The following is a 72,089-nucleotide window of genomic DNA, read 5'->3' as shown; positions in this document are numbered from 1 at the left end:
TTGGAGCATATGCCATACAATTCAGAATAAGTTTTAACTCACATATAACTCAATGGCCATTCATAATGACAAATACACAAATACATGTCTTCCTATATAAACCGAATATTGCATATGTTTGCTGCATTCAATGTCATATCGTATTCATTTCATAATTTTGGTCAGTTGTTGGTATTGTAATTCGGTAACACGAGTCTGCTAGTAAGGATTTCATATACATGAAAATGAACTTAAAGACTGATAGACAATAAATATCAACTTTTTTGTCTCTTGATTGTGAAACTGAAAACTAATATAGCACCATGAGATCCAAAGCAGAAACCAGTCTTGGAGGGGATGCCAGTTCCATGTAGTACACACTCACACAGGGCCAAATAGCAGGCCATCACATAGATGTTGGTGGCACCAAAAGTACACTGAGCAAGCCTGCCATCTGGGGACATAGTGTGTAAATGCCACACAGAGGCAGCAGTGCTGCAGTGGTATATAGAAATGAATCATCTAATTATTCAAATATATTAATAAAGTCATAATATACAAATCACTGCTGATCTCTTTTGAGTTTATGAAATTCTTTGAAAATACTTTATTACTTTCAAATAAAGTTTTAGAACATTTCATTAGTGAGACAGTTGAAATACTGAAAAACTCCTTTTTCTCTATGTCATCATTTGGTTAATAAACGTTTCTTAATTACACAAATTGTAGATGCTTTTGTTTTGTTGAGGTATGGTGGTACCATGGCTAACATCACTGCCTTGGAAATCAAATGTCACAGAGATATCCTGCATTTTGTTGTCTGTGCGGAGTCTCTGTATTCCCCTTTTGCTGGCGGGAGCTTTTACTCAGGGTTTTCTGTTTTTTCTCCTTCATCAACAAATATCCAAATAATAGTTTAGTGGTGGACTCTAAATTGACCCCATGTGGGTGTTTACAAGAGCAGGCAAACAATGGAGTGGCACTCCATTTGGAAATTGTTCATACTTGTCCTCTCGTCTTATATAGCTGTGAACAGGATCTGTTTTCTTGAATACAAGTTAATTTTAGATTAAATTAGATTAGATTAGATTAGACATACTTTATTAATCCCCAAGGGGGAATTCAATCAATTCAATTTAGCAGGCATTGTGACTTACAAATTACTCACCATGGTGTTTTTTTATTTTTATTATTCACATTAATATGAAAACATTTTGAACCAAACATGTGGTTTCAGGAGCTGTAACCTATTACAGCAGCATTGGATACAAGGGAGGAAACAACCCTGGTAAGGCACTAGTCCATCACTGCAATCTAAATGTGCATATCTGTGCACTGGGAGGTTAAGTGAGCGCTTCAGAATCCCTTTGTATGTCAGTATTCAGTGCTGTGCATGAACAAGCTCATTTTTCTAAGAACGGTGAACTTAACGTAATGTATTTGCAAGTGAAGAACTTGAACATGAGCTAGTTCAGTTTTATGTGACATCCTGGATCTGGTTTAGGTCCAAATTAAACATTTTGGTGGAGCCAAACCGAATATGGTATTCGGATAAACACAAATAGTAGATTTTTACAAATATTTCTTTTGTACAAATTTTTTTTCCATTTATTTGTATTCAGAAAAATAATGTAAAATCAAATCGGCACTGTCTGTGTCTGCCTGCCTGTGCTTTGACTGACAGTGTAATAGGTTAGTTCACCTACAAGCTGGTTCCACAGTCACCATTTGTGTCACATGGTTAGAAATAGAGCGGTAATTTATATGTATATTTGCATATACAGTAATCCTTTGACCTCAGGAGATATCGCGGGGTTGCGTTCCAGACCCCCCCGCGATAGGTGAAAATCCGCGAAGTAGAAACCATATGTTTGTGTGGTTATTTTTATATATTTTAAGCCCTTATAAACTCTCCCACCCTGTTAACATTATTAGAGCCCTCTAGACATGAAATAACACCCTTTAGTCAAACGTTTAAACTGTGCTCCATGACAAGACAGCGATGACAGTTCTTTCTCACAATTAAAAGAAAGCAAACATATCTTATCTTCAAAGGAGCGCGTCAGGAGCAGAGAATGTCAGAGAGAGGCACACAAAGAAAAGCAAACAATCAAAAATCAATACATGCTTTTAAGTATACAGAAGCACCGGTTGGATAAAGCGGCATTTTGTAGAGGAGCGTCAGTGTCCTCTGTGCAAACAGCCCCTCTGCTCACACCCCCTACATCAGGCAGAGAGAGTGAGAAAGATAGAGAGAAGCAAACAAGCACAGCGCGGGAAGCATATCTTATAGCATTGAGGAGTTTTAGTTAATATGCAATACATGCTCTGATTGGGTAGCTTCTAAGCCATCCGCCAATAGCGTCCCTTGTATGAAATCAACTGGGCAATCAAACTGAGGAAGCATGTAACCTAAATTAAAAGACCCATTGTCCGCAGAAAGCGGCGAACCAGCGAAAAATCTGTGATATATGTTTAGATATGCTTACATTTAAAATCCGCGATAGAGTGAAACCGCGAAAGTCAAATCGCGATATAGCGATTGATTACTGTATTTAATTTCTTTTTTGACCCAGGAGATATTAGCATATATGCTTATATATGTTTGTTGCTGGGTATAACTCAATAAAGTGTATTTAAGTAAAAAAAAAGTCTTCATAATTATTGTATTTTATTCAAGAACACTGTAATAGCCTAATAAAAGGGCGTTGAACTCCAGTCCTGGAGTGCCACAGTGGTTGCAGGTTTTCATTCAAACCATCTTCTTAATTAATTTGCTGCCAATTAACTTCTTCTGCCTTAATTTTAATTAACTTGATTCAGGCCCCTTATTTGTTTCCTTTCCTTATTTAGCAGCCAAACAGTAACAAGACACAAAATGAGCTGCCACATGACCAGCTCACCTGTGCCCATCACACAATATCTGAAAATAAAGAAAGGTGACTGTCTCAGTAAGGTTGATCTCTTAAGTCACCAACACAATTTGACAGTGTTCTTAGAATAAATAGTTTTAGGAATGTCTGCTGTGGCAGAATGAGAGCAGAAGCACACCCAGGAATTAAATCACGGGTTTAATTAACAGCAAAAATCAATTCGTTGTCGTTAAGAAATTGGTTGAAATGAAATTGGTTGGAGTTTGAAGCTCCAATTTTGCCGGTCATTTGTTGGCTTGTTTCACATGTCATTTTGGTTGGGCTGTCATTTAATGAAGAAAAGGATCAATTCAGAGGATGGAATCCTTAAAAACAGGGCTATTAAAACGAAGGGAAAAGAAGTGAATTAGCAGTGAAAACTGGTCACTGATTAGGAAAAGGGTTAGAATGAAAACCTGCAGCCACTGCGGCCCTCCAGGCCTGGAGTTCGACACCCCAGGCCTAATATAAGGCATGCAAAATTGAAAAAGTAAACTCATGGGTCATTTATTCTCACTCCTTAAAAATACAAAATGAACTGAACATGAAGTAGTTAAAAATTGAAATGGTGAACTATGAACATGAATTTATTTATTTTAATCTGTGAGAACTGAACTTTGAGCTAGTTCTTGTGTGGTGTCAATTTGCACAACATTTTCAGTAGTGTTTGTGCTCTACATACATAGAGAATGTCTCAACATAGACAACAGAAGCAGCTTGTTGGTCAGCTATATCTTCTTCTTACCATCTAAAGCAGGTTCTTCATTTTGAATATTAGAAAAATTTAAACAAGAACAGGCCCTGTCTTATCTACTTAAATTCCCCAAAATAATATCAAGTCGAGTTTTGAAGGTCACTAAGGATCTACTATCTACTACACTACTTGGTAACTTATTGCATGTGTCTAACATTTTAGTGTGAAGAAGAAATGTCCTGTTTGTGCAAAATTTACACTTAAGTTTCCAACTATGTCTCCGTATTCTTGTTGAACTCCATCTTGCTCACTTGGTCTGCCTTCTCTGTCTGAGAAACTGAATGCATTGTGCAAGCTCATGAACATGCTACATATAGTACAGTATGAAGAGTGTTAAACTGTACTTTGAAAAATATGTATGAATATTCTAAATAAAAGAATGTACATGAAATCTTTTTGTGGCTACTCATGAGTGTAAAATTAGACACATGATCATAGATGAAAAGAGCTATTCTCACTTCATTTGTACTTCTCCTGTTTGGGTTAACCATGTTGTTGATCTAGATAAAGAGCTTACTGAGCCAGTAGGAACTGTGCATTGGTTGGCATATATAGATTGTTTTATGTTTCCTGAGTTATCTATCTACTTACAAAGCCATTTAATCTAAAACCTGGGATTTTTTTTTTACAACTTGTTGAAAATGAAATCTCTGAGAAGCAGGTTGTTTGGCATTGGCAGTCCACCCAAGGTTGCTTGCTCTCATCTACCCATGACTGTGTTTCCCTAAACCCCTGACTAGAAGCACAGTGAAACTTGAAATATTCCTCACAGTAGAATTGTATTTGATTGATGTCCACAGGGGTGGCTCAATGGTACAGTCGTAGCGCTGCTGCTTTCGCAGTAAGGAGACCAGGGTTTGTGTCCTGGGTTCTCGCTGTGTGTTTTTCTTATGTCTACATGGGTTCTTTCCGGGTGCTCCTGTTTCCTCCCACTGTCTAAAAACATGCATCTTAGGTGAATTGGCAATGCTAAATTGCCCCTAGTGTGTGTTTGCTGTGTGGGTGTGTATATGTGTGTGTGTTTGCTGTGTGTGTGTATTTGCCTTGTGACTGGTGCCCTGTCAAGAGACTGTTCCTGCCTTGTGCCCTGTTCTAGCTCAGATAGGCTCCTGTACATTCTATGACCCTGGTCTAGATTAAGTGGGTTAGAAAATGACATGAGCATTTTAGCATATGGTAGGTATCATGATATTTAATTTATAACCCCACATAATCCAGTTAATGATCATGAGGGACTAAAAGTGATCCTGGCAGCAAGCAGCACTATGCAGAAAACACTGTGAAATCAACACTAATTCATCACAGGTCCCATTTAGGTACACAAAAGGGTCAGTTTGGAATTACCAATTAACATAACACACACACAAGTCTTTGGGGATAAAACCAGAATATGCCCTGACCAAGGCTTGTGTCCATTGCGTCTGTGAATTAATCCAATGAATGTGACCATTTATTATCCAATTCACATTAATGGGATTAAGAAGGTTAAGAATTGTATGTGTTTCATCCAAATTCAGACATTCTCTTCTGCTGTAGTAATCTGGCAAATCATGGGGATTCAGCATTTACAGTATCTTAATACTAACAAATTTTAATATAACTAGATAACACATGTCCAGAACACAATTCATATATATTCCTGTATTTGACATTTATATCAGTTTTTCGTACATTTCTTCACTGCAAAAGATGAAATCTAAGCCAAGTGAAAGTACCTAAATCATGACATCAAGTCTAATTTCCTTATTGTAAGAATTATTGAATTATCCAAAAATGTTTATTTGTGATTATTTAGCTTATTATATGAAATCTTGTCAAGTAATTTTCTTTTACCCTTTGGCAGACTTGTTTGCTAAATACAAGTAAAACAACACCAATTTAATGTATTTTGTCTGATTTTTGCATAGTGCGGTGGGTGTGGCAACATCTATTTTGGCACAGGATAGGAAGCAGTCCTGAAAGGCCATTAGCCCCACCAGCCACCTTTCATTAGATGTTTAATTTGTTTCAGATAAATACATTACTAAAGAAGTTAAATAATGTCATTCAAACATAAGCTTCAGTAAAGCAAAATTGCAAGTTTTAAAAACTCTGTTCAATCAAAACTACAAACAATCCCATATATGACTGAAACAATTAAAATATGTAATTATAAACCATACTAAAACTCCCATTCTTACCCAGAACAGAGGGCAAACTAATAGTAAAATGAGAAAAACAGAGAAAAGGGAGGCATATTGTGTTATACAGCCTCTTGTTAATAAAAAAAATAGGAGTTTAGCAGTGACACAGACAGGAGCTCAGCAAACATAATTTAAAATAACATCAATTAAATCTTACCAAATTCTTAAGAAACTCCTGACAGTTCTGCATAAACTTTTTTTCTAGTTTTTCCTATTGAGTTACGGAGCGCACATTAGAATTCTTCCATTCAAGCAGAATTAATCAACATGCTACAAATGTAGTACAGGAGATAATGTTCAGTTTACCTGGAATAAAAACAATTTGTAAATAATAGTGGCAAAAATCTATAGATGCCTGTTTTTGGTGTATTTTTTCATTCCAGGTAATCTGTACTGTAATATCCATCCATCCATTATCCCTCAACCACAGGGTCACGGGGGTCTGCTGGAGCCAATCCCAGCCAACACAAAGCGCAAGGCAGGAAACAAACCCTGGGCAGGGCGCCAGCCCACCACGGGGTGCACACACCCACACACCAAGCACACACTAGGGACAATTTAGAATCAATGCACCTAACCTGCATGTCTTTGGACTGTGGGAGGAAACTGGAGTACCCGGAGGAAACCCATGCAGACATGGGGAGAACATGCAAACTCCACACATGGAGGACCCGGGAAGCAAACCCAGGTCTCTTAACTGCGAGGCAGCAGCACTACCCACTGCACCATCATGCCGCCCATACTGTAATATATTTTGCAGTATTTTAAGCATTAAATTAATTGTAAAATGTTAAATAATTGATATTTTTTTAAAAGAACAGACTTATAACTTATATGATTAATAATATCATGTAAAAAGCAATTGAAAGAGACATAACACAGAAATTGTAGTTATTTTCAATTAGTCCACATTTTATATACAATACAACTTATTTTTGTATAGTGCATTTCTCTGGTTGCTGTGTTGTGTGAACAAATTATAAGGTAAAATGCAAGTATAGATTATACTAATTATTAAATACAAAATTAATACTTATTAAGATACAGACACATACATAAAACAAAATAGAAACTGGTTAATATACAGTAAATGGAAATCAACAATTTTTATCCATTAAGTAATTATTGGACATTGGACAGTTAGAAATAGAGGAGATTCAAATTGTAAGAGAGAAAATCAAAGAAAAAGGGAAAACACAGTCACTGTCAGTTAATCAGCGTAATCAGTTAGCTGCCTACAAGATCATTCCTATAATGGAGATTGTGCTGGGCAGTCCACTCTGATGACAGAATCTTTCCAACCAATAATACCAAATCTGTATATCTGAGATGGCAAAAGTACCACAAAAGATACTCAGAAGAGAAACAAAATGGAGGAGGGATAGGAATGTTTTATAAATATTGTATTACTTATATTTTTGTACAAGTGACTAACAAATAGAAATGCAGCACACACAGTTAGTCAGCAGCTCTAGTCATGGTATTCTAAACTAAAGTTGTGAGTTTTCAGGTCAAAACTGAAGGGACATCTCTTATATTAGCAGGTAGATAATTCCACAGCATCTAAACCCTATAATTACATTAAAAGATTGATGTCCCACTGTCATTTTATTGATCCTTGGAATCTAAAATAGGTAGGCATCTTGAAATCTTAATGTGTGCACTGGTGTGTAAGTAGTGACAAGTTTAGCTAAGTAGGGTTTTGTCTGTGAAGATTCTCAGTCATTCAGACTCATGGCTCAACTACCAGATAAGTAGGGTTTTGGCCATTTAAGGCTTTATATGTTGTGACAGGTTGGAGGCGCTGTCGTCCCCTTGAACCCTCAGACTAGATGCCAGACACCAGGTAAACGTCCAAAAATTGACTTTATTTAAGCAATATCGTGCACAAAGCACCCTCCTCTCCACAATACTCATATAATAACAAATCCAATACACTAATGAATAATCCTCCACTCCCAGACGCGTTGCCACCCTGCCACTCAGCTCAACTCAACGACTGGGATCTCCCACAGTCCTTTTATATTCCCTGACCTGGAAGTGTTTCCATACGCTCAGTCCATGTGACTTCCCATCACTTCCGGGTCAGATCAAAAAGTCTTCATTTCATCCCGGAAGTACGCCATTCCTCCTGTCGCTGTGACTAAGATGTACTATAGGGCATGTAAGAGTCTCTGGGCCTCCCTGCAGTATCCTCTGTTGGCCCCTGTAGTATCCAGCAGGGCTGTGGATGAAAACTCCAGTGTCCATAATTCCCTGCTGGCATTCGGGGCACCTCCATGCTTCAGGGAGAGCTCCACCTGGTGTCCTGGGGGTATTGGCCGGGATGACTGGCCGACCATAGTCCACAATGTTAAAATTAGGTTTTTGAAGATTCTGGTAATAATGCCATTAACAGTATGTAATATGGCAAGGTGCAAGCACCATTATAATACAGTATCAGATATAATCATCAATCCACACAATACAAAAGTGCTATGCATTTTCTTTAGAACACATTATTTTATATTGTGTATGTGACTGTGTGTGAGAGACTTGATTGTGTTTTGTTGTTTAAATACAAAAACAAAATATGCTAAACACACATATAGTAAGTCAAAGCTAAGAACAGCAGAATCTTTTTATACATTTTAAAATGTATTTGTATTTAGAGATAACATCTATCCAACCTTCATATCCTTAATAAGTTATAAAACACATTATATATCTTAAGAAGAAAGCAATGGTTTCCAGTTGTATTAACCTTGAACAGAAAGGCTTGCACATAATAAACAAATTAAAGTCTTAAACATTAAAAAGATCAGGTCACTACTGTCGACCTCATTGCAATGCTGCATCTAAAGATGTGAAAAGTATGCAAAGCCATGGTGCCCTTAACAGATGATGTCCTAAATCTTTTCCCAGTATTTCTTATTGTTTTGGGACTGGGCCCATCCATTCCAAATTCAAATACAATCTAAAGTACATTTGAACATTAGTAATATTGTGACAGAACTCGCCGTTCTTATTCACCTTGACTCTGCAAAATAACATCAAGTCAAGATTTGAAGACCCCTAATGCCCTGCGTTTTAACACATTACTTAGTCATTTATTCAATGTGTCTATGTTTCTTTGCATTAAGAAAACTTTCTAATATTTATGCAAAATCTGTCCCTAACCAGTATCCAGCCATGTCTCTGTGTTTTTGTTGCAGGATCTATTTTAAAGTAACATCTGGGATTCACTGTACTAGTTCCCTTCATAATTTTTAACACTTAATCTCTGTTCGCTTAAACTGAAAAGGATCAGCTTCTTCAATCTCTTATAATAGCTCATACATTGTTGCTCTAATCTGGACTTTATCTAGTGCTTCTGTGTCTTTTTTGTAAAACGAGATCAAAACTACACATAGTGCTCAAGATGACATATCTTAAGCATTGTCCTCCTCTACTTTTACTCTGCACATCAGACTATATAATCTAACATCCTGTTAGCCTTTGTAGTGGATTCTGTACACTGTCTTGCTGTATATAGTGACAAGTCTGTTGGCTTCTAGATCCCTCTCATAAGGTGTACTTTCAAGTTTCTGACTTTTCATTGTTTATTCAGGTCTAATACTTTTACTTCCTACATATAACACCTTACATTTATTTACATTAAATTTCATCTTCCATAAATCTGCCTACGCCAGCCAATATGCTGACCAGGTCAACTGGAATTGGCCTGTTTTGGGTAGACTAGAACTCTTGATGAGTACCGAGGACAGAAGAGTCATGACTGGGTTGATGGACAACATGTGTTGTTGAAAGATGTAAATGACGAGGCAATAGCAGTAAAGTGAGATGAAACAGGTGGGTCGTCATTTTGGATTTGAATATAAAGCCAAAAGAAGCACCAAAGGCAGATCTAGAAAAAGGATCCAGAGAGAAGGAGCTACTAAGCATTTGACAAAGTTTCAAAGCAATAAGAAGGTCAGAGTTGTCTGACTTATTTCATTTGCTTGTGTGAAAGGAAATGCTTTGACACAGGAAAAAGGTTTGGAGCAGCCGCCTGTATAATCATGGCAGGAACAGGAAGTGATGTCATCATGGCCGGAGTCAACGTCGCCGGGTCCAGGCTGAATTTCCTGTGTTTGGTCTGCAGGAATAAAAGAGAGAGGTTTACTGCACCCTGCCACCCCCTGGCTTGGTGTGGCTTCTTTTGGTCCTTTAAGCTGCCACCCATGTGCACGTGCATGACACTTGTTTTACATGTTTTAGTAGGCAATAGTCAAACGTTACAGATAGGATGCTGATATAACTCTTTCCCAGTGTGTAAATCTTTGAAAACCGACTAAAAAGGCAAATAATTTTGACAACGATATTTCAATCTGTGTTATTTTTATTTAGCAATTCTCAGAGTGAATACTAGCACAGGGAATTCCAAGCATTAAAATTGTTAATATGTGTTCCACAGTAAATGGTATCCACTTGAGGGCTGGTTTATTCACCACACTTGATGCTGTTGGGACTGGCTCCTCATCTCTCTGGCAGAAGAATTCTGGATTTGTACCTTGTCACTATCAGGGGGTGCTGCATTGTCTCTGGGGGTACTCGGGTATCCTTCCATATCTGAAAGATATACAATCTAACTAAATGGACGACTCTAAAACTTGCTTCTTAAGAGTGAAAGTGACCAGGAATTAACTGAAAACCCATTCCTAGTGCTGTTGAAATAGTCTCTTATCCTTTACAACCTGTGAAACTGAAATAAAAGATTTGATAAAAGAATGACTGAAGGGCATTGATTGGAAGTGTCCTAAAAATCATCTCTAGAAATAAAAGAGATTGCTAAGGGCAATAATGATGACACAGTGTGGATAAAAATGCAGTTTTTTCAATGAAAATGGAAAAAAAATTGACAAATAAGAGTATTTCAAAAGAGTTTCATAATTATTCAAATATATTACCCATATAATTTGTTAATTTCCCTATTAATAAAGTATCTATCTATCTATCTATCTATCTATCTATCTATCTATCTATCTATCTATCTATCTATCTAGAGAATTACAGCAGCTTTTCTACTACTAAGTGTACTGTATAGCAGAATTCAACAGTGCACTGATATAGGGGCATTTGATATTTAATTGTACATGTTAAAGTAAGCTAATCATAGTAAGGTGGTTGTCAGTCAATTTATATTTGTTTAGTAACTTTAACAATGATTAGAATCACAAAACACCTAATAGCATACAAAAGTAAACGTCAAGAACTAAAAACAATGAAGGAGATAAGAAGATCATGCGTGGGAGATGAACTGGTTGCTCCTTTACAGGAAATGTGGTGGTGTTTATCATAATTGAGCTTGTTTAGTTGGGCACTGTGCCCTAGCAACTGAGGCCTTGGACTTGATTTAAACCTTGTGGTTGGCCCACTGTAATACTTAGCTACATTCAGCTCCTTTGAGTTTGGAGTGGTATAAATGCGTGTCACAATGAGTTTACCATACACTAATGTGTAAAGTGCTTGTGGATAGCATTCCTCATGATAAAAAAATCTTTAAAGTGGAAGAAAGTTGTACTGCCTCTTAAAATATTAGAATGTAAGCAATTTTGTAGGGGCAGACATTGCATACTGCAGCGTTTCTCAACCTTTAAGTATTTGCGACCCGAGTTTTCATAGCAGTTTTAATTGCACCCCCCTAATGTTTTTTAAAAGGAGCCCACTAATACTAATTTGTTCTTTTTTAATTAATGATATATCATAGATGCATATTTTATTATACCTACTTAACTTTTATCGACATTTATCTAACTCTATATTTATTATTCTAGTATCAGAATATAGTTTAAGTTAATTTATTTTGGTTTCAATAGATGTATTTTTCAGATTTTTGATTTGTTTTCTTTTCTTCACATCTTCGCGCCCTCCTTTTTGCTACTTTGCGCCCCCCTAGGGGGGCCCACCCCACAGTTTGAGAACCACTGGCATACTGTCAACCTAATTGAATCTATTGTGAGAGTAAAACAAATGTAAATGAAGTTATAAAGATATTCAGTAGAATTCAAATGATAATTTGGCCCCCTCTTTGACATTAGTAAATCTTTTTTCTGTTGATCAGTGTCAAAAAGCTAATTAAATCCACTGTGATTCAATGTTAAAAAACAATAACAATACATGGAGCAATTATAGGACATTGGATGTTTTTTATATATATAATTTTAATATGGGGCGGCACGGTGGCGCAGTGGGTAGCGCTGCTGCCTCGCAGTAAAGAGACCCGGGTTTGCTTCCCGGGTTCTCCCTGTGTGGAGTTTGCATGTTCTCTCCATGTCTGGGTGGGTTTCCTACGGGTGCTCTGGTTTCCTCCCACAGTCCAAAGACATGCAGATTACGTGCATTGGCGATCCTAAATTGTCCATAGTGTGTGCTTGGTGTGTGTGCCCTGCAGTGGGCTGACACCCTGCCTGGGGTTTGTTTCCTGCCTTGTGCCCAGTGTTGGCTGGGATTGGCTCCAGCAGACCTCCTTGACCCTGTGGTTAGGATATAACGGGATGGATAATGGATGAATATTTACAACAACAACAACAACATATATTTATGTAGCACATTTTCATACAAACAGTAGCTCAAAGTGCTTTACATAATAAAGAATAGAAAAATAAAAGACACAATAAGAAAACAAAATAAATCAACATTAATTAACATCAGAGTAAGGTCCAATGGCCAGGGGAAACAGAAAAAACAAAAAAAAAACTCCAGATGGCTGGAGAAAAAAATAAAATCTGTAGGGATTCCAGACCATGAGACCGCCCAGTCCCCTCTGGGCATTCTACCTAACATAAATGAAACAGTCCTCTTTGGATTTAGGGTTCTCACAGAAGGGTTTGATGATGATATTTAATATAATATTTAATAATAACAGTTTTACTATATTTGTGAACTTGGAGAGGCATCAGCTAACTCTTAAGAATTGTGTTTGCTGCCCTACTGGCTTTCGTAAGAAGACACTGGTGATACCATATCTTAGCTGTATCACTGGCATATGAGTCCTATTTATCTTTGTCTCGAGAAAATACCTCCAGAAAGACAATGTTTTTTAGGAAAAACTTCAAGCCTTGTCTTTCATTGCTTAGGTGTTTCATTTGCACATTGCTGAGCGGTGGTGTTTGCTTCGTTTTGACATTGTGTCTCTTCATCTGTGTCATTAGCACAAAGTTGTAGTTGCATAGCAGCTGTATGTCTAATATCTCTATGTATATAAAATCCAACGTCTGTCTGTCTGTATGTCAGTCCACTTTTCATGAGAGAACTACTTAACGGATTTAAATCTGTTTTTTTCCTGCAATTTGAACATTCCGGTTGATTTTGCGACTTCTCTCATCACGCTAAGTATCATAGTTTGTTTGGAGAAGCGGTTTATTTGCACTAATCCGTGACAGAGATTGTGGGCTGAGGGGAGGGGGAAGCATGATGTAAATAGTGGGGAGCTGGGCAACACCCTCTTTACTCATGTGCCAGCCTCTGTTCGAATCACTCTATCTCCGGCCATGTTTTGGATTGGACCTTGCCTCCGCTTAGCTAGTAATACCTATATATATATATATATATATACCATAAGAAGTAAAGGGAAAATGATTAATCCGTTCCCATGAAAAAAATCCTATTGTTATTGGCATATTATACAGTATATTGATGGGGTTGTATAAAATAATTTAAACACTGCATAATACTAAAATACATAAATACAAAAGCAATTAGATGAAATAAATGAAAATTTAACCTCACTTTACTTTTTAATAACGTGTTTGTTTTTCACAATCGTAGATACTGTCATTCTTGGCATACGGTATGCAGCAGCCATGCCTCGGATACGCATGCCACCATCATACTTTTCAACAATCAATACAAATTTGCACAATAAAACACAAAATCACGTGAAAATTCACATAGAGTTATGGCGCGGGTTGTTCACTGAGTGCTAGCAACTGGCATACTGACGCTTGTGGGCAGTCGTGAATTTGTCTCGAGAGAAGTAAACAAGGGTAGTGCGTGGTTTTTTTAGCACGCGAGTCATATTCCAAAGAAAGGTCGTTGACCAAGCAAAATTTTTCGCATCCAAACAGGACGTATACCAAGTTGGACTTATTCCAAAGCAGACGTATACCGAGGTACCACTGTAGTTATTATATACACAGTAGTTGCATCACTTATAATATCACAAGAATCTGAATGTCATCACTTTTTTTCTCTGTATTTTATGAGTAGTACTTACCGATACCTTTAACCTTTTGTGTGCTGTCGTATATATATATACAGTCCAGAACGTAGAGTTTGGAATTGTTTTTTATTGTTTGTGCATTTCATTGCTAATCAATTATCCACTTCAATTTATATGTGGTTTATACATGATTAGATTTTACTACAGAAACTGCTTCCCTAATTGTTCTATTTACTTTTAATCCTTGGACACATGGGTACACCCCTAACACCTGTTCTGCATTTAAAGAGTAATTTCTTGGCTGTTTAACCTCTTATAGAAATAATACATTTTATTTATATAGCACCTTTCCCATACTCTTGAACCTTGATGGATCTTACTTGAGTAGTGAGAATGAAGCTCAGCCTGTAATGATTGTCCCATATTTTAGTTTAGGTACGCAGAATTTGTATGTTTCTCTGGCCCACAAGTCACTAGTGGCATAAACCCAAAACAATATTTGGGCCATTTTAAGACGTAGCTCCACGAGTTGGTAATATTACAAGTTCTAATAGACCTAGCGGGCTAGCTCTGACAACAGCAAACTAGCAGTGGAAACCTTACTCAGAGACATGTAGCCCTCTTAACCACTCAATGCATTTTTTAGCAGAAATTGCTAAATTGACTTTACTTTCATGACAAGATTAATACTTAAAGAACAATGCATGCATAAAGCTTGCATGAAAGTGCAAGCAACCACATGCTGATTCTTATGAGATATGTGCATTTTCCAGTTTTTTACTGTTTGGATATCGCTATTGTGAGAATTATTTATATTTATCATAATTTTGGTTATATTCATGCCATTTTGTGGGTAGTTTTTCCTGTGGGTGCCACCATTGTCTATGTTATTTTCATGGACAAGGCCCTATTGTTATTAGCAGTGATGTCTATTGCTGGCCACATATATTTTAACATTATTACATGCTACATTATAAAAGATGCCCACAGCCTAGCATCCAAGTTTTGAATTTGCTATTCAAAAAAAAAAACAAATTAGTGTTAGCGAGGGACAAGGTAGTAAATTAGCATTAGGATATTTTGTTTCTTGATTAAATTTTTGGTTTTGAATTTTGACAGTAGTTTTTTCTGCTATTTTATGTTTTGACTGTTTACCTGATTTCTCACTATTCTACTACTGGATGCTTATCATGCATCAAAAAAAGATTGTGATTTTAAAACTGTGGTCCAAATGACAAAGCCAAAAAAATGAATTTCCATACCCTACAACAGTAATATTCTGAGGTATTGTCTGTGTTTATTACAAGGTTATAAAAGCTAGGATACAAACTGCTGCACAGTGCTACCTTAAGTTGTCACATCACAGCAAACAACACCCACGTGACTTCATTAAACACACCCTTTTGCCCAGTAACAACAGACATTGCCAGCAACATGGACGTGTTAATAAATCAAGCACAGAAAATGGCACTGACAATATGAAAAAAATGAACCACAAAATGGTGACATCAAAATTACATTGTCGTAAGATTGAATGTTAGTTAAATTAAAGATACAGTAGTTCATACAAAAATATCAAAGCAAAAGCATAATAACAAAGATGATCATAACACTCTGGACCAAGATGCTTATAATATAGTCTCTAGCCCTACCCTTAGCATGTGTGCCTGGCCGGAAAACATTTAGATTTATTTTACAGACTATAATCAAATGCAGACTGAAATAACCTGGAAATTTTCAGTTTTTAACATTTAACATTTTTAAGAATAACAAAATGTTTAATAAATGGGAAGAGATGATTCAACTAATCAAGCTTTTCAGGCTTAGTAATAGCTAATGTATAACAATATCTGATCTAGATAAGCTTTCTGCCTTAAGGTTCATTGTAAATAGAATTTTTCCACTCCGATTTACAAAAATATATTATTCTGTTATTTAGAGGAAAAATACAGCTTCTTTAGTTTTCATACTAGTACTTACATTATGACAGACATTACTATTTACTATTGGCAGAGGTTATAATAGCTATACCAGAAACTGAAACTAAAAGAAAAGTGGTTGGTGTGAATTCAAGTTTTTGTTTAAAATTATTTTATTATTAATTATCATGTTATTAGTATTACTATTTATCCATCCATCCATTTTCCAACCCGCTGAATCCGAACACAGGGTCACGGGGGTCTGCTGGAGCTAATCCCAGCCAAAACAGGGCACAAGGAAGGAACCAATCCCGGGCAAGGTGCCAACCCACCGCAGAACACACACCAAGGCCAATTTAGAATCGCCAATCCACCTAACCTGCATGTCTTTGGACTGTGGGAGGAAACTGGAGTGCCCGGAGGAAACCCACTCAGACACGGGGAGAACATGCAAACTCCATGCAGGGAGGACCTGGGAAGCGAACCCGGGTCTCCTAACAGCGAGGCAGCAGCACTACCACTGTGCCACTGTGCCACCCTAGTATTACTATCTAATATAGGGTGTTATTTTTACTTCAATACCATTTACTGTTTCTTCATGATTGCAGATATGTTATTTTGGGCAATGGGCTGGTATCTAGCAACTTGACCATTGTTGTGTGTCATGTCATCACAATGAGTGTACCTGCATAAAATGATAGCGGTGCACATACATCAGTATCCATTGTTCTGGCTAAACTAAATCACTTCATGAAAAATCATATGATTATTTCAGATATGAAAAACAGGGCTAGTGATTGTCTGGACCTGCTTTTGACTCATTTTTTTATTAACCTTTTTTGCCTTATGGTTTGGTCTTGGTTGCTGGTACTTTTCACCCTTTTGGCATTTATTCCCATTTCTATACTCGACAACTCTTTTTCCTCATCCTTTTAAAAATCTTCATATTGTAGTCTCTATCTGGGTTAAATTAGTGATGAAGTTGATCAACCGGACAACATTTGTTAGAGGACAGAAAAAGAGTAATAGCTGTGATATCTAATACTCAGGAAGCAGAAACACTTCTTATTTTCTTATTCTTTTAAAAGATCAAGTTTTTCTCTCCCTTTATTTTAATTTAAATTCAGCACATGTTGTGCATTGCTTTACTTTTATTAACAAAAAAAGTAAAAAATATAAACAAAAATGAATAACAATGAAAAAATATTCTAAATTTCAAACACAGGTGTATCCTAAAACAGACAGACAAAATATCTACCCATCTTCTGGACTTTTTCTTTGCACTACAAGGGTATTGGGGTCAAGGATGTTACCCAGGCTTGAATGCTGGGCCATTGAAGTTTACGTTGTCACGTACCTGGGCAGATTGGAGTCTCTATTAAACTTAATATATGCATCTTTGAGATAATCCTAAGAAAATCAAAGTGGAAAAAGGGAGACTGAGCTAATGCAAGACAAAGGCAATGGTGGAAGCTGATGCCAACTATCAAGTGTCATTGTTTTGCATGGGTTTTGCCCTTGAGTTGTGTTTTTCAATTCTTTTGTATTCTGTCATTTCTTTCAGTTAATTTATCTTCCTTTTGTTATTTGTTAGTTTTTTTTTATTAATGAATCATTTTTGCTAAGCTTTTGCAATAGCTTAGCTGTTTTCTTCTGGGTTCTGGTAATATTATAATTAAATCTCAAATTATTTTGATGGTTTTGCAGTCTGACCACAATTAGTGTTATGATGGCTCCAATATAAAAATAGACAAAAAGGGCAAAAAGGGCTCAAAATAAACCAAAACCTGACCAAGGCTTCACAGGTTTTCCTCAGAAACAGACTTTACCCCAGGCACCCTGACCCCAAACTCAAATGGCAGGCTTTCAGGCCTGTACGGGCAGAAAATAAGGCTCAGTCTTTAAAGGTTCACAACTCTCAAAATAGTCAAAAATGCCCTTCAAGGGAGTGGATAACTGTACAACCTGTGGCTTGAAAAGACAAGTAATGTTCCTAAATGTAACTAATATTAAATAATAAGAGAAATGATCTAGGCATAAAGGCTGAGGACATGCCCTTAACAGTGATGGCATGGAGACCCTGCCTCTTGGGGGGTTCCACCCATAAAACACAGGGAATGTATTAAAATAACATAGATACACAAAACAATCTTGCCAAATAACATTTAAACAGCATAATATTAAACAAAGACGTATGGAATAAAAACAACTCATTAAAAAATGGCTCCAGCAGACCCCCGTGACCCTGTATTCGGATTCAGCGGGTTAGAAAATGGATGGATGGATTCAAAAACATAAATGACAATAAATAGGAAAATTAATATAAGCCAGGTAACAAACCATTTGTGAAACATACAAAATAGGCTACAAGCCCCAAGTGGTGTGAACAGGCCACTCAACAAGCAGCAGGGGTCAGTATGTAATGTTAGGCCTTTGCGGAAATGCTGAGTTCTTTCCTGAGTTCATTTACTTACCTTACTCTTTTGAGCTTTTGCACTGTGTTCTTTTAATATCTTTTTTGGCTTTTAAAATTTTGGTTTGTTTTAGGATTCATTTTATATTACAGTTTTGGTTTTTTTGCTTGATTTTTTTTTTTTTACATTTTGCCTTTGTGTTTATTTCCTTATTGTATTTTGTAGTCTTCTATTTCTAATGTATTATTGAATGTTATACTTTTTTGGATTTTGTTTTCTGTTTGTTCTCTTGTTTCCTTATTGAAATCTCCTTTTGGCATAGACTTTGAGGCAAATCATAACACCAAGTTATGTCAGGCAATGGTGCTAACCACTGTACCATTAATTCTATTATTGTATTGTGAAGTAATCATGTATATGATACATTTTAGTGCAAACTGTAAAACACATCATTAAGAAAATCAGCCAGCCCACAATACCATATAGCCAGGAAGTAAACTGAGAGGAAGGAGTACACAGTTGCAAAAAAATGAAGAAAAAAACTGTGTAAAAGAACGCCTCCAATGGATGGTTTCTAAAAATCGGAAGACAGATAATCAGGGGATTTCCAAGAAGCTCAGGCTTAATGTTGCAGCAATTTGGCCCAAAGAGGGCAATCTCTGCTAGAATGAGGAAAGAGAAAAAACAGAAGGGTCTAGGAAAAGGAAGACCAAAGGAGTAAAAAAGAATATCATAGCAAAGGATAGAAGAAAAAAAAGTGTGACACAGCTTGCCAAAGGGATGATACTTTAGGACATTATCAATACATATGTCAAAAAGTGCCTAGGGAATTAGAAGAATGACTGGAAAGTTCCATAATGAAATAGTTATGTGGGTGAGTTGCAAGCAATGTTTAGATTTCATTTGGGTATGTTAATGATTTGCATTTTAAGAAGCAGAAGTGATGTTCATGGAAATCAGGTCCCAGTGGAAGATCACATTCTCAGACAGAGAAGCCCTAGTGCTTAGAATGGCATATGTTGTTGAAAAAGGTTTCACCTGAGAGGACAGAGAATCAAAGAAAGTTAAAAGAGGTTTAGAAGGAAGTGAAGAAGACAGACCAACACCACAGAACCTGAGAACAGATCAGAGTTCAAGATATAAATAAGAAGAAAATGTGTATATCAGTGATTTGAATGTTCTGAGCCAAAAATATCCAAAATATCACCAAAAGCAGCAAAGTTGAGTTGTGCCCAATCTTGGAATGACTTGGGACTAACTCCTATGTGGACACTATGGTTAATAAAGAGAGCTTTGGGAAAGAACCTAACCAAAGTACTGTGGTACCTTGTTCTAAACAGTCAGAACATATGAAATTAGCAAGCCTATATTAACACCTTGCTGTTCAAAAATTGACTGAAGTATTGACTGAAGTAAAGTAAGCCAGTGGTGAATGAGTTTAGTTTAAAATAAACAGAACATATGGCTTCCAGGAAGTTTCAGCCAAAACTGAACATATTTAAAAGAAAATGCAGAACAATAAACAATATAGGATTTATAAAAAAATAAAAAGCAATTCAGGGGGGCTGTTGTATTTTACAATTTGTTATTTTAAACCTGCTGCCATCTTTAGGATACAAGATCTTTGTTATTCTTTGTCAATGGTCGTGGTCTTCATTTTTAGGGAGTTGCATTTCATTGTGGTGTCTGTTTACCTTATTTCTTTTTGTTTTTACCTTTGGTTTTTTCAAGCATCAGTGCCTTCTTATGAGGGGAATGGAATATGTAGCTTCAACGTGACCCTAGGTGATTACAATGTGCAGTCAAAAGCAAACTCCTGAGTGTGTGGGTGCAACCCACGCAACTTCAGTTGTAACTGCAAACTCATCTGCTAGTACCACATCCTTGCACAGGGCAGATGACAAAGCATCACTGAACTTTGAAAAAGGTGGGCAACAGGAGAATGTTGATCCATTTAATTTCAATCTGGGACAGAAGCACTAAATGAAGCATGAATATCGCCACCTTTAAAGTAGCAGTCAGCCCCTGACCAGCCTCAGAAGTGCTACCACCCACTCAACCTGCCAATGGAGTTACAGCACCTTGCAGGTTTCAACACACATGGAGGCTGGGGGATGAATTTGCTAAATAATGCAGTGCATGAAAACGTTTCACTCTCGACTTCGATCAGTGCTTGCTCTCAAGTGCAGACAAAAAACGCAATAAAAAGTAAATGTAGAGACAGAGCAACCACATCCTGTGACTATATATTGTTCTTCATGTGCTCTTTTTTTACATGAACAGGCAATGTTTCGTTTAACATCACAATGAGTAGTTCTATGTCATAATATGCAGCAAAGGAATACCACAAGTTGGCCGTGGACAGTGTAAGGTGATGGCACCTTGTCTCTTGAGGAGTTTGTACCTCTGACGCCCAGCCCTGTGTATCTACAAGAATCTAAAAACAGCCATTGCTAGATCTACTTCTCCCCCCTCATTCAATGATCAAGAGCCCTTTCTTCAATTGAAAAGCTCAATCAGATGCGAATTTCGTTTCCTGTTTATGCTCGGCGCTGATTTTTACGGAAGCATCTATTTTACAATGTTTTAGCAAAAATGCATGCATTTAGCATGTTGGGAGTTTATGACAAGATATCTGACATGTGGATTATGGAACATGAGTAACATAATTTTTTGCATAAACATTTCTGATATTGTTTGCTGTGTTCCAGCATTATTCACCACAGAGTACCATTCTATTATAAACTTTTTTATCTCTGTTCTCCATAAAAGATTTTTTCTCTGTTATCACTAAAAAACACACAGGGTAAGTAACATATAAAAAATATAATTTTTGGGTGGTTTGTTCCTTTAAGAACAAACAAAAGGAAAGAAAGATATAGAAAATCAGCCCCAAAGGTACATGAGCACAACATCTAACATAACTTCCTAAAACTCACTTAATCGAATTTCGGGATTTGGTATTTGAGTCTGTCAAGGCAGCACTGGAGCACAGCAGTAACTCTAGTCCATCACAGGGCCAAGCTGAATGAGCTCTCACCACAGTTTAATATTTGAATAGTGCTGTGCACCGCTCGTCTACCACATTATTTCTAAACATATCTGTAATAATTGTAAATACATAGTTAGACATGGTTCTAAAAACAAGCACCTAATTAATTTAAGCATCAATAGCCAAAAATAAATTTAGTTCACTGCTGATTTTGACCCCTTTTGTTTGCAGGAAAGAGAAAGAGGCGCCATCAGAGTCTGTTATTATTAATTTTGTGCACCGTCAATTTGGGTTTGCTACTTTTTTGAATATGTTGTAGCAAACTTTAAAATATACTCATGACAACATACAAGCTGTACAGCTAACAATTCTATAACTGAAGTATTTTCTGTGGTTATAATTTGTTGTTGATTATTGTATAAATTTAGTACCTCCCAAGTAGTGTACTGAGTAGAGGAATAAATAAAATAGTGCTATGTGTTATTGCATTTTGCTGACCCCTTTATCCAAGGCACCTTATAAGTTCTGGTGATGTTATGATGGCACAGACAGATTCAGTGGTTATGTGGTTAAAGACTAATGCCTTAAAGACTATACCTACCTTAGATAAAATACCTGTACATGGTCTACCTGGCTAAAAATTGCATAGTTTGGTTAATTTATGTTGGGCTAGTAGGCCTTACATGCTAGACGCTCGCTTAGCTTTCCTGCAAATATAAAAACCCTTTAGTCTGCTTACTGCCACCACACAGTTTCATGCAGCAAGTTGTCAGAGGTTCAGTTTGCAGGCTGATTTTCAACTGACCTCACCACATATTCACCATCTTGTTTAGCTGGTGTACTCAAGCACCCTGCTTATTTTCAGTTTTCTGTCTAGTATGGCATAGTACAATTTGTATAAAGTGCATATTGACAGTTTAGGTCTGTGAATGTTAAACTACTTCAGGTCAACTGTTACATCTCCATAAACACTCTACAATAACTCAGCGAGGACACTGATTTGCCTGCTGGCAAATTCATGCTGATGATACCTGCTTAGCTTGAAGTTAACTGTTCAGGATGAATTATTTTCTAATTGCCTAAGGAATCACTGTCCTATCCCAAATGTTCATGTCATCCAAGTGAAGATGTATATTTAGCTAAAAAGAGATTTTTATTTTTTATCTTCCTGTTTTTTTTCCTTTGCCCTTTTCTGAAAAGTTGCTTCTTGAAAATCTGGCTATGGCAATAGAGAAACATCTTAGATTTTTAAAAAGGCATTCAAGGAGGCTGATGTTTCATAGTGGATCTGAGCTCTAATGCTCAAAGGTTTTGTTTGTTTACAGGAGATATTAAAGATAGCAACTGTCAGGGTGTTTCAGGCAGAAAATTGTAAAGGGTTGAGGCTTAGAGCACATTCTAAATGAAACAACTGACAACAACACAATGGCCAGTGTTAAATTAACTTAATAGCATTAAAGTAATCCTTAAAATTCTAGAAATACAAATATTGTTTCCATATACTGTATATTTTACACTTTATGTGTAAATTTAATACTGGTGATTTTTCTGCACAAAAGTAAGACTAATTTAAGTATTACAGTAATATAAGTAAACGAAGCAGACACCTACGCCAAGTTCGGCTCAGTTTTGTTGTTTATTAGCAAAAGAATAGCAAACTGGGTGACAGATGATTGACGCTGGTATAGATTTTGGTCTTTCTGACAGATAGAAGTTGCTTCAAGGATGATGGGGGGTAAAAAAATCCCCTTGCTGCCTCCACTTTAATTCACACCTTCCCACATCTTAATTTTCACACTTAAAGTCTAACATGATTGTTGAAGTAAATGTTACACAGGTTGAAGATACTGAAATTCAAAAATGCTGTTGCAGCTGTACATTAGTAAAGATGCTAAGCAAAATATTAAAGAAAAGAAAAAGCTGTTTTTACAATGTACACATTGAATAGCATATATTGTATTATATTCAAACTTTATGTGGTGTGGTCCCCAGAGGGACGCTGCAGCTCCCCAAACTACCAACACACAGACTCAGACACAAGATCACTATTTACAAAGGCTTTTATTTGGAGTGAAACTCCACCAAATTCACACTTTCTTCACTAGGCAACTCTGTTGTCTCCCTTCTGTCTCTCTCCTCCGCTTCTTACAGCAAGTTTTCTCCACCTCCTCCCAACTCTGGCTCCCTGATTAAAGTGGGGCCTCTTCTATTATATAACACCCTGAAGTACTTCTGGTGTCCTGAAATTGTGGCTCAGAAGCACTTCCAGGTAAAGTTGGAACCTGACAAAGTAGGTTCCTTCTGCACTCTCGGCAGCACCCACGGAACCCAACAGGGCTGAGACAGAGAACTACCATTCCCAATGTGCCCTGTAGGAATCTGTTGTGGTACGGTAACCCTGAGGGGTTGCCATTTAGTGGCTCAGGGGAGGCAATACCCTGAACAAGCTGCCTTCCCCAGTCCTTCTATGCCATTGGCATTCTGGGTGGGTAAGGATTTCACTACAGCTCTGTCCAGAATGCCTGTCCTCCCATGGAGTCCTTCAAAGTGGGTACATCTATTTATGACGTTAGTAGACATGGTTTGGTATTCATTCAATTGGTCAGTGTGGTATCTGTACAATAAAGCACATTGAGATAGTGTGTACAAGGAGCCTCATACAGTAAACACTTTTAATTTGCATTAGAGGTGACATTGTTGTACAGTTTTTAATCCTCTTCCTCACAGCTTTCGGGACAAAGATATAAATTCTGGCTCATGACATGTTTATGTATTTCTCCTGTATGTATTTTTATCTAGATACTTCATTTAACAACCTAGATACTCACACACTATTTTAACTGGCCTTTCTAAATCTTATAAGTATGTCTGCTATGTAATGCACTGGTGTCCCATAAAGTGATGATTCCTGCCATGTGTCCCAGACCCGTAACTGTTTTGTTAGATTATCAAAGTCAAAGTGAACTTTATTGTCATCTCAACCATATACAAGTATACAGATAGACGAAATTGTGAAGCTCAGTGTTCACAGTGTAACAACATGATGTGCAAATAGTAAATTAAAAATAGAATTAAAATTTAAAATGTAAAATTAAAAATTAGAACACAAACAAGACAAGACATTGTGCAAAGATAGGACAAAGAAGTAGCAGCAATATTGATGTGTAAGATATGTAATATAATAAATAAATAAATGATAAATAATAGATATAGATAATACAGAAATTATCAGAGTATGATAACAGTTGTTTAAGACATTTGTAAACAATGACAGGTCAGAATGTTTCACAGCAGAAGGATATCAGGAGTGTCAAAATCCTTAAAGGTCAGTATGAGATTTTCAGTTCTTTTCTACATGCACACTCATCTTTGCAGGACAGTGGTTTTCATGTATAAAAGTTCTGTTTTTAAAGGTGGTTGAGGCTGTATGGAAGGTCCCAGGGGCAGCAACAATTTACCAGATGAAAGAGATCATGTTATTCTTTGGTTGAAGTGCAGCATGCCCCATATTAAACTGACATCCATCCAGGACTGACTCCCGCTTTGTGTCCATTGCCATTTAGATATGTTCTTTTCCTACTATTCTGTTGTGTGCTGAGTAGAGATCTACACATTTATGGTTGCTCACCTTGTAGGCAATGAGGGCTAATGGCTAGGATGTGGGGAAATACTGTCCTATCATTACTTACAGCTAACTCTGGGTTGGATGCTACCATGCTTCAATTGATAAAGAAGGTAATATTATGTTTAAAATTCAGATAAACAAACAGATAAATATAAGAGTATACAACACGTAGGCAAAAACCCCAGAAGTAGAATGATTAACATAAAGGTTCAGAGCTAACCTTTTAAAAAAAATCATATAAAGCTATAGTTAGTATTTTCATATGCAGCTAAAGTGATTGTACTGTGCCTACAATTAAACACAGCAAGCCTCGAGGCTCCCTCTTTGTGTGCAGTGTGAAGTGATTCAACAGACACCACAAAAGATTTGGGGCAGCCACCTCATATATACATGGAAAAATTGGCTGAAATAAAGGCAAAATTAGCAAACAGGTCTTTACAGGTTCGAGTTCAGGACAAAACTGAATCATCAAACAAAACAGGACAGCTTTAAAGCCATGTGGAAGGATGTGACATCACTGAGACAGGAATCAGAAATGATGTCATTGGGCCTGGAACCAGAAGTGATGTCATCGGAACCGAATTCATGTCCTTGGGACCAGGCGGAATTTCCATGGTTGGTCTGCAGGGGAGAAAAGAAAAGATTAGTGAGCTCTGCCATCCCCGGTCTAGTATGGAATTACTCTCTTTTGAGCCCTTTAGCTGCCTCCTATGTGCACGTGTGTGACAGCAGCTATGTTGATGTAGCCACCCTGTCATTGAAGCAAAGACACTGAATGGCACTTCCTGGAGATAGACTTTTCATTTTTTAACTTTAACTAAAAGAATGTATATTGTGCCTTTCAAAGAGTGAACTGTCAGAAGGAAACAAGAATATATTTTATATTGTCAAGATAAATTATCTATATATATATAAAATTCTTTTGCATATGAAACGGAAATTACGTATGACCACGTGAAACGGAAATTATGTATGACCACAGAAAATAATACAGGAACTAATCACTTCATTTGTGGGTGCCATTTTTATATCGTCTTTATGAATTGTTATTATTTGTGTGAGAGTTACTTTACTGATATTGAAAAGAAGTAAACACAACACGCTGATCTATCCCATAGAAGTGCGCCCTCGCCGCCTCCTCTCTGGACTCCAGTGCTCACCCGTTAGCTGCCAGGCGCATTCTGACAGAGAAGTTTTATTTATTCGTCCACGTGACTGTCGCGGAAACTGCCACATTATAACTTTTTTTAATTGGCAGTACTTGATAGTAGAAGAGATGAGGAAAACAGTTTTGCGTCTTTCTACTTTTTAACTGCGCCGAGCTGTAAACAATGTGAAGACGACACTGCCTTCAGCGGCGAGGGGTCGTGAGAACAAAGTGGACACTCAGAGGCGCGGAATGTCGGGCTGTCTGCCGGGTCAAACGCTTTGTACTTCACACTTCGAGTGCCCAGTCTGCTCCTTAGACAATGGAAATCTTTGCGAATGAGTGTAATCGGCAACATCGAAGCAGGACTCTCTTTGCAAATTGTGCTTCACGACTACTTACTGTCCCTTAAGGTGAGTTCAGGTCACTAAAACCCTGCAACATTCAAGGTTGCTTTTGTGATAAATTCTTTTAAAGAAGATGGAGGGTTTACATCTAAGAAGATGTACCGACCTCTTCATGTTAAGTTTTGGACTTGGGAATTGTTTGGACCTGCTGCCCGTTAAGCACGGAATGGCAGCGTCCACATTTCTCAGAATAATTTTTCTCTTAAATCACAGGCATATGGTGCAAGGTTGTCAGGCAGAAATTTGCAGGATCGCATAGAAAATGTAATTTCTATACCACAGCGGTCATGTAGCGCCTTTCACAAGGAATCTCCTAACGAGAGATGATCCAAATACATTTAAGCTGCTGTTAGTGCTGTTGTGTTATAGCACCTTTAAAATGTACTTTACCCGAAAGCACTCCAGTACTGCTCAATGTATCTTTACTTCTTACATGTTAATGTTTTACTGTTTAAGAATTTGTATACTACATTTTATTTTTTCCCTTGCACTCAGTGAGTGAAGCCACTGGTTAATCAGCTAGTATATGATGAATTGCAAATAAACAAGCCTGAAAGAGCCTACATAAGTAAACATAAAATTATACATACATACATTGATTGATAGTATAATTTAGTAGAATCACCATCAGCACAGTGAAATGGAGAATCTATTTCTAGATTTAGATCTAGATTTAATCGAATTAATGCACAGCCAATTAAGAACAAGTGGGAAAAGGTTTTTAATATGATATGGATACGACCCCTGGTGGAGTTTCATACAGAGACATGTGGAAAAGTTCTATAGAATAAAGAGCCATATGTTTTAGGACTATCAAAATTAAAAATACTTTTGGAGAAGATTTTTTCTCATCTATCTTATAGTGACAGATGTATGATCATTGTAAATCTTCTTACAGCAGTACTTTAGATACAGAGTTATTTCAGGTGAATCTAGACTATCTAGTGATAAACTGGCTGTTATTTCCTACAATAAATACATTGTCAGACAGATTCAGCTCAGTTTGAAAATCCTAACACATCCTCCATAACTCGATGGGGATATATATATTATTTAAAACTGGGAAAAGAATCACATTTTTACACATGGAATTTGAAAAAATGCATTAGTGTTATTCTAAAATAACTTTGCTGGGTTCCTGGTAGCTAATTTCCTAAACTCTGATTGTTTTAATTAATATGAGGGTGTATAACACATTGGGCCTTTTATTACTGTTTAGCTCTTGGGTTTTAATGTGATTTATGATTGCACATCTTAAATACTTATGAGATATATGTGATTGATTGTATTTCTGATTGAACAGACATACATTTCTTAATTTTGTTTCACTGAAACATATTTTGTTATATTGTAGAAACTCTATTGTAATGTATATTTTTGGAACAAACAAAATAAATAGTATTTGAAATACTGAAGAAGAATATCACATCTTTCATAGGGTGATATGAGGAAATGAATGATTTCAGATAATTTCGGATGTTAAAATTATTGGCATTAAAAGTCAGTAGCTGAGGTCTGAAGTTAATTAAATATAGGGCAGTTAGCTGGTGAAGTCAAACCAGTTGATAAGTGGCCTGACTCAACCTGTGATTCATTCATTTCAAGGCAAAGTTGCTTTGACAGACATGAAGGTGCTGTATGTTGTGGCAGGCTTGTTGGCCAGACAACTGGCTGAACCCTCAGTTTTCATATGTACTATTCATTGTAACAGCAATCATATCATTATATGTAGCAGGTAATGGCAACTACCCACTCAGGAGCAAGCACCTTGCGTCTTTCCTGACCCTCAGAAAGCAGAGGAGAGATGATATACTGCCATACGTGATCTTGAGCTCTCAGTTGCGGAGTGCACCCAGATGCTCTTGAATACAGTTGGTAGTGTCTTGAAGCAACAGGTGGTTACATATGTACAGTATGAGGTTGATTAGAATGCTCCATATATGGATGTTATAGGGTGGCATTCCAGGTACCTTCACATATGCTCATTTGCAGGTGATTGTAATTTATAAAGGGTAAATTATTAGGAACGTGTGTGTATACCAGGTTTTTAAATCTGATTTTTTTGGCATACTCATTTTCCTGTTTTTGGTGTTGCTTGAATCTATGCAAAGTTATTACAAATGAGGTCCCAGTACGGAGTCACTTATACTGCCTAAGCTCTGAATGGCGAAAAAATTACACATTTGTGTTTTTGAATTGATAAAATTTCTATATATACCCTGTGAATTTGTGTTGGAATTAGATAGAAGAATATTGTATGTATAGCTTGGTCTCCTGACAGCCTGTCATGGAAAAACAAGTTTTAGAAAATGTTGAATAGATTCATCAACATATCCTGTATATAGTAGGGATGGGAATTGCTAAGAACTTTACTATACAAAATCATCATGATAACTTGTTCAGAATACATCAATATTGCAATTTTGTTTAAAATTTGTAGTGTATTAAGATTCTAGTATTTGATATATAGCATTTGTATTCTTTTTCCATTTGAGAGAAGGTGAAGTTAAAATGGTATGGCTATAGTCTAAAATGCATCAATTTATATCACACCTACTAAGAGAAATCCTTGAGTTGACTAAAATAATACTTAAATATTTTCTTTTGATTATGGAAATAGAATTCAAACATCTCGGCAGTCACTATAGTAAGATTATCAAAACATTTGTAACACAGATATTAGCATATTGTCTAATCCTAGCTCTGGGTGAATAATTTACAGACAAGCTGTTATTTTTATAGTAAGCCTTTCAACTAATGATTGCGATGCAATAGGAGGATAAATGCTTTCTTATCTTCTGATTTAGTTTTTAAAGAACATGGTGCATGTAGTTCATGTCAGATTTACACTTCACATTTACCTCAAGCAACAGGAGAAGTATTGTATACTTCAGGTATACTTCAAGTATACTTCAAGGGTACAAGTGGCTTGCTCATACACCACTCCCAGTGTTTGACTACCTTGTATTGAAAAAAAGGACTTTCCTATAACAAATTTGCTTGGAGAATAAGTGAGACACATTTTAATAAAATTGGTTCCCTGGGAAACAAGTTATTTTATGTAGACAGACAGATATTACTTGCAAGCACAACTAAAAATGATGAAATTATTCATAAAAATGCACATCTGCTAAAGAAATTTGTAAAACTTTTTGTATCTATTCTTGGAAAGGTTTGTTCTCTTTAATTAGCTTTCCATAATGCAATCCATATTTATTATTTGGTACATTAAATTAAATACAATACTATTAATACACTCAAATATTAATACATTTCTGAGTTTGCAAATACAGTTGCATGCATCAAATGTTCTGTAATTACTTGCTTTTATAAGTTTATTTATGTTTACATAAATATCTTTTGGCTGTTAGCACTACAGCTGCATGTCAAGATCAACCCTTTCTTGAAATATACTTGTGAATGGGAGTGGCAGCTTTTTCTTAGCCAGTCTGAGTTTTATGGAGAAAACGTAATTTCAGTAGACAAAATCAATTAATGACCTCATATGCAATAATAACCCGCACCACCCAAAGGTCTAAAAACTGGCATTTTAAAAATGTAACAGAATAAATGAAGAGCAATTTTAATTTTAATTTTAATTGAATCTCAGTGATCCATTTTGCCAAATTAACTGTATTCCTATGGTAGATTGTCTTACTCAGTAAGTTTGATTCTATTGTGTTTTCATAACACACCCTAGACACTAATTAAAACAAGAAGACATTTTAAATGAGAATCAGCCATTTTGTTTAACATATATTAATTTTTTCCTATTTACCAAATGTTAGCAGAATATTTTGTGTTTTCTTATCTTCAATCGGCCTAGCCATTGTACACATTTCCAGAAAGCATAGTGCACACTTGTATGATGTGTTACAATAGCATTGATTGCACTTCAGAAGAAGGTGGTGCATCATAGTGAAGCATTCAGATTTTGACTAATCAATGGAACATCTTCATTAGAGACCAGTCCTCAAATGCCAAGTAAAAATAAAACACTCCATTAGAAAAAGGGTTTCTGGTTTTGAGCTGTGTTTTTTCATGTTTTTGATTGTGGTTTCATCCCATTGATAAGAAATGAGAATAATAATGAAGTCCACAACCCAACCTTGCTAAATGTTCCCACCTATTTTCTTGTCTTCTAAAATTAAGTTTTTCATATCTCTGCTTCTCAAAAACAAAGCAAATACATAGAATATACTGTACATATATTCTTAGAGACTTCATGTCAAACGTGATGCTTTTCCTCTAAAAAGCCGTCATTATGAGCATTGAGGGTTGAGAGTCTCACTGTGATAACTGTACTTATACTATTTAGCAACTTTCTACATGTATTTGTAGTTCTCTGTGAGAAGTAATGTTTTTAGGTTTTGTATGAAATTTACTGTCTTCTATGTGTGCTCATTATCTTGTTCAAGAGCTCAGGTGTAAACTGATAAGATTTAGTTTCTTCTTTCTTTTCTCATTTCGTACAATCCTTGATTTACTCTGCTCTTCTCTAAACTGTTCTACTACTGTTATGTCCTTTTTGTAATGGTGAGGCTGAAATATTATACAGTGTTTTTCCGTAGATCCCGGAATATAAGCCGAATTTCGTCCTAGATTTTTGGCTTGGAGTAGATGTGGTCTTAAATTGGTGGTATGCAAGTCAGCTATAGCTTTTCTTGATTTTTACTCTACATACTCTTTTAGTGTTTCCCTTCTTCTATTGTTCACTTCAGCACACTGGTTATGGACAGCTTTGAGTCCACTGTGAATTGCAGGTTCTAATTTTGTGCCATTCAGCACCATCAATGCTACTTGAACAATTTATACACTCTAAACATCACGCTTACCTTTTACAGGCAAGAACATACTACCAGAGAAAAGTATGAATGATTTACCTCAATAAGACTGGATATTGTTAACCAATATATAAATTGTAGGTAACAGACAAAATAAAAGAATAATCAATTAACACAAGCTGAAAAGTAGAATTAGTTAAGCGTCACAAAATTTCGGCTATATAGTCTTCATTACATGTGTAACTGAACAGGAAAAAGCAAGTTATAAACTGTATATGTAAATAGGGAAGGACCGAACAATCGTATAGTGGATTAAAGAAATGAAAGAAAAGAGTAAGTGAAAAAAGCTGCCATTGGAGAAGATGAAGGAGAGCTTAAATTGTCAGTTAGTCATTAATAACTGGAGGAATACTTTATCCAAGGCTGAGAATGAGCTTAGCTTCTTTTATTTTTCTTTGAAAAGTATATTTGAAACCATTGTGAAATAGCACATATCAGAGATCAGTGTGGTTGTGGTCAAGGGAGGTAAAATTTTCAACAACAGGTTTCATAAATTCTTTGTTCTTAAGTGGTTGAATATGTTTCTTGAACTGATTTGCCATCCAACTCCATGTTTCACCTTTGTAGACAATGGGACATTTTCAATAAACAATAGAGTAAGTAAGATTTTTGCACTGGTATGGGCCTGTTGTTTATTTTTATACTTTCCATATACAATGGTATTTTTCTAACATATTTGCAAGTGATATAGCAGCTGCTGTTATAACACAGGACACACACAAACTCCTCCACCTTACTGGAGTTTTAAGTCTTGTTGATACTGATATGTAGCCTTCCTCCTTTCTGGAGTGGTGAAGTTTTTGATTGAAAGTTCACCTTATTGCAATCAAGAGAGAGGTCACTGTCACATTCTGCACTCTGGTAGCTGCAAGTCAGCTTGATGTTTTGAGACTGCTGTATCATTCATCTTTCCCATTCCAAAATAACCTAAGAAGGCTGGCCAACTGTAATTATCACTGCTAACTTGAACATTAAAATCTCATAAGACAAGTAGTGATTTCTGATGAGGTACTTCACTGATGAGTGCACTGAGATCTTCATAAAATTTGTCTTTATCTTTCAAGGTAGAGGTTAGTGTGGGCATATAGGTGCTGATTTTGCTAACCAGATCCCATAATGTTTGAAGTAGAATCATTAGCAGTATTTCTGTTTCACCAGTTTTTGGTATGATGGAGCCAATCAGTCCGTTTCTTGTGACAAACCACACACTATGTTCTCTGATCTCCTGTGGTGGATTGGCCTGCTAAAAGAAGGGTAAATTCTTTATCTAAAAGATTTTTGGAGGAAGTAAGCCTTTTTCCGGGAGAGCAGCAATGTCCATCTGCTGCCTAGTTAAAGTATTATTGATGACGACATAGTCTTGCATATGTCACTTATCATTTGTTAGATCATCTGTACATCCAGGTGTCATATATCTTATGTTCCAAGTCCATATCCTGAGGACATGGAGTTTCTGAGGTTTTTGTCTTACCTGGTGTAAGGTTAGATATCCACCTGTCAGGTGTGCTAAGTTCCACATACCTAGTAGAGCAAGTGGACCATGGTGGAGCAGCACATAATTGACTGGGGACTGCCCAGCCTGAGGTGGGTGATAGTTTCCCAATGAGTTTAGAGAATCCTTCCCTCAGAAGAAACCTCTAGCACCTCATTCTACACCAGTGATCACAGAGGCTTAGACCTGGCAAACTGCTGCTTCTTGTGTTAATGCTGAAAAGCCAACAGGTGGCACTTTTCTGAAAATTCACTTTAGTAAGGAAAACTCACCCCCAAAGTTACCTCTTTGGGTAAAGTTTTGGTTTTCAAAATAGACTATGATCTGATCCAATCAAAGTCGAAAATGTGCAAAATTTTGTTGACACTGGATTAAGGGTGTGTAAATGTATAAAGTACACACATTGTCCTTTATATATTTGATTACAGTAACACATTTTCTGAATGCAAAATAAGAGAACAGGTCTAGCTAATTAAATAATTAGATCATTAATAGTAAGACTAACCCATTGATATGTGAAATTGGCTGAAATGAAAGCTTGCAGACACATTTTGCAGCTATTTGTTTCAGCATTGCTGCATACAAGTCTGTAAACATAATCTTTAGAATGTGCCTGCCATTGATTTTCACCTGTTGGCTGTTTTAGAAAACTATTGTTGAATTCACCAACAGCAAACATCACTCACAGCTGGGGTACTTGTGAGCAAGGGGCTATGCTTTCCAACCAAGAAGGAGGCTTCTACCACATGCATGTAGCAGTTTTGAATTGTGTGGATTATAGGCAATGGGTTTCATGAAAACAGAAATGGAATCAACAAAGGAAGAGACATTTCCTAAAAGTTGTGGTAAAACTAATTTTTATTTATTTCCATGGCATCTATACAAGAAAGCCTTTACTTTGTCACACACATGATGAAAGTAACAAAAATGAAAGAGGTATCCACTTTCTGAAAATTTCACAGGGAAGTAAAGAACATGGTATAATACAACTGACTCTAACAAAATGAAAAACTCTAAGAGATTTTATACAAACTGTAACAACATGTTGAAACACCACCGATACAAAAATACACTAAGTTTCATAGCAAACGCTCAAGCAATGCATCAACTGCCATACACTCTAATGATAGAAACCCAATAACACATCATCTGCTACAGAAAATGGAAAATGTCATAGCACCAACTTTCAATAATAAGCAGAGCTCAGAGAAAATAGGCATACACTAAACATGGATTGCTGTACAGTGTAACAGCTAGTTGTAACTGGGGTAACTTAAACTCTCAAACGACATAGAACTCAATGGTTTGCTCTCCTCCAACTTATGATCGTATGAAAAGCTAAAATTGTTTTAACTTTTGGAAGCAATTTGGCTTAGTGTTTGCTGAACCCTACAGATTCAGTTTCTCCTTCTTCTTAAATTTTACAATAGTTAACGTTCAGTTCTCATCACTGACTCACAGCGTGACCCGGTAAGTCACTTAACATATCACAGAGTCTACTGTAGAAACCACTGCAATACTGTGTAGCATTACAGAAAAGTGGCAGCTAAAGGTGCAAATAAATTAGATCTTTATGTTATCCAGATACGTATTTAAGGAACTGATTTCTGTACTTGAAGCTTTACAAATTTCTGACAAATGGTGAGATGGTGGAATAAGCTGTTGTATCTTCTGCTGATTTTACAACAACAAAGTGCACCAACTGTTGTCATCACTGGCTTTTTGGCCCCTATCTGTGTTGTTGGGAAAACACATGGCAGTGCTCAGAGATTAATTATTTTAATTTCAGAAATAGAATGCTAAGGAGTATAATGCAGTCACCAGACTTGTACTTATCTGCAACAATCTGGCAAAGATAGTACTCTGAAGTGTAAAGGGAAAGTAATGTCTGTATTTGGGGAGACAAGAAGAATGTAAAATTGCATTTATGTGGCAGCAAGTTTCATTTGTAAATAAAATTTTGTCACTTGCTGAAATGTGCTTTCTATCTATCAAACACATTTACTTCTTCTACTCTTGTTTCAATAACCTACCAGCAACTCATTATTATCTGAGCCAAACCCTGACTGTCTGTAGGCAGAGGAACACTGTGGACTGAAGCATACATGTCACTATTTAGTTATTGTGCTCAAGAAGAAGAATGTTTTTTGATGAAGTAACATGCTTTTTCCCCATTTTAGTCAGCAGAGCATATTCTTATTTCTGCTACTGCAAAATATCAAATTTCCTCTGATATTCTCAAAAGACATTTTTAATGAATGCAGTTTGATTTTTCTTGAAGGATATGAATCATAAAATGTAAATGTAAAATAGACAAACATTAAACAAAGCAAAAGAGAGACACAATAAGAATGCATGCAGCACCGTTGGCTTAATCTTTTATAAAATAACCAAAGCCTTTCTTTGCCCCATATAAGTTAAACATTCACTATGTCTTTCCATTTTATCAGAAATTCACATCATATACAAGTGGAAAATAAATTAGGAAATAACATCCTAGTTTGCAAAATAAACCCAATTCCTTTGGCTTTTGCTAACCAAGAAAATAAGTCTTTGAATATCTTTTCTTACGTAACACATTTTTCCTTTAGCTACTATAGAGTATCTACCAGAACCAAAGAGGGTAAGTCAAAAAGTCAGATCATCCATAACTGCTCATACATTTTCCAATGCTTTCCCAAATTGGAATATCTAGTAATTTGTCAAAAATAATGGAAATGATTATTTCCAAAAAATGTTGACTATGATAATCATCATTTTTCACTCTTCTCATCATGATGAGGGTTGCATGGGCAACTAGGTAAGCTGGGCTGACCTTGCCACCATATCTCCATACCTTATTTTACCCCTTAGTTGAAATTCCAGATATTCCCAGGTCAGCTGATATATATAATCCATTCAACCTGACCTAGGTCTGCCCGTCCCTCTCCTCCTAGTGGGCCATATCTTGAACACATTATGGGGTAGTTTTTGTGCTTTACCTTCCTCTCACAATGATCTACTGTATATGTAAGATAATTGGTGACATTAAATCACAATCATCTTTCTACACAATACGTGAGCTTTAAACGCCTATACTCCTGGATGATCATTCCCTGTTTTGTCATCTTACCAACCCAGAACCCAAGCAGAGTGTGCTATAGAAAGCTACCATTCCAAGAATCAAGTGCTATCCACCCAGCCAGATATTTAAAAAATAATTTTCTGAAACTTTGGACAGACTCAAGTGTGAAGACTATTTTGGCCTTCACTAGAATCAAGAGCATTCCATTTAAATTCATTTTAGTAACATTACGAGAATTTTTGAAAAATGATGCAAATCTTTTACCACATGCAAACATATTTAAAGTGAACTTAAACTGAAATGCAGCCTTTTCTAATGGATGTAACTTTATGCACTAAAGAGGAACTTGTAATTCACATTCGGGAAACTGCGGTTAAATGATGAAAAACAGTGAACAGACTGTTGCCATAGTAACCTCGTTACTACACCATTTAGAGAAAGAGAGCTTTTTAACCTCGGTTAACAACACCCTTTTCCTTTTGAGCTGAGTTCTCAAGCAAAGTGAAGAAATAAACAGAAGCAGGATTAACCACAAGTGAGAGCAAGGGTGCAAAAGTAATTGTGAGAACACGGCGCCATGTGTGGCCCATTTATACTTAAGTTTTAGCATATAAAACTTTCTTTCTTTCTCCTTCCAAAGTAATTTTAGTAAAGTAATCATTTTTATTGATTGTTCCTATTTTTCCTTTTTCAACCAAAACACGATATCTCAAATAAGGCAGGATAAAATAGCTCAGATTGCTCACAAAGAGTTACTATTTTAACCAACATGCATGATTTTAAAATGTTGCAAAACCCTAGAGTAAAGCCATAGAGAAATGGAAACCTTTGTCATTGGGGATGTAGAAAAGTCTGCACACCCCAGATAATACACACAAACATGGGGAGGACATGAAAGCTGCACATAGACAATGACCAGGTGTGGATCCAAACCAAACTTTCCTTTTGGTATTATAACTCATATATTAAAACCAAGCATGGATTTCATCATAGCCTTAGTAGCTTATGTCATGTTCTGCTTGCTGTGGAGAACTCATAAAAAAGAGGAGGGAGTCCATGAACAAAACTTTCACAGACACACAATCTGTATCTAGGTTAGTTTATGTTTAGACTTACTCCATGTTGTCAACTGTGGCTGGAGCTTTACTTGACACTGCAGTCTTACATATCCAGCACCATGGGTGTGAATGCCATAACTGTGTAGAGTTTTCACATTCTCCCTGTATCTGCATGTACAGTAGTTTTCTTCCTGTATCTCTAAAGACGTGCAGGTTAGATTAACTGGTGATTCTTAATTGGCCATGTGGGTGTGTATGGACTGGCCTACTGAAAAATACAAAATACAGAGTGTTATATTTCTAATTCAGGTGTTTCTCACAGCACAATAAAATAATAACTATCAAATGAATGCACCAGAAAATTATGATTCTTGATACATATTAGTAATAAGAAGAACACAGGAGACAGAAAAACCAATTAAACTAGTAATAATATTAGAAAACAAAACATATAATTTGAACTTTCCATGATTAATTCTTTACTGTTTTAAGACATTGACTAAGAAAGATTTTCTTGTAGCAGTTCCATTTCTCGCAATAATCCTTCCAGTTTCTTTTTTCTCTTATTGTGAAGTTTTGTAAAATCTCTTGCATCTAGGAGTTGTTAAATTAAGTTAAGTTAAATTAAAGATTTGTAATCAGTATGGACAGTATAGGGAGCCCTTGGTTAGTGGTGCTGCTGAATAGCTATAGAGCCTTGGGTTCAGGTCTTGGTCCAATATCTGTCTTTTGAATGCTACATAATCTTACTATATTCTTGTGAGTTTTCCTTTGGATACTTTAAATTCTTCACAAAACACAAAATAAAAAGTAGTTTGGCTACCATCACTACTGTGACCATACTTAAAGGAATACATGCCATTTTTTTAAAATACATTATTTACCCCATGCAGTTTGTAGTAATTGCTAAGACAACATTTTAATGTCACATTTTCATTTAGAATGGAGATAACAAAGGTTCTGAATATGGTGTCTATAGTGACCAATTCTGGTCAACAGCAAACAACATCAAAAAGCGTCCATGAAAAACATGTCATGTTACTTGTGCTGCATAATCTACATGTCAATTCATTCATTAGTATGCTCACAACGTCCCAAACACACAGATTTTTATTGAAATATTGTTAAATAAACCACTTCAGGAATATGTTATTGTAAAGAAAAATTGAACACACTCAGATGCAAACAAACCTCTAAATTGTTCACCAGCTTTCCATCCTTACATTTATATTCACAGTACTTAGCCAAACTGGAGTACCTTGGGATTACTTAGTGGCTCTCTGTCAACTGGACTGGTGCATTGACCTTCTGCTCATTGAAGCATCATGGACATGCACAAGTCGGAGACATATTCTTTTCCTGACAATGTTTTCACTTGATTTTCTTTAACTTTTAATCATTAATTTTAATGCATAATTTTGTATAATAGTAGACCTATTACTCAAAGCAAATATTTAACTATATCAGACTTTTGACACATACAGTATGTGGTTAAATGTCCTGAGATACCTGTTGGCCAGAGTACCTAACCCTTTTATGGTGTTAATTTGTTAAGTAATGAACACTTACTAAGCACAACTAAAAGTGAGATTTCTTAAATTTCACTCATTCCCCTAGTATTGCATTTGGGGATTTTAACAAGGGATTGCAGAGAGTTTTTTCTTTGTGATTTGTGTTGTTTATTCCTTCATATGTACTCCAAATGCTTCTTTAATGAATTTTTTTATATACAAACAGTAGCATGGTTTGATAAGGAATAAAAATCTGAAAGCCAAAAATTTCAATACTATTCATTTACAAAAATGATACAGTTACATATGAATCCTGATCAAAAGAAGTAGGAAAATAACTCAAGTTAGATATGATTTCAAGTCAAAAATTACGGAAATAAATCAGTCAGTTAGTAAAGTCAGTTGTGAATGTTGAGTGTTTTATGTTTTAATGGTTCATTAATGTCAATGTTAGATTTGAGTTTTGGTAAATTTAAGAGTAGAGCTACTCTGTGTTTCAGCCTAGTCCTGGATTTATTTTTATGGAAGGACATTGGCTACTTTGTCTGAAACAAAAGCTTCCAGATGTTGATTAATATTAATAACACTAAAACTGAATGTTAAATATGTGTATTGTATTAACAATAAACATAAAAACAAACGTAATAAACACCATAGCAATAGAAATCATGCTATTACATAAATACAAACACAAAACAAATTATTTTTCAGAATTAATAGCATCATATTAAAAATATATTTAAATAATAACAAAAAGATTAAATAAACCATTATTAAACTTGAACCAGGGTAGCAACTCTGGTTGTACCATAACTAATGTCTTAAGCAAACACAACTGATTGGCATTTTCAGATGAAAACGTTCGCTGGCTCAACGTACACACTTTTATCTAGTGGGACATAGCAGTATTTCAAACATAATCAGTCTTCCTTAACTTTGTCAGGTGGATTGCCCAGTAGGGAAAAGGAGTGTGAGAAATTTCAGTTTTACCTTTTCTTATCACTTCTCACCAATTGCCTATTTGCTTATCAAAATAATAGGCAGGTCTTTCTCTAATAAAATGTCTCAGTTCATCAGGTTGTCAGCTTTCAAATAAGACCTAGAAAATATGAAACTTAACCTGCAGTATTTCTGTTTACATTTATATAACATTTGTGCTAAAGATGTAGTGTGCCATCATGTCCAAAGCTGGACACTAATAGCATTGTCATTTCAGCATTTTAAATCTTTCAATTGTTTGAAAATGTTTTTAAATTATAATATTAAATTTTAGGTTTTGCTGCTTTGGAAAATCAAGACTGGTTGTGGATCTCATTTAAATACATGTCATTATATTTTTGTTAAAGCTATTGTTTGGAAATTGAAATAGCAAATTTAGTTGAATTTTACTTGTATGAAGGCAGTAGAAATAAACCAAAAGAACTCTTGAGCCCTGGTGTAAGGAGGCCTAGTCGTTTCAGTGGCTGAAGGTTCAGCCCTGCTATTGCCTCACTCTGTGACCCTTATGCAGTAACATAATCATTCTGAGAGCATCAGTCATAAAATATTTTAAAAGTCTACGTTTTCACTTGTGATTTCTAAGTTTCTTTGAATCAACAAATAAAGAAAATCAATTTGGTTGCCTATAACAGAGATTTATGCATATTGAATGCCTGTCCAACTTTAATTTTGCTAATTCTATTTTATGTGTCATTTAAGTTGCTGCATCAGAGAAAGAGTTTTAACCCATACTTTTATGCATTTTATTTTTCAACAAGTTTCCCCAAATAACATTTAAGATTATTTTCTGTTTGTAAAGCAAATATTCAAATACCCATCCAGGTCCAAGGGTGCTTGTGGGTAATGTTGCTATTACAGTCAGCTGAGAGAATTTTTAAAGTAAATATTTTTAAAAACTAGTTTTTATTTTTTTGAAATTGACTTTATTCTAAATCTTTTCTGAATTTACAGGAAATTCTGACAATGGAGAAAGTGACCTGATTGGTAAAGGTAATGTTACTCTTACTATCAGATTCATTGGATAGCTTGATGCTATGTATGTGCTGTATCAAAAGTCACTATTGCTATGTTTGAACAAAAACACCAGAGACAAGAAGTTCCTATGTTCCCATTCTGTACTGATGAAAAAGATTACAAGAGCTTCTGAAAGAGTGCAGATGAAAATGTTTACAAGAAAACGCAGATTGACAAAATATATTTTTTAAGCAGGTGTGGTAGTCAACATTCATTCTTCTTTGGTCTCACAAACTGATATTTTGTGATGGAGGCTTTTTGATATATATTAGAGCTTAACTGAACAATCAGATTAATAAACAAAAGCATTAATATCTATTTTAATAAACAGAGGGATTTCTACTGATGTCTCACAGCTCCAGGTACATGGATTTCCCTGTTTTGTCCCTCTCTATGTGGAGTATACATTATCCACCAAGTCATTATGTTTTGTGATTATTTCAGTTTCTTCTTTTGTTCATAGATAGATAATACTTTATTTGGATCAAGAGTAAATTTAGCTTTGCATGCTTTGACTGGCATTTCTGAAGTGACCTATGAAATGCACGAGTGTCAACTTATCTGTGGTAGATTTGGTTCCTGTCCTACATTCAATATGACTGGTATATACTTTGCTACCCTGTAATGAAAGCTGCAGACTCAGCAATTGGATGGACAAATTGAAGTGCATGCATGATCAAATATCAAATAAATACACACAGTTGATATGTGTGTATTTATTTGTTATTGGTAATGTGTGATAAGAAAATTGTATTAGGGAATCTGAACATAACATGATATAACAATGCAATTCCAAACTGAAAATCACTATGAAGTAATAAAGACATGATCACAAGAAAGCTCAGCAGTGCTATAGGTAAGCTATAATTGTACAAATCCACTTTTTCATTCTTATCTCATCCTGAACATAGACATGAAAGTATGTATGTCACTTGGTTCCTCTTCTGGAGCTGAAGCCATCTGATTATCATCTGATGCCATAAGAGACAACCAAATGGATTTCAAAGATTCAAAGCAATTCAAAGAGGGCATTCCTTTGTTTTTCTGTAATTAAAGGCATTTCTATTTGATAGAAATGTAGTTTTCTCCCAATTCTCATTTTTGTATTATATAGCATAATGTCATCATGTTTAAATGTAAAGAAATTTAAAACAAAGGCCAAAGCAGGAACATTACTCTGTATACGTTAAAGGAAGACATTGGTGAATTGGTAAGTGATCCTGTCTCATAGCTCTATAAAACTTTCTTTAAATCATCGTACAACAATTATTTATGTTGTGCCTGCACAACCTCCATGAGTGTTTTCTCTGGGTACTCAGTTTGCTCCCACAAAGGTAAAATGTGCATGCTTAGTTAACTTGTGAGTCTCCCTTAACCTGCTGTGGAAGTGTGTATGTGTGTGTGCGTGAGTATGTGTGATCATGCGTGTCGTATTATTTTAACCTTTGCCTACTGTAAACCTCCAGTGATAAAGCTGAAAAGCACAAACAAAACAAGCAAGCTGTTGCAGTATGACCTTCAAGAAACTGATAAGGCCATTCTCAACAACTATTTCACGAGTGAAACAAGTTGTTATAATAGAACTAAACATCAGAACATTAGACTGAAGTGTTATTGTGATACTAAAGAGAGCTGACAATGCTATCCATACATTAACGAGCAGTAGAAGTCTCCTAAATATAGAAAAGTCCCTTTAACTCAACAGGTTTGTTCCCATTTTTCACAATTGCAAGAGAGAGCAACGATGTATTTTTAATGCCAGGAGGGGAATTGTCATTTTAGCAAATCTGCTACACTGGTATTAACAGCAGAATGTTTTGTGAAATGAGCTGAGGGAAATTGTCACAGGGCTATATGATTACTATATACTTAGAAGTGATTTTGTTAAAATATGCATGGATTCAAGATAAATTCTTCTATTTGAAAAGGTCAAAACTATGCAGCACAACACGATGCTTCTTTGTCAGTATGCACTTACATAAGAAATCACACATTTATGAAATGCTATATTCAGGATAATATTATACCCCCAATAAATGTATCCTATTAGAAGCAAGATTTTTAAAAATGTGTTTCTTGAACCTTAGGTGAAGTATGTGAAACTTTCAGACCAAGACAGAAACAGAAACACAGATAATGAGAAGTTGAGTATATTTATGGATGTTAGGAACACAATACTATTTGTGCCATTTGGTTTTATTACATTTTTGGATTATAATTATTGCTATTTGTGTTTTGATCATTTTATTATTATTACATTAATTTTTTTGTTTGCTGTTTCTCTATGAACATTACAATTTTCTATATTGCTTTTCTTGGTGCCACTACGTTTGTAACAATGGAATCTATTGCTAGTTATGTTTACGGACAACACACAACATGGGATATTATCATGTCACTTCATATAGGGTGAAGGTACACTTGGTAATGTGTGTGAACTTTTAGAAATCATAGAAAAGAGCCTGAGTAGGACTAGCGCAGTTCTTCAACATGTCAGAAAACAAAAAGTAATTAGGATTTGGTCCTGACACCTTATTTTTGACTATGATTTTCAGATAACCACTTGCTTTAGGTTATTTTGTGACTCTTCATTCCTGTGCTTTTACCTGCCTGTTTAGCTGCACTTTATTCTGATTTCCTAAACCATTACAAACCTTAAAACTCTTTATCACTTTAGATCAGGAGACATTGTTCTGATTATTGTGGTTCACTGGAGGGTGAACAGTTGCAAATATGATTTCAGTTGGGGAGCAGCTTATAAAATTAAAATAGTACTCCACACAAAATTCTATTTTTCTTATGTATCATTTACGCCATGTAGTTTGTAGTGATGGTCAAATAAATAAATAAGCTCATGTTTTTATGAAGAACAGAAATTTTAAAAAGTTTATGATATAAGACAAGCCAATGGTGACCAATGTTGAACAATGGTAAACAATGTGAGAAACATCCAAGGTAATAATAATAAAAAAGTCTTCAGAAAAACACATATACGTTTTTATAAGATATTGTTAAACAGATATTTCTGGACATATCAGCAACAGGAAACACAAGTCACACAGGACTGACTTTTCAAATTGAACGGTATAAGTAACAAATGAAAAAATATAGTTTTTGGGTGCAGTTTTATGGAATTTCATTTGTGCCAAAATGACATAAATGAAGTGGCAAATATAAAATAAATAATCACATGCAAATTTACATATATATAGTAAGAAAGAACACAGACAACTATGAAGAGTTGGGGCACCCCAGGTAAACCCCAGATTTTAAAGTCATCAACCTTAAGGTCTGCAGAGAGGAAGAGTAAAGGTATTAGTCAGCCGCCTCTTGCTCTGGCAGGAAATTACCATTATCTGAGACTTTAAGCTGCCCCAATGCGCACGCACCTATAGATGAGTCAATAAATTGTAAAAACCCACATAATTAAATGAGGTTAATCTAATTATTATGGCGGAGTGGTGGCTCTGAGGCTAGGGGTTTGCACTGGTAGTCGAAAGGTTACCAGTTCAATCCCATAAATGCCAAAAGTGACTCTTCTCTGTTGGGCCCTTGAGCAAGGCCCTTAACCTGCAATTGCTCTGTTCTGGATATGATGTTAATCTGCATTCAGCTCTGCATGTAGGCCCTCCAACCTGCAGGAAAATACCTGGGGTTGGTGGCAGAATTGGCACTCCAGCCACCATAAAAACTAACACTGGTTCCATTCCATCTGAACTACTGTTATGCTGAGGTGTCACCCACTGCATGGCTGCACTTGGGTCCTAATCTGGGATCCTGAGTTGGTTTGTCATGTGGTGCATGTGGCAATGCACTGTATCAGCGTGTGCTCCTTACCTCTCTCTCTAATTATTATGAAATACAATGTCATCACTTTAATTTTTATAACAGATTTTATTTTAAAATGTCATTTTTGAAGGCCATTTTTATTTCACAATGTGACTTTTCCGAATGTTATTTCTATTTATTTGTTATTTATTTATTTATGAATATTTCTGAATGGCTTTTTATTGCCAATGGTCTTTATTTCAGAATATCTCTTTTCAGGAAGGTTTTCTCACTTATCAATCAAGACCAATGGTCTAAACCTATTAATATTGCCAGATTGTAGGTGGTAGACTACTAAACACTTTTAGTGCTCCTCCTTCTTTCACATTAAAACTGACAAAACATTAAGATAGTAAGAGTTGTGATAGCTAGTTTTACAGACAAAATAAACTAATAAAATTTAAGATATTGTCACTGTACCAAGCAACTAGTGCATATATCAAATGAAAATAAACTGTACATTAAAACCACAACAACATAGTTATGTATTCTCATTGTTCAAGGTAAGTCCTTGCTAGAAGACTCGCTGCCATCTCACGCCGTCCCCTCTTTAACATAATACTAATGCCAGAATCTCAGATCGCCCCTTAACATTAATATTCTATCTCTCTTGCAATCTCCCACTTCTTTCTTTCAGTTTCCCCAGTCAGTAAGAATAACCCACAACTCCTGAATGAGGCTATTTATTCTCTCTCTGAAAGTCAATACCTATTGTCTTGAATGTTCTCAAAGCTTTTGGTATATAGAGGTTTTCTCCTGCTCCCTTTTGAATCAGTTAGTGCCCCAGCAATCTGATGAGCAGTGTGTTGGCCAAAATATGACTGTAGTTTAAAATGAACTGTTAATGCTCAAATGGGAGCTTGTCACCTGGAATTTCCAGCCTTGGAACATTCAGCATGAATGCGCGCATGTGATTTCTTTATGGGCATTAACTGTATTGCCATGATGCTCAGTCAGTCCTAAATTTCTAATGACAACTTCAACATCATCAGCATTTCAGGAGCAATCTTGTCTGAGCATTTCCAATATATTGTTAATTTGTCTTGGAACAGCCACATGTGTCGTATGATCTCTGTCTATTCAAACTAACAACTTGAACTTTTAACTGCCTCTGTGCATCGCCAGTTGGAATTCAAGTGCAAATAGCTCTAGATGTTTTTGCAGCTTGCCTCCTACAATTAGGGAAAAGTAATCAACAGCAAATCATTAACCAAAAGAGAAAGGTTCAGCTAGGTGGTCTTTGTCTTGATGGAGAAATAATGAAACTATCATGAAAAGGCATTTTGAAATAAAGTGCATTGACATTAAATGAGCCATTTGGATATGTTACATTTGGAATAGTCACATTGTGTCAAGTCAATCCAACTAAACCTTATTTCACTACCTATGAATGAAAATTGTGGATAGTGGTGTAATTTAATAAATGCATTGTTGAACACAAAAGGCTGGCTAAGAATGTAGTGGTTTATTTATTACAACTGAAAGTAAACACGTCCTTTTTGACTGATTGCACTTTGAATGTAATCTTAACATTGACTATATTGTTGAATTGGAAACCAAGAAAAGACATTTTTCTAATGTAGGATGGGCAACATGTATCAAAAGAAATATATAAACTTGTTCCCACAACCCCACAAAATATGTGGGGAAAAAATAATTTACTTAAAGTCTTTAACATTCTTTCTGAATGTACAAAAGTGTGGGGGTCCTTTAGAACGTGTCGTCAACAAAAGGGGGACTCTTTATGCAAAATATCACACTTTGTCCAAATCTGGGATAGTCATGTACGTAAAACTTAGTTATTTTAATTTAATCAACTTAATTTAACTGAGTAAGGGAATACTGCATTTTGAAGATTAGAAAAGTATCAATTTTGAGTAACATGAACATGAAATCAGTGAGTAACGACAACAGTCCCTGAGACAGATTATGCTACTGTTGAAAGAAAATGTTATGACTGGTTTGTTTCAACACAAATTAATTGTATCAGTGAGGGGCCTGAGTTGTCTCGAAAGCTTGCATATTGTAATCTTTTAGTTAGCCAATAAAAGGTGTCATTTTGCTTGACTTTTCTCTTTGTGACATCTAAGAAATTTAAGTCAGTGTAGCTATAAAAAGTTAAGTAATGCCAGCAAATATAACTACTTTAAATTAATTTTAATACATAAGTTGAACATTCCCAATAGTTCATTTTCTGAGTGGCATGTAATTATTTTACAATTGCCATTTTATTTATTTTATTTTGGTTTAAATAGTATTCCATAGAGTATGACAACAATTTACGGAACGAGTGCTATTATAGGAAGGTTGGAAGTTATTACTATAGCACTATTGAGCAGTAGAATCATCCCAGGCTATGTGAGTATTCCTTTATCTCAGTAGGCTTAACACTCTTTATTTCAGTCATACTCCAAAACATTAGCAATTGCAAACCTCTTACAGTATTTTACTTGTTAAAGTACATTAGTTTCAGCAGAGCTCTCTTCTTTGAAAAAACCAAGTAACTAAAACACTACAGTCTTTTGGTGCAATGTCATGGATACATGAGAGTAGCATAAACATCTGATTCCCTCAGCTAAAGCTTTTTAGATGTACAAGGATTTCTATGTGTACTGAATTGGGAGTATTGATTAAAAATAAGGCTGCTACATATGTGAACTGTATGATTTATGAATTATCAAGTGCAATGAGTAAAGTGGATAATACCCATTTTTTTCATCCTGGTAAACATAGTCATCACTAAATTTTTCTCATTTCATTTTACAGCAGTTACCTCCTCACCTGCACTCTCCACTTCACTTTCAACCACAGCTAAATCTTCTGATAAAGGTAAGGTGCACCCGCAAACATAAACATGCAAAATAAAACATACAATTTCATTCATTCAAGGCTGGGAAATAGGACACTATGGATGCTATCTGTGGTGCTTAGATTATCAACTCAGATATAAGTCTAAATTTTGTCCAAGTCTAAGAAAGAATCTAAGAAACCACAGGTGTTATGTTGGTGGTTATTCTGGTGTCACGCCGACTTTTTAAAGTAGGGCTTCACTGAAAACAGGATATGTTGGAATCTTGAGGAATCTTCAGTCACACATAAGCACCTTGTTCAAACTGGGTATTGCTTTCAGAGTTAATAGCTGACAGAGTACATCTGTGCTATTTATACTGTCTGATAATGTTGAAAATGCTGAGGCTCAGAGATCCCCTTAGTACCCTGTTGTCAAAAGTGTACAGGCCATAGACAAAACACAACTTGAAATCAAATAATGTCAGTGTCACTGTGGAGCTAGTTTCTATTATTACTTAATGAGGCTGGGTATACTTATCACAGGTTCTTTCACAGACATGCTATCAAGGTTGAGTGGAGATGCTAATTTATTGTACATTTGTACAACACATGGGTTGCTGTGTTTCCGATGCCCTCCAATGGGCTAGAGTCCTATCCATGATCAAAGTATGAATCCACTCCATATACTGACTCAAAACAAGACAGTAACAATTTTAATGGAAGGAACAGGAGATCAGAACGTAGTCAGGAATTTTGCCACAGTCATCATGGAAGATGCTAACAAATCAATAGTCAGATTCAAAATGCAAGGCAAAATGAAAGGTCAAAAGAAACAAATCAATTTAAATGCCACAAAGTCTTTTCACCACAACTTTTTATCCAGAACTCATAAACGCAAGGTATACACAACGGTCTTAATGTAGTTATTTTAATGATGTCACGGATCGCACATTTCTGGGTGGTTCTGATAGATTGCTTTGGTAATGGCTGACCCAACTGCTCCAAAATTGTGGAACACAGAACAAAGCAAATATACTGTTGCAGCAAAATAACAATTATTTTCTTTTTTTCAATTTGAAACAAAATGAAAAACTGGCATTATATTTTGATTTTTAATGTTCTAAACGTCAAAAAAATATAGTGTGGTGCCGATTTGTACAACAGATAGGTGAGCCAGACCTTTTGTCCTATCTTAACCCTCAATGGTTCCTTGGGGTGCGTTCTGCACCCCATGCCCATTTCTATGGCTACTACCATGTTATTATTAAAATTTCAGCAGTTATCCTCTAGGACATTGTAAGTGCACTAGTTTTTCATACGGTCATGCATAAAATGATAGAAAAAGTGTTAACGTCAATTATCGCTGGCATATTTTCATCGGGGGTGCAATATGCACCCCCAAAAAAACTTAATTTTTGACAGAAGTCTGTGGAGATTCTCAGCTATCCAGGTCATGGTTATCCTAAAAAAGAGTTATGCTGGACTTTGTTTCCATCCAGAGTGCTTTCTCAATTCTAACTGATTGGTTGGCAAAGTTAAAAGAACTGTATTGTAGGTGGATTGGGAGGACAACTGATTCAAATGAACGACTGTCGTTGAACAGAGGCGTGGCCTTATACATAATCTATCACTGACCTACAATGCAGTTCTTTCAACTTTACCCAGACGGTTCCACAGTCGTTCACGCTGGGAGGATGACTGGTTCAAATAAACGACCGTCGTTGAACAGAGTTGAACAACTAGTCCCATTCAGAGGACGATGTCCATTTAGGCAGTACATTCCCAGTAAGCCTGCCAAATATGGGATAAAGGTGTGGTGGTGCTGTGACAGTGCCACATCTTATCCACTGAATGCAGAGGTCTATCTTGGCGGCAACCGAATGAAGTCAGAGATCATGATCAGGGTGCACGTGTTGTGAAAGCAATGGTATCACCTTGGTACAAAAGTGGTCGTAATGTAGTGGGAGATAACCTGTTTACAAGCGTTGCACTGACAGAAGAATTGCTTACACAGGGTATGACCTATGTAGGAACGATGCGCAAGAATAAACGAGACATTCCTCTGAGCATGATAGCAAAAACAGAGACAAATTTTCTTCGATCTTTGCATTTGATGGCAACAAAACTTTGGTATCATATGTCCCCAAAAAAGGAAAGTCGGTCATCCTTTTGTCGACAATGCATCACGACAAGGCTGTTGATGGTATGAAACAAAACCAGAGATCATCCTTCATTATAATGCTACTAAGAGCGCGTAGATAACATGGATCATTTGGCCTGCATCTACTCTTGCAAACGAAAAATCAACAGGTGGCCAATGGTCCTGTTCTTCAACATGCTTGACACAGCTGCCATTGCCAGTTTCGTGATCTGGATGTGCAATAACCCTGATTGGAACAAGTCATCCAAAGCGATACGCGTCGCCAGTTCATCGTGAGTCTGGGGAGTCTCTTGTCGAGCCACTGATTAAAAGACGTTTGGACAATGCAGCCCAGCTCAGAAGACCGATCATGGATGCAATCCAACTTCTAGAGCTGGACTCTGGAGAACTAGAAGCAGGAACTGAGAGACCAGCTAAAATGAAGAAGACACAGGGACGTTGTCACCTGTGCCCGCGTGAGTTTGACAGGAAGACACGCAAATTCTGTGATAAGTGCTCTAGGCCTGCTTGTCCAGCACATTCTGTCAATAAATCAAATGTACTTTGTGACAAATGCATATAACTTTAGACATGTCATTTGCAGAAATCTTAAACGTTTGCATCTAAAAGGTGTGATAATATATATTTTACAATCTTATTAGAACATTGGAATTAAAATGGCACTTACATCGCGCAGTGAAGGGGTCGGCTAGACGGAATGTGCATTATATGACCAGTCCCTCCGCTGCCCCCACACTGCCGCAACCCCATTAACTGCACTATTTCACTGCATAAGCTGTGTATGCATCATGCACTTACCTAATAAACGCATCTTAACTTTAGTTCATTGAATTTGAGCTTGGTACCATTGAATTATATATACCAACGAATAGGGTGCAATTTGAACCCCAAGGACCTGGAACGTAACTTTCTAACAAGGACCCATTGAGGGTTAAAGATGGATGCTGCCTTTCTCCAATAGTCCACACACCATTTACTACCAATTTCAGTTGTGCACTAGAGGCCATATGATCATAACCATTTTGAATGTATTCGATCAAGAAAATATGCGTATGCCAAAAAAAATTTGATTTATAAAACCTGGCATACACACGTTTGTATGCAATTTACACTTTATAAATCACAATCGTCTTGGAAATATGAACACATGAAATTATAAATGAACCGTGCTAATTAATCTCATACATATATAATGAACAGAGTTACCTGCAAAGTTAGACAATGGTGACAACTGAAAAGAAAGGAAAAAAGAGTAACTTTTAAGACTGCAAAATAGAAGTCCTCCTCTCTGAAAAGAGGCATGCAAAGAATTTTATTACCGTATCTCGCACCAGTTTCTCAGACACATCGAATTTTGTTGGAGCAGAGTAGTTACCAATTTTTTCTCTACTTCAACGACTTTTAATTTAAAACCAGCTTCATTTATTCTCCTGATCGAACGCTCCATTGTAGATAAGGGATGCTCTTATGATAAAGGTGTATTAGGGTGGGAGATACAAAAACACTAAACAGTGCAAACATTGCTTTGGAATAGTCCGGTATTTCCATTTGGTCACGAAGGCACAATGCAAAGAAAAAGTCAGTGTGCTCTATAGTTACTCTCTCAGGTACAGAAACGTATTAGGGCCACAGAGAAGAAAAAAATACACACACAATGAAGAAAAAGTACGTATATGTCGAGAATAAAGTCAAGAGAGGAAGTCAGTTTAAGAAGCAGAGTAACATGGGTCAGGGAACACTTAACACAAAGCATTTAATGTGCTACATTACTTATGACGAGGTTTGAGAAAATCTAATAAATTAAACATTGATTTTAAAATGACGCTTACGATGTTCTACTTTAATGACAAAATGGACTTCGAGAATAAAGTCAACATGTCAATTTTAATCTCAACATAAACATCGAGATTAAAGTGGAAATGTTGAGAATAAAGTTTTCTTCACTGTGTCCGTATTTTTTCCCATTCTCCATGACCCTAATATGCTTCTATTCTCAGGTGAGCATTAGCATATAATAATCCCTTGGACCAATAGAGCGAGTTTACTGCATTCGACTTATACGACCGAAATTATACAGTAAAATCAAGCCTCCACTTATCCGCGGAAGAACTTAAATGCAAGTATATACAGTAATCGGTTTAAGTATGGGTGCCGCCAGCAAATGAAAATATGGAACGGCAGCAAGTTACTGCTGTCAAGAATGCAGTTAGCTCTACTAGCTGCATTAAAGTGTATTAAAGAGAAATGGTTGAAATTGGATAAACCTGACTATTTTAATTCTGGGTGGATTCCATCTTATTGGAGCAAGCAGAGACCTACTACAGTGTGTAAAAGAGACAGCATGGGGACTGGTCATCTGTTTGAATGAGGAATGTTGTAAAGGGAGCATATTGTAGTAAAACTAACCTTGTAAATCAGACATTGAAATTCCGGCTGTTGGGATTCATCCAGGTTATTTGCTCAGGGAAATAAATTACATGATCTTTATTAATGGCTATATTCCTCCTTTTGCAAATGGGGATTCTTAAACGGAAATGATTCAATCAGTTACCAACACTCTAATGATGAAGCATTCTGACCCTGCAGTTATAATATGTGGTGACTTCAACCATGTGACTTTGAAACAAATGACTAACTTTCAACAGTTTGTGCCTTGTACCATTCAAGGAAAATAAACTTGCTCTGCTATATTCAACTGTTAAAGGTGCATTTAATGTAAACCTGTGGCACTGGCGACTTTGGGCAGATCTGACCACAATGTGATACACCTACAACCCTGTTATTAGATGTCCACCATTTAGCACCAGGGCAGTGAATAAATTGAGCATGGATACAGAAATGGCTCTGAATAACTGCTTCCAAAAAGCATTTTGGGAATAATGTGTGAATCACATGCAGGAGATATCATGGTACTCATCACTGCATCACAGACTATATTAACTTCTGTGGCATAGACTGGTTATAATTACTGGACTCATGCAATCCTGGGCTCAGGTGCTGGAAGGAATTTAGACAAAGTAAACTCCCTGAACTGTTTTTTTAACATATTTTCCTTTTGTTGTCACCACCATCTTCTCTCAATGACCAGTATCCCCACATCATCCCTACAACATCAACATCTACACCACTTCAATTGGTAAAGCATGTGATGAGTCCACTTCACAGCTTGCATAAGGAGATTCCTGAGGAGCCTACACATAAGAAAATGGAATCCAGATGGAGTCAGTCTTTGAGTTCTTAAGACCTGCGAGGACTAGCTTTGTGCTATCCTCTGTTTCTTGCTCAGTCTGTCCACAAGGATCCAGAAAGTACTACTGCCGTGGAATTTCACCTGGTATTTTCCAGTTACAAAGAAGTCAGACACCTCTTCACCTAATTATTTCAGACCAGTGACAGTTACATCCCACATCATTAAGACTTTTGACCTATACTATATGCTTGACCTATACTATATGAGCCTTCTTGTGAAAGGCAACTTGGACCTGTTGTAGTTTTCCTTTCAAATAAAGATTAGTGTCAAAGATTCAATTATCTGTCCGATCCACAAGGCTTACTCCCACCTAAACAAAACTGGCATCACTATGAGAATTATCTCTGTTCAGAGATATGCAGATGGGTGAGCCTATGGAGTCCTGGATAATTTGGGAAGACCACAGTTTATGAGGCTCAAGAACTGTATATGGATGTGAGCAACACTAGAGCACCACAACTAACAGTTCTGTCTCATTTTCTCTTCACCCTTGTACACCTTGGACTATAAATACCACAATATGTCACTTCTCCACATCTTCTACACTTATTAGGTTTATTGTCAAGAGATGAGACAGAGTAGGGGAGTCAGGTAGGGAACTTTATTTCAAGGTGCAAAAAGAATTGTCTGGAACATAACATCAGCAAAACCAAGGAACTGGTTATTGACTTTCACCACCCCAAAGAGCCTCTATATCTGTTCACTCGTTATTCAGGGAGTGAGCGTAGAGGTGGTGCACTGCTAAAACTACTTGGGGTCCACATCAATGACAGGCTGTTCTGATCCTGTAATGCAGAGGAACTTAGTTGACAAAAACAAAGCATACAACATAACATACCTAGACTGTCAGAAATCATTTGATACAGTCCCACTCCAAAGATTCATTTTGAAACTAGAAGCTGTAGGCATCACAGGTAACCTACCAAACTGGATTTCTAGTATCTTTAGACAAGTCAAAGTATTTTTGTTTTCCTTCTTTTTAATTGTTGTGAGATTTTAAGGAAAGAAGATCACCATAGTTGGTCCTAAAATTAATTCAAATGTGACATTTTCTTGTATGTTATATTATTATGTACATCTTTGTGCTACTTTAATGCTAAAGGTTTACTGAATTAAATCTGGTACTTTTTATGTTTGATAATTTTAACATTGTGAAACACATATTTTCTTTTGCCTCTTGCTGACAAAAATGAGCAATGGTGATGGACAGAGTAGTAATAAGTGTGCTTCATGGCTCACCTCCAGGTCTAAATACAGTAAAATATAACTACAGTAGATATAGAGAATAATTAATAAATGCGTTATCCTACTCAGAAAAATGATAAAACTCCTCTTGTATAGTTCCATTTGTTTCTAAAATTTTAAAAAGAAAATTTAAATTTCAGTTTTTAAGAAACGTCTGATCCACATCTGATTTACTGTATGTAACAGGTACTAAACAATGTCAGATTTGTAGGAATTACGAGCAATGCCATGTAATGACTTAATATTAACTAATGGTGTGTGATATAGTTTGTGAAACTACTGCAAGTGAGCTTTTCAACAGACTCATTGGAGCTGGCTGTAAAGGATGTGCAGAAAATGGCCGATGTCAATTTATAACCCTCTTTATTTGAAACTTTCTTCCTGTGAAAATCAGTGGTCAATGCTGCCAACAGAAGCTAATTTCTGTTTATTTTCTTGTCATCTATTTTGATTTTGAAACTAACAATATGTGCTGGTCATTTTTAGGCGAATTCACAGTGCAGACATCACCCCAAGCACCTCTTCTCAGAGTTCTCTACCCCACCCATTGAAAGCAGTGTCACTTCTTCTTCAAGCATGGAGAGCAAGTCGAATGGTGTCATCAGTCACTCAACCAGTGCAGAAAGTAATGCAATGCATGTTTAAGAGATTTCATTGCTACTTTTCTGTGGCAAGAATTCTGTGTTTAATTCTTTTCTAGTGTATTCAGTTTGATTTTAAAAAGTAGTTCTTGGTATATAGAGCTCTTTACAAGAGAAAAATACGAACTGTCCTAATGCAAAATAATTGATTTTTAAATGTTAATTCTTCCTGATTGTTGGTATAATGGCACAAATTGTACCTTTTTGTAATCTTTCAGCCTTACATTTCAGCTACACAGGTTTGTTTGTCTTTTGGTTGTGTCCAGTTTGTAAATTATTCCCAGGCTGTATGTGGTCCATCTCTCAAATATGTGTGTGTGAGTTATGTTTCTTAAAATTGTAAATACACAGGTATGTATGAGTCAGTATGCACTGTGATGGAGCATTACTCTGTCCAATGCTGGTTCCTGTGTTGCCCCCAGTGCTGCTTGACTGTTTGCTTCGTAATGGACTGATAAGATTTATAATGTGAATGCCTTTCAGGAAAAGTAAAGACAGAAACGTAAGGAGTAACAAGATGCAAAAAATTAAAAGCAAAAGATTTTTCAAACTTATTTCATTCCTAAAACCACTTCATTGATTCTCAAAAATCAAACCAGACTATTTCCATTTGCATAGATATGTGCTATACTGTGTCCACTCATATTTTTATGTCATTTAAATTGCAAAAATGGTAAACCAGGATTCATTATATGCTCTATTTACAGTATGCACTTCAATAAAAGATAGACATTTATAGATGTTTATTCAAAACCTTTTGAAAATTTTAAAACTTTATTAAAATTTTATTTATACTTTCAAATAATGTCATTTTGAAACAGCAACAGTTTTAAACAATTTATAATAAAGGCTTAAGGTTGTAAAATATAAGTGGATTAACTTTTATTGAGGGTGCTGCAGAGTAGACCCCAAATCTCAAAAACTTAAAGAAAGGCTCAGAAGTACCAAAAGAATGACATTTTATTAATTGTATAAATGCAAATGAGGGTTGAAACTCAAGGAGAACATAAACAAAAAATAAAAACACAATAAACCTACTGCCCCTCTTGGCCTACTTGTACAGTTTATTCCCTGTCTATAAGGTGCGTGTCTAAAGCTCTTACCTGTTTCCTATACCACACAAATACTCTCCTTTCCCACTTCCCTGAATCTTCTTTCATTACCTTTTCCTCTTCTTCTTTTTGTCTGGCAAACCCTGCCTCTACTCCACACCCAACTCCAAGCCCTCTAAATTTCTTGCTTGAAGCAGTTTCTAAGGTCTTTGGTGAGACTACTTATGAGTGCTTGAGTAAGAATTAAGAATGCCCCATAGAATTCCTGGGCCATCCATACAAAACTCCACCTGGTGGCTTGAGGTGCACCCACAGTCCTGAACCCAAATCTATCCTGTAAGGGCCAGCCGCCTCTGCAGAGGGGTTAATGCCATAGTATAAGGTCCCTTTCAACATTGCTGCTCACTGTCATTCAGAAGGAATACTAGATTATTATTATTACCTGTCCTCCAGCCCCTTTCTATTATCATGTAATCCCCAATATAATTATTTCTGGGGATCCTTTCAATATTTGCACACTTGGCATCTCTGACATCCAAAAGGAGTTCCATCCAGGAGAATGTAAGACTTGTTGCAGTCCAATTCTGTGGACTGAGTCTGAGCTTGAGATGTCTGCTCAGGCAGTTAAAGCTCATGTTTACGCAGCACTTTAAATTTGCAGGGGTCGGGGGCTTTTTGTGGAAATGTTTGCTAATGAAGCTTTCCTTTTCTAATTACAGTACAAGTGCCAAAATTACATGAAAGCTAATAACTGTTCAACCAAAATTATCCAGCTGTACATGAAAGACATGAATGAAAAAATGACCTAAAACAAAAAGTCAATTGACTCTCATTAAATTTAATTTTTAGACTGATTCACCTGTAATCTTAAAAGAATTCTTTCAGTCATGACTTTGTTTAATAACAAGAGCATATGCAAAATAATCCTTTCTAATTGGGTGGGCCAAGCACCTAACTGGAATCAGATTCAGAGAGTCACCATCCACAAGATTTGTTTGTTTTTTCTGAATTTCAATACAAATAATTATCACTCAGTTGATTTGGTTTTGAATATGAAATTAACAGCATGTTTTGGTCATTTTTCAGGTGAAGATAAAGTGCAGACATCACCCCAAGCAACTCTTCTCAGAGTTCTTTTCCCACACACACTGAAGGACCTGTCACTCCTTCAAGCACAAAGAGCCAACTCATTGCTGTCATCAGTCACTCAACCACTGCAAAAAGTAATGTGATGCATATTTTAAAGGATTTCTTTGCTACCTTTCTGTGTATAATCTCTTTATAGCATATTTTTTATTATACTTTATTAATCCCGAAGGAAATTACTTAATATATGCAATTTGATTTAAGAAGAAAGTATTCTTGGTATGTACAGCTCATCACAAGAAAGTAATACAAACTCAAAATGAAAAATGATTGGCTTTTCAAAATTATTTGTATAATCTGTCAGTCTTGACATATTAAGTTCAACTTCACCTTTATTTGTATGTTACAACTTTGGCCTTAAACTCTTGACTTCCTTTTGGATTTGTGTGGTTTCCACATTATTCCCGTGATGTTTGTTGTCAGTCTCCAATACATGTTTATGTGTATTACATTTATTAAAATACTACAAAACCTGGTACAGTTTGAGTCAGTGTGCATTCTGATGGACCACTACTCCCTCCAGTACTGGTTCCTGTATTACCACAGGTGCTGCTTGGCTCCCATTTACTTTGTAATGGACCAATGAGATTTAAAAATGCTCGCCTTTCATAATAAAAAAAAAAATCAGCACCTAAATTGAAACAAATCACGTTAGCTATGACAACTAGTTTCCAATATTTACACATCAAACAGTGTTCATTTCCGTAGATATGTAGTATATCTTCTCATAGTTTTTATGTCTTTTAAATAAAAAAAATGTCACCAGGTTTCACCAATGTGAGTAAGTAAAATAACCCAGTCATTAAATATAAAACACTTTAATAAAGAAAGAAATGTGCAGATGTTCATTTAAACCTCCTAACTGGATTCATATTCAAAGAGTCAGAACCTATTAAAAGAACTTCTGTTTTTTAATATAAACACTAATAATTTTCACTCAGTCACTGAGTGTAGTAAAGTAGCTAATTAAAGGTGTAATTGAAATAGTATTTTTTAATTATAAATGCAGCTGAGTGTAATCAAGATACCAATGACTATGAATATTGTGTTGCTGAATTAAACCTCTGAAAGACACATCAAAAATAGACAGTATGAACACGAAATAAGCCCACAGAGAATAGCACTATTATGAATTGGGCAGAGAAACTAGAACCAGTGAATGTCCAGGAAACAGACACTATTTCAAGGAAAGAGACAAAAATAATCTTTTATAAGGCAAAAGTAAAGTCTTGAAAAACAATCTCCAAAACCATTAAACACAGGAATCATAGGTTAAACATGCTAAGTTCCTGGTCTAATAGCATTTCCTGACTCTTAATGCAAAAATCTTTGTGAAAAAGTTATCTTTGATCCAATTTGTGGATTCTTGAAACAGCATAATGCTGATTTTAAATAAGGTGACTCATAGATGTAAGATGAATAAACGGAGACTAATAATAGTAACCATCAACAAAATGGTGGTGACCATGCCAAAACACAAAACAGTGGTGTGCCATGAACCAGAAGGAAGCAACAAGATGAATTGCACCATTACAGCGCCAAAGTTAAGACAAATGAAATGTACTGAAAAACAAACAACCACCTCATAAGTCTGACTAAATTTTCAAGCCTTTGTGATCAAAAATATTAAAAGCAGTACTTGAGGTTAAAAGGAGCTGTGGAGATTAAAATATAATTTACAACATAAGATAAATATTAATAAATTTTACATTTTCAGATAACATTAATCTTGTATGGTTACTATTTTCTGTACATAAATCATTATAAAGAAAATATGAAGAAGAACATTTTATCCAAATCTGATTCCTTTAGTACAAGCCTAAAACTGATACCATCGTGGTAATTAGTAATTTAATGGCTTATAAAATGTTTAATATTGATTATGTAAGTGCTGCTCATGGGTTTTTCAGGTTAACTAGTTAGAGCATTGTCTAAAGGATACATGGAAAGTTATATTTTGGATGTCGGATGCATGATTACCTGTAATTTAATCAGTTTAAACTTACTAGGGAGGTTGACCTGACTGCTCAGTCTGTAACCTTATGTTTTCTAGTTTTTATTAAAGAAAAAAGAGTCTTTTTTTTTTTACTAATATTATGTGGAATTATATTAGTCATTATCAATTTCTTATTTTCAAATTATACTGTATATTTTTCTATACAAATCTTTGCACTTACAATTTTTTCCATGCTAATCTTGAAAAGTAGAGAATTTTGTTAATACTTTCAGTCCACAGAGACAGTTAATTTACATCTGTTTATAGCTGTCAAATTTAAAAGGATTGCTTCTCTCATTAAACCAAGGTGAACTTTTGTGCTCATAAGAATTACTTATGAACCCTTTGAAGTCACTTCAGTTTGTTTTGTCCAGCCCCTTCCATCTCACTGGTACAAGAAAACCCCACATATGTTCAAATCATCTTGATGTCTAGCTTCGGAAGACATCATGTTTTTCTGTCATTCCTCACTACTTTTGGTCCTCTACACTGGAAATACCCTTATTTTTAAGTCATTGTTGGACCATATTTTGTGCAGGAAATTAGACCTTTATGATTAAGAGTAAACCAATAGGTGTCTTCGGCAAAATGATCAGAAGAACTTGAAGCTATGCCTGCCACATCAGCTGATCCAAGGGGCTCATACCCTAATGGGATACAAGGGGCAAAAGACTTCTTTTCAGAAAACTTTAATAAAGCATGTGTTCATAATACAGGCCTGTGTGTGTGTGTCATTTTATGCTATTTCAAAGTTGCTGATCACAAATATGATAATATTGTTGATATTTGAGTCTTTACTTGTGGTCCTAGCCCACTAAGACCCACCCCCAGAAGGTTAAAACATAAGCATGTTGAGTATCATTTTAGGCTATCTCAAGATCAGTGATTATGAATACTGTATAAAGTTATTTTTGATTTTTGATCCTTTACTAGGAATCTAGTCCTCTATGGACCTCTGTTAGAGAGTGGAAAATGGCAAATTTCTGTTATAATTAAGAATATTTAGATTTCAAAAATTTAAACTGACGTATATTTCAAATATTTCACACAACAATTCTTGTTTATTCTGTACTTCTACCTCATGAAGTAAATCATTACATTTCTTATTAAAAACTGCAGATTGGGTGTGCTTATACTAATTCAGTCTTTTTCTCACTTTGACTTGTATTAAGATGAACATCTTTATTTAAAGACTTTCAAATATGAAATTAATTTAGTTACATTTATTGGATATTTTGCGATGTCAATTTATAATCCTTTTCAGTCATGTAAACAACTGTTGTGAAAATCAATAGTCCACGGAGTCAACAGAAGGGGATTTCTATTCCTTTTATGGACATACTGTATGTTTTGATTTTGAAAATAACAGTATGTTTGGTCAACTTTCAGGTGAAGTGTACAGGGCAGATGTCACCCAACAACACCTCCTCTCAGAGTTCTCTTACCTCACGCACTAAAGGACCTATCACTCCTTCAAGCACTGAGAGCAAACCTACTGCTGTCATCACTCCCTCACCCAATACAAAAGTAACGTGATGCACCTTTTTAAAGGATTTCAGCGCTACTTGTCTGTGTTTAATGCTTTTCAACTGTTTGATTATTCAAACAAAAGTTTTTGATATATATATATATATATATATATATATATATATATATATATATAGGTCTTCATAAGAGAAAACTGTCCTAATGCAAAATAATTCATTTTAAATGTAAAGCTTTCCAATCTGTTGGTATGATAACACAAATGCACCTTTTGTAATCTGTCAGTCTTTAGATTTTAATTTTTTGCACCTTTTCTTCTGTGTTACAAGTCCGGCTTTAAAATCTGGTCCTCTGTTTGAATGTAAGAAATTTGTACATTATGCCTGTCCTATGTTTGTTTTTGTTTCAGTTATGTGTGCATGTGTTTTGAGGTTATTAAAATTCCATATAATCTGTTATGTATGAGTCAGTTTGAACTGTAATACCTCATCACTCGGTGTTGCTAACTGCATTGCCCCAGTGCTACTCGGCTCCCATTAATTTTGTAATAGACCAATAAAATTTACAAAATGGATGGATTCCTTTCATGAAAAATAAAGAAATATATATAAAACTAATGGACTAATACGATTCAAAAACAATTGAAAATAAAAGCTGTTTGGGAATTCATTGCATTCTTTAAAACAATTAAGTAATTACATATATTTATAAATCAAGCGTTAGTGTTTTCATTTTCATAAATATGACCTCTATTGTCCCAGATTTTATTAATCTCATAATGTAAAATAGCTCAGACACAATATTTGAGTAATTTAAGTACTTAAATGAAAGAGACATGTGTACATATTTATTCAAACTTTTTGAATAACTTTATTGCAAATTGCCTACATTATAGTTATATTGTAAAATAACTGTCAAAGAGTAGTTTATCACATTTTTGTAATGGTGAAAATAACAATGATTATAGAATGCAATTACATGTTTTATTGGACTACTGTACATCATTTTAAAATTACTTTACAATGTCATGCTTAAAACAGTGCACAAATATTCTTGTGGTGGATCAATACCTTTCATAGACAGCAGATTCCAATTCATACGATGGGAAACTGGCATTGATTAATGTCCTACTATTAGTTACTGTTGTGTTAGGCTTTGACTAAGTACAGTTCACATGTAACATTTATGAAAGAACTACACAATAGAGAGTTAAAATAAGCGTTTAAGTCTCAAGGTTAAATTGTTCGCTTCTTGGACAATGATTCAGGAGTGTCTATGACATACCAAAGTCTTGGTCCTGACCATGCCTTACATTTCACCCTGTATATTTTCATGACATTTTTACCACCAGCACACTCTTTGAAAAGATTATTGACAGTTGTATTATAGAAGTGTAGACTTGTAATTTCTCATAGTTATTGTGACGATGCAGGTAGGCTTCTTGAACCTGCCACCGTCAATACTGTAACAAGTGAGCCTAGCAGGTAAAGACACATACATTCAAACAAGCGTTAGTTGAATAAAGTGCTCAGTGCTTTTATTTAAAACCAAGGAAAACAGCGTTCCAAAGTGCAGTGCATCAAACGTTCAATCAATAAATAATCCACAAAATGAATTACTAGTGGAGGTTAAAATCCATAATAAATAAATATACATAAAATGAGGTTTAAAAAGCAGTAAGCTGTCCTCTAAAACAGAGCCCTAGTACATCCCTTTATAACTAATGTCTCTCCGGCTTATCCTATTTGGATCTTCCAGCACTGAGAGACATCATCCAACATGTGCAGACAACCCTCAATTCCTGTTCATGTCCCGCCATCCACCCCATGATATTCCACAGGTTACCACCGAACCTCCATTTTTGACTTCCGCAGCCATCTCCAGCCTTGCAGGGGATGCCTTTCAGGGCTCAGCAGGAGCAACTCTCAGCCCCTTTGAGTGCTGGCCACATGCTGTATCCCTGAGGTTAATTTCCGTACTTTTCCATTGCGCTGGTTCTCTCACTCTTTTCCTTTTGTTAACCTCCATTCTTTCTTTTCGTCTCATCTTTTCTTCCTTTTCTCCCCTCTCTGCCATGCAGGCTCATCTTTATCTGTCTGTTTAATTGGGGCAGGTTTTTATGTGTTTGTTGTGCGTGTGAGGAGTTATTAAAAATTTTAAGCCTGAGCCTATGTGATATTCTACAGTATGGATTTTAAGCTAGAGAATAGTTATCAGTCATATCATAGTTATCAGTTATAGTTAACAGTTAATAGTTTTTAGGTAATATAGTTATATGGTTATAGTTAATATAGTTATCACAGAGAATAATTATATAGTTATCAGTCATTTAATATTTATAGTTATAGATAATATAGTTATATAGTTATAATTAATAGTTATATAGTTATCACTCATAGAGAATAGTTATTAGTTAATTGAATCAATTCTTCATTAGCAATGAAATACAAGAAAAGCTTGTGGCCATTAATGTTGACTTCTAGAATGAAGTAACACTGTATCCAATGTTCCAAAGAGATTCTAAAGCTAATGAACTTTTATAACATTTTATAACTGGGCGTTAAACCTAGTTATATCAATAAGATCCAACAACAATCAAAATAAAGGACGTATGGTGGTTCTCCATCACATGTGATGTTAGAGCCAGTCATGGAAATCTCAAGTTAGATGTTGAGGGTGCTGTCCATATTCATTATAGGTCTTTAAAGCCCCATTTGTAGCTTTGGCATTGGTCAGTCATTAAAAAGCAGTGGGGAATGCTTTTGACTATCTTCTTTCTACTTCAAATTATGTTTATGTTCATACTGAATGGGCTATAAGGGCACCTTTGGAAAAATAGATCTAAAGACATATCAGAATGGTAACACTTTATAAAACTTTTAATTGGCCTAGAAAACCTTTATGAATGTGAAGTAAATCAGGTTTTGTTTTACTGTTGTTTCTTTTAAGAGGCCAGACTTTTTCTGTCACCACTTGTCTTTGTGTATGTGTGTGCACTGTATTAATTTAAATGCATATTTATACATATCATACCTTTATATACCGTAAGTATACCCTATTGTTACAAGTGCAATATACTGTTTGACAGCTTATTTTATATAAAATATATCATTTATGGTGATTTATTTATTTAGAAAATTTACAATTTTACAGGTTTACATTTGGTAGCCTTATTTTTGTTTTTAACTTACCCAAAGTTTACTGTATTCTAGTAACATATCAGTAGTAAATAGTATGCACAATTATCTTTTATTCAAGTCTAGAGTAAGCGATATAACTCTGAGAACTCAGTTTTCACAAAATGAGAAATTTAATGAAAGTAGTCTTAAAATATGTTAAATAATTACTATGATCAAAAGTGTTAATTGACATTGTAGTGATCAGCAACATCCTAGTTTTAATTACATTAGCCCTTATAGTTTTAGCAACAGATTAAAGAAGGGACATATCATTAATAAATAAAAATGTTTTTAAGCAATGCATAATTAAAAGGACATGCAAGAAGTGCAGTCACATAAGCATATAACACTTTGAAGAGTGTGCTGTGCAAAGCTATGATAATTATTTAGTATGGGAGTGTGGGTAGCTGCTAATTAAGGTGATTTTAGCTATTGAAGACCTTGGAGGTAAAAATGTTTAGAAAACAAATGTTAGATTACATCTGAACATCTATGCCCCATTTATTATCCTGTCATAAATCTGGCACCTCTGAGAAATATAAAATATTTAAAGGTTTTGCATTTTAAGGATTGTATTTTGTTATAACTATATTAAGCCTTATTAGAATGCTGTCTAATGCCTCTTTCTCTTTCTCAGATACCACTGAGGACAATTGTGGTAAGTTTGTTTCATTATTGAAATTGCATAAAAACAGTAAAACTTATTAATGATGAAATCATGTTTACTGTATAAACAGCAAAATCCAATTATCCACACTAAACAACCACAAAGGAGCTTAAAATGCTTAATAAAATCGGGCATATGTGTCTCAAAGCTCTGACACTTAGTCTGCTCAATGTCCTCAGGAATCTCACTTCTTGTACTTGTTACATGATTGGCTGGTGTACTGAACTAATCAAGTTTAATTTTGCAAAACACAAAGATTCTGCGACCATTACATTCAAATGTGCCATAAATCATAGCTACTGTATACCTTTATTTTGGAAATGCAGTTTTTTTAAATATTAACCATGCTATTGAAAGTCTAGACTAAATTTAATTCCCTTTGGGAAATAAGCAAGAACTGCAATGTTTTTAGCTTTTGTTCCATCATTAGGCTTGTAGATCATTTCAGAAAACATCTCAGACTTCTTTAAATCTGTTGTAGCTTGTTCCCCATATCCCAATCATAGCCATATTGATCGGTCTTTCGGTGTTCTGTCATAGCAATACAGAGGCACAACCTAAAAGCACGTCCTTAAACTCAATTCATATATTCCAAACAAACTTTGTAACCACATGCTTTACCTACTCAAATGTTTCGTACTTATTCTAATTTATAGCTTTTATCTCCAATGACTGCATTTGGTCTTCTCTGTTCCACACTCACTTCTGCATGTTTGCTTATTCCTCTTCAGACAGTAAAATTTAGCATGAAGGTCTTGTTTGTTTTCGTTGTCATTGCCAGCAATAAATCTATGATCTTCAATAAATATTAGAGGCAAGCATTTGAAGTCATTTGGCCCTAACTATTTAATTTCTTAGAAACATTTTGAAATTCTTAGCAACATTTATCATGACTATATTTGGAAATCTTAAATTACGAAAATACTAATAAAGGGTTTGTGATTGTTCAATATAATGACTAATAATAAAAAATTATCAAAAAATTAATAATTGTAAAAGGGAAGTAAAGAATGAACAAATACTAAATGGTGTACTAAACAGAAATAATTTCAGAAATATATTATAGCGACCCAGGGCCCATGGGTGTTAAATGCAGAGAAATAGAATCAGCACTTTACACGGATAAGTAGCTGTGAAAATGACCATTGGTTTATTCGGTGGCGGGACCTGCTTCTGCCTTTACCGCAGCTCCTTAAAGGTCTTCTGCAGCCCTACATGCCCCCAATTGCTTTGTCCCTATGGATGTTCATACACACCACAGGCTTTGTCTCACTTCCCTCACCTGGGGTCACCATCTCCCATACTATCCCCTGCTTCTTGGGCCAACCCAAAGCCAGGGTCCATATCCGAGGCTCACCAGTGGTTACTCATCTAGGCCAATTAGCAGCAGGGAACCATATTGCAAAGTGCCTCTTGCCATCCACTGTAGGCTAACACCTCACCCCCACTTCATGCATTTCATGATCCTAATTTTATGTCCAGCTTGTCCATTTACACCTGTCCCTTCTGACAATCCTCAGCTGCTTGAAGAATGTGTCTCTCTTAGGCCTGGATCCAGGGCAATACACTGCCCACCTCTCAAAACCCCTGTCCTCAAAGTTAATCCAAAGTCCATCTACCAGGATATTTAAGGGGTTCACAGTGAACTGGTCTGCCTAGCCTAAAGTGAGCCTTTGTGAGAGTGGTCGAGGCATCTGCCAGCATTAGTGTTAAAACAGTTCTTATATTTGATCATTAGCTGGTTCTTGTCCCACTTCTGCCACCAATGTAGTGACTCCTGTAAGAGACAGAATTATGGAATCAGCACTTTATGCAAGACTGGTGATCAATGGCCCTGAAAAAGACTGTTGGTTTCTCCAGTAACTGTACCCATTAACTCCTTTCATGACTGCTCCTCCACACCGCACAGGTCTTCTGGATTCCACCTCCCTGGTTAATGCCTCCCTGTGGCTACATATACATGACACCACTCTCCTACCCCAATCCTCACTTGCTGCTGACTCCATGAGCTGACAGAAAGCCAGGGTCCACATCCCTGGTTTGTGAGGGCCATGAACCCAGGCCAATAGAGTTTAGAATCGGGTAGTTTAGCAGTGCTCTGTCTATGGCCCACCCCCATTTAATACAGCTCAAAAACATGTTTTTATATGCGGCATTTAAAGATAGCCAAACCCATACTGACAATCCAACTACACAATGTACAATAAAGCCTTGATGGCACAACTGGATAAACATGATAATGTCTGTATATAATGTACATTCTGATATAATCTGCATCCTTTGTGAAAAGCATTAGATTGTTAATTTGTTGTCTACCTTACTATAATTCTTCTTCTATATGTTTTGTGCATATATATTTTTAATTATTATTATTTTTTAATTCTATAGGCTATTTCTTTACATCGGAAGTTATGCTGCATATATTACCTTTAATTTAACACTCTCAGTACTTTGCCTAAAGTAAATCTTTTAGATGAGAATGGGAAAGAAGTACCTGCAGAATTACACCATGATAAGGATTTTAAATACAAGCTTCTCAATCTTTCCCTTGTTCTAAATATACAATCCATTCAGTTGAAAACTGTACTTGTCAAAACACTTCAAATACGTTTGAAACAGGTGGAATTGGTAAGTTATTTTTATTATTTAGACTCATGTAATTTCAATCTATAATGTTCATATAATATTCAGTTCACTATCCTTCTTACCTATGAATTTTTTATCAGTTTTTAGCACTGTCTGTGTTTCTTATCTCCCTTTTCTCTGCACCAAGAGTGAATTATATTTTTACAGTTGACTTTGCCGTTAACTTTAAAGGACTTTTACCAAAATCCATGACTGTACCCTAAAATTCTATTATATGGTATACCAGTAAAGATAATCTTTAGGAGGAAGCAGAGGCACTGTGATTTAGGACAAACCAGTCAAGTATAGTGCATAAAAATAAATCAGTCAAAGACCAAAACATAAAGACTACTGAATTATATTTAGTATTGCTTTTAGGTAATTATTTCAGCTTTATGTATAAGCTTAAGATTTCATCATTGTAGAACCAACCATTTTCTAAATCTGCTTATCCAGGGTAGGGTCACACATTGAGTTTAATACAGGGGTGTCTAACTAAATTTAACTGAAGGCCAAAAATAACATTTTATATATAAATGTGGGCCATAATATATTAGCAAACATCCATCCATCTATCCATTATCCAACCCGCTATATCCTAACTACAGGGTCACAGGGGTCTGCTGGAGCCAATCCCATCCAACACAGGGAGCAAGGCAGGAAACAAACTCCGGGCAGGGCGCCAGCCCACCACAGTATTAGCAAACAACTACCACTAAATTTTCATTATAAAGGATACACACAGGTGCTTCTCTGTTCTTCACAATCATACTAAAAAGACCGGAGAGTGCTAAAAAGGAGAAACAGGCTTAACAATTTGCATTGTTGATGGTGGTTGACCCTTAAAAGGACGATTGGTGTCTTCATGTTCAAACCTGTTATCTGCTTTGGCCACTCGCAATGCTCTCCAAGTAACTTGCCCTGTATCTGCTTATGCACATCACCAGGTCTGCCTCACACTGCTCACCTGCTGTCAGTCACAACACCGCCTCTAACACTTTTCCTTCCTACATGAATGTTTATCAAGGCCAGGGTCTTACCCAAAGCTCACTGATTACCTTGCATCCTTGCCAATGGACTTTGGTAGCTTTGCAGAAGACTTTAGTAGGTCTTCTGTAAGTGTTTCTCTTAAGTGCTCTGTCCTCACCTACAATTTCCTTCATGAAACTGTTGTATATTTAACATCATGCTATAACATTAAAACTCTTTATGATAATAGGGCATGTCACCTTTTTACTTTTTCTTTTAGTGTCATTAAGCATGGGAAAGGTGCTATATAAATAAAATGTATTATTGTTATTATGGTTATTATTATTTTGAACAGCCAGTTCATGATAGTTGTGCTTTGTACACAAGCACAAACAGACACTGGAGGTACATTTTAATGTCTGGTGGTAATGTAAATTGTATACTGATAAAATCTATATAAGAAATGCACTTTTAAGGGGTTTATGAAAAACTAAACTGTCAGCATGACAGTTTGTATGACTGATAACTGCTTTAGGGTCCAGCCTTGCCCTAGTCTTTTATTTTAATGTCATTTTCCTCTACAGTCACATGACAGAGAGGATGTATGCTGTCAAGTCCATCTGTAATGATTCAATGGATTCTAGATTATCTCCCAATCTACCCAGCCTGGTATCATCTGCAAACTTAAGCAGCTTGTTATTTATATTCCTATCCAAATTTTATGTTAATATTTAAAAAACAATAGCCCTACAACTGAGCCCCGAGGGTCACCACTCTTACATTACCTAATTTTGATAAGGCTCATCTCACCATAACCTTCTGCTTCCTTTATCAGAGCTAATTCTTCACCCATCAACACACTACACCCTGAACTCCTATCTCTTTTAGTCTGATGACCAACCTCTCGTGTGGGACCTTATTAAATAGTTTCTGAAAGTCAAGAAAAATAATATTGTATGCACCATCTTGATTGTATAATTTTGTTGCTTCCTCATATAATTCCATCATATTAGTAAAACATGACCTCCCTTCTTTGAACCAATGCTGACTGTTCAGAAAAACATCTGTACCTGCCATGTGTTGCTCAATCTTATTCTTAATAATTTCTTCCATTAATTTACCTTTGAGGCATATTAAACTTACTGGCCTGTAGTTACTTGGATCTGCCGGTCATTCTTTTTGTATAACGGATCCATTTTGCAGTCCTTCAGAATTTTCCCATTGTGCAGTGACTTCCTGAAAATATATGTCAACGGTTTATATATGTACTCACTAGCCTTGTTAAGCTCTCAAGGATATGTTCTGGACCTGGGGATTTGTTTGTACTAAGCAGTACTTCTCCCTGTACAATTTACAATTTTTCTCTCACAACCTACTTAGTATTCCCTGTTAAAACTGGGAGATTATCTAATTCCTCACATGTGAAGACATCAGAAAATGTGAGGTTAGAGCATTTGCTATTTCACAGTCTGTACTGTATATTTTAATTTCCTATACTAATAAAAGGCAAAGCCCTCACTCATCACTAATTCTCCAACTTCCCGTGTAGGTAGAAGGCTGATATTTGGCAGGCTTATTTCATACAGCTTACTTGCGAAAGTTAAGCAGGTTTCATTTCAAAATTCCATGTGTAACGGCCATAACTGAATCCTACTTACATACATATATACGTCCATAGCCTGCAGCTCGGTCGCCGTGTGAGGCGGGGTTGCGTCCTGCGTCCCCCGGCCTCCCACGTAGTTGGCTGCCTGCCTATATTGCGTCCCCCATTCCCACGCCTCCCACGTAGTTGGCAGCCTGCCTTATAGAGATTTAAATGCTTAAATGAGCAGAGCAGATACGCTGGAAAACAACACTGAAAACTCTCTTTTGTTGATTTCATTATACTTTGCCTTTTCTCTGTGCAGTTTTTCCCCCTTTGTTGTATCTTAATAATGACAATTTAAAACAAGCAGAGCAGCCACGCTGGCAAACAACACTGAATAATCAACGGCTGCAACCCACTGAATCTGAACGCAGGGTCATGGGGGTCTGTTGGAGCCAATCCCAGCCAACACAGGGCACAAGGCAGGAACCAATCCTGGGCAGGGTGGCAACCCACCGCAGGACACACACAAACACGGGCCAATTTACAACGCCAATCCACCTAGCCTGCATGTCTTTGGAGTGTGGGAGGAAACTGGAGTGCCCGGAGGAAATCCATGCAAACTCCAAGAAGGGAGGACCCGGAAGCGAACCCAGGTCTCCTAACTGTGAGGCAGCAGTGCTACCACTGCACCACCGTGCGCCCTAAATAATACATTAATTAAACAATTAGAAGACCTAGAAAAGTAGAATGAAAATCAAGATGAAAATACTGTTAAAAAGAAAAAAAAATACATTATTCCTATATAACTGCTTGGTACATTTTAATATTTTTTTTTAGCAAACTTAGTTTTCTAATTTCGATATTGTTCCCTAAACACAGAACTTGGGAAATATTAGTTCACTTAATTAGCCCAGGAGTTCAATTAAAAGCAGAAGCTGGTTGGAACAAAAACCTGCAGCCACAGGGGTTCACCAGGACCGAGTCTGGGAAACACTGGTTTACATTGTTCAGGTACCCATTTCCTTTATCGTTCCAACCGTAACCCCATTAACATGTCTATCAAGGTGATCACCATCGATCAAAGAACTGTCACTTACCAAGTGGTTTCCATGCCCGGAGATGGCGCCTACCTTTTCCATTCTCTGTGTTACATATTGCACGGCCATATCAGGCTCACTCTTGATATCCGGAGGAACATTGTGTCTTATGTATTGAATGACTGGGACAGGTTCAAGGTGTGGACTGATGACGGTACAGGAGATAATTATACTACACAGGAGCACTATAAGAGTGAAATGCTTAAGCCCTTCACCTATGGTTCTGCATGTGAGTTGATGGCTGCCGCTGAATTGTTCGGTTGTCGCTTTCAAGTGTACTGAAATGGCCAAATATTTTACACCTTTGGAGAACCGCCAATGCCTCTTAAACATCTTAGATTCACAGGTGACGATTTGAGTAGTGGACACTTTGATGTTTATGAATGTTTCAACTCTCAAAAGCTGGATGCGAAGTTATCGATGAAACCGGTTGTATGCTTACAACGCTTGACAGATGCCGAATGTCACTTCAACACAAGTCCTGCAAATATTACCGTAATTGAAACAAACCATGAAACTGAAACCGATTATGACAGCAGCAATCCAAGCTGTGAGAAAACAGTAAAAAGGAGGCGTGTCAGATGTTGTGGTACATTTTCTGATGCAGCTAGACGGAAACAACTTCTGTGATGCTGCCGCCAAATACTGCAGAAATATCCACAAGTTAATAGACACGCTGTCACTAGAGTTTCTCCACACTCTGAATCCTCCAGGCACTCCTGAGCATAATCTAATTTTGAAGGTTGGGGCACCAATAATGTTACTGAGAAACTTACAGCCACCGAAACTTTGTAACGGCACGAGACTTCAGGTCACGTGTCTGCAAAAGAACCTAATTGAGGCAACTATTTTTACTGGCAGTGGCTCAGGGGAGAGAGTTTTTTCCTCACATCCCGTTATACCCTCTGATCTCCCATTTCAATTCAAATGCCTCCAATTTCCAGTAAGGCTCTGCTTCGCAATGACAATTAATAAGTCTCAGGGACAGACCCTACAAAATGTTGGCATTGATTTGAGGCAAGATTGCTTTTCACATGGCCAACTATACGTTGCATGCTCAAGAGTAAGCTCAGTGCACAGCTTGGTCATATTACAACTGGAGGGCCGAACTGACAACGTGGTATACAAAGAGATCCTTAACAAATAATTATTGGTATATTTTCCTTCAGTTTAAAAAGGTTTACTTTTTTCTTAATAAAAATTTAAAAGCAGTACTTCACCGCTGTGAAGCGGGTATTTTTCTAGTTCCTGATAAAGTTCACCTCCTCCTTGACTGTTCTTTTACTACTAAAATACTGAAAGAATCTCTTTCGGTCATCTTTCACCTTATCTTCTATATTCCTTTGTAACTGCTTTTTAGCTTCCCTAGTTTCCTACTTGATGGTTGCCCACATGTTCTAATGTGCCATATAATTCACATTGGAGTTATTAGTCTTAATTGCCTTATACAGCTGTTTTTTTCTTTTGCAGCTTCTTTTCAACTTTTATTAACCTATTGCAGTTTTTAAAATTTCCTTTAAATTCCAAATTTAAGTACATCCTGCATTATGTGTAAAACATTTTTAAACCTGCTCCACTGCACCTCGACTGTCTCCTCACTTAAAAGCTTATTCCATTTTATCCGTTTTAAACTTTGTGGCAACTGTTCAAAATTTGCCCTACCAAAGTTAAACTCAATAGTTCTAGACTTTGCACATGGTCCCTTGACCTTAGTGGTCCAATCACCTCTACACTCAAAATTCTATCCTGATTATTACAAGATTATAAATCTAGACAGGCTTCACCTCATGTTGGTGCTTTAGCATAGTGTGATAAAAACACTTCTATACATCTAAAAATTCTTGCTCTTGTACTTTCTGTTTATAAGGTTAGCC

The sequence above is a fragment of the Polypterus senegalus genome, chromosome 14, assembly GCF_016835505.1.
Source record: "Polypterus senegalus isolate Bchr_013 chromosome 14, ASM1683550v1, whole genome shotgun sequence".
NCBI classification, from domain to species: Eukaryota; Metazoa; Chordata; class Cladistia; order Polypteriformes; family Polypteridae; genus Polypterus; species Polypterus senegalus.
Note: the sequence above shows the minus strand (reverse complement) of the source record.